At 42.8% G+C, this 72,089-nt stretch overlaps 2 protein-coding genes across 2 annotated transcripts; both read left to right on the forward strand.

Annotated features, from left to right (window-relative positions):
• Positions 1–1,204: 1,204 nt before the first annotated feature.
• Positions 1,205–52,662, forward strand: LOC101608926 (zinc finger protein 396). Its single transcript, XM_012950732.2, is given in 8 exon segments — positions 1,205–1,339; positions 1,702–1,822; positions 46,749–47,170; positions 49,057–49,201; positions 52,040–52,352; positions 52,517–52,568; positions 52,571–52,598; positions 52,601–52,662. Coding segments are annotated over 8 exon segments (1,278 nt in total).
• A 1,679-nt stretch (positions 52,663–54,341) lies between these two features.
• On the forward strand, positions 54,342–54,665 carry LOC101600270 (60S acidic ribosomal protein P1-like). Its single transcript, XM_045134752.1, has one exon. It carries the CDS (start codon positions 54,342–54,344, stop codon positions 54,663–54,665), a length of 324 nt encoding a protein of 107 aa, XP_044990687.1.
• Positions 54,666–72,089: the final 17,424 nt, after the last annotated feature.

Genomic DNA, 72,089 nt, shown 5'->3' on the forward strand with positions numbered 1-72,089 from the left:
CTTCTCACCTTCTTCTCGTCTTCCTTGTTCCTTACAACTTCACACTTGCCTCTCCAGCCTTCAATCACTGCAGCACCCCAATAAGCTACCTTACTCTGCTCTGTCCATCCTTCACCAACTCACAGCCATCTTCTCCCTGCTGGGCACCTCAGCTACTGGCATCCAGTGAGTGACACCCAGCTATTCCCACAAGCAAATGCTCTACTTTCAGAAGCTTGCTTGGTAGCCTGCTATTCTGTCATCTCGGATAGACCTACAGCCACTGCTGTTGCTCACAGGTGCACTGCTGACCTCCCGACCCTGCCTGGCCTTTGTACACACCACATAAGCTTTTTGGAGTGGGATAAGAAAACTTTTTATTTTTTCTAGTGGCAGTAGATTTCCCTGCCCCTTCAGACAACTTTCAGGTCTGTCTACGCCTTTCAGGGTCCTTTGAGGCAAGATTTCCCATAGTGCCCAGCTGCATTCATGAGCTTCCAGGAAATTCTCCTGTTCCCACCTCCCTCCTTGCCTTAGGCACACTGCTATTACAGAAGCCTGCCACAGCTTACAGCTTGGAGTCTGAACTCAGGTACTCAGAGTTGTGCGGCAAGTGCTTTATCACCTGGGCTATCTCTCCAGGCTCAGAAAGGAGTCTGGAACATTGCTCAGGAAAGTAGCACACATTGTCAATCACCCAAACCTAGCCAACAGTTGCTCCCCTTAAGATGCTGCCAGACCTGGTTGAGCCCAGAGGTTAACTGTCACCCTCCTGCCACTGAAGCAGGAAGACAGGGAAAACCAGGCAACAGACAAGTCAGAAAGGAGGAAGGGCCCTGGGCATTGTAAGGCATCAGATTGGGGCCACCCTTCCCCTTGGGCCCACAAAGCTGTCTGTATATAAACTGTGTGAGATTGTACTCCAGAGTAGAAATAAATATATCTGTCTACACCAGGTGGCTTGTCACCATACAAGGAATATGGTGTTCTGGGGCCCCTGTTAATAACCAGAACCCAAATGCGAGAAGGTGGCAGTGATGCCTGTGGTGTGGTCCGGGCATCAGTGTCTGAGAGCAGGAACCACCTGCTCTCTCAACAGACTTTTATGCCGAGGCATTGCCGTGGGGTCAGTTGTACCGAGAACGACCTATAGATGAGAAGCCCCAGCCTCCTTGGGACTAGAGCCCATGTGCTCACAGTGGCCTCACTCCCGCCCTCCACCCTCATGCCAGGGCCTGGTGCTGCAGAGACCGGTGTCATCAATGCCAAGTTACCTGCAGGGCCCAGGCCAGCCCAGCACAGAGTGGGCGGGAACAGCGAACAGTGGGAGCGCCAGCCAGCAGGAGAGTCACTGGAGCAGGTCAGGGAATGGTCTCCTGGACATCTTCCTTCTTTTCTTTCCTGAAATTGTTCAGACTGAGGTCTGGGAATCAGCAAACTCAGAGAAAAGAGCTTAAAGCAGAATCTGGAACATTCAGTTCCCCCGAGACGTGTCACCTGAGTTTCACAGATGAGTTAATAGCTACATGTTTTGCTGAGCTGGAGTGTTTCCCACACTGAGAAAACACCGCCCCACTGGTTTCTCAGGACAATCTAGTGAGATGGGGGGTTCAGTGGCCAGTAAGGAAAGAGGGGCCAAAAGAGGGGAGGTCTGCTTCCGCAGGACCCGCGTCCCCCTCTGACCCAACTGTGCAGTCTGCTCTCTCCTCCCCTGCTCATCAGACAGCCCTGAGCCAGACCAATGAGCTCTCCACAGACTCACCTGAGCCTGAGGGTAAAGCCCGCCACAATAGGGTTATCCTTGCCTTTTCACCTCTCCTGAACACCCACATCCCTGCCTCTGGTAAGTCCTTCTAGGCCCCGCTGGGCTCAGATGGCTGGGCTCTCTACCCCCTCCTGACTTCCACATGGCAGGGGCTCTCTGTACTTTTCCTTTCTTAATCTAATAAAGTATCTTTAAGTATTCCCTTCTGGTCTAGGGATTTTAATTCTTTAAACTCATACAACAAGGATCCAGGAATACCCTAAATTTACTAGTGCATTGCTGTATTGGTGTATTGGCCAAAACTCCGATCATAAGATTATGACCATCATTTCACAGGTGAAGGAAGCTGGGGCTGCAAGCGGCAGATTCACTGAGGCGTCATGGGCAGGAAGGGACAGTCCCAGAGGAGACCATGCTAAGTGACTCCTGCTCAGTTGTGATTTCCGTTCCATTGTGACACCACCCAGCAGACAAGCTAAATGGCTCTGCTCTTCTCAAAACTTCCTGGGGTCTGAGAGGCTGGGGGCTCACTTCTCCAACTCTCAAGTTCAGCAGGACCATTGCTCTGTGTATTGGATTGACATTCAAGGGTGGGGCACAAACACCAGGTCACAAAAGGAACAGTGTCCACTGGATTCTTGAGGGCAAGGCCTGGGTCCTGAGGGCAAGTCCACTGCAGGGTCCTGAGAGAGGCAAGGTGACCAGGCACAGATGAGAGACTGTGGGGGAGGAAGGAAAACAATGCTTGGGCAGAAGAGAAGAGGCCCGGAGAGCAGGGAGGCTCCAGGGAGGAAGCAAGTAAGGTAGTCTGTAGGACCGAGGCCACGTGAAAGGAGAGTCTGGGGAGCCCTGGGGCACGAGGAAGGGGGCAGGGGAATGGGATATACTAAAATGCCATTAGGAAGCTGACAACTTAGTAAGCTAAGTAAAAACACAGTCGCAGAAGGAATCAGCTAAAACTAGAAGAGACATTGGTTAGTGATTCCAATTCTGGAGGTAAAGGAAGGCGTGGGAAGCAGCATGTGGAAAAGGTGTTTACATTCCTTTGTTCCCCTTTCATGCTAGGCACGAAAGACAAGCGGGCAAAGCAATGCTCAGCAGATGGACAGGCAAAGGAAGGTGGCATCATCGCCCAGCGTTTTGAGATCCTATCCTATGCCACTACCTGGATGAACCTTGGAGATACCATGTTAACTCAACCCTGCATGGCCCCACTTACATGAGGTAAATCAAATGTAAAAACGGGCAGCACAATACTGGTTCCCAGGCTAAGAGATGGGGAAAAAGACATTGTTTGATAAGTTTGGTTTTTGTTCCCATGGAACTTAGTTTTATCAAATGATGGGCTTTACTGGGACATTTTCAGTTAGGCATATAAGGTACTTTGGTCATATTCATTCCCTACTAGCTTTTCTCCCCTATTTCCCTCCTCTTTTTAATTTTTTTCCTCTAAATCCCACACATGAGAACATATTGTTTTTGTTTTTCCTGTGTCTAGCTTATTTCGCTTACTGTGTCTCTAGTGCCATTTATTTGCCTGTGAACATGATTTTATTTTTCTTTCTGGCTGAATATTCTATTGTGTCTATGTATCACATTTTCTTTTTCATCAGCAGTGGATGTGTGGTCAGTGTGCTTTGTGGAAGCCGTGGTGTAGAGACCTTCTACTTGCTCCTTTCTCCTTGCGCTGACAAGGGTCACGGCTTTCCAATATGGCCTGCTCCCTTGGTAGCTGATTCTGTAATTTCACTATTGTGAACAGATCCACAATAACCATGGGTGTGCAGGCATCTGTATTGAATGCTCCCTTCTGTTCCTTCGGGTCTATACTCAGGAGTGGTGTAGCTGAGCCCCAACATTAATCTGCTAACATTAACCACTTGTCAGCTCCACCAAAATGGAAGTAGGAGGAAGTGTACTGAGGACAATCCAAGGAGAAAGCTCAGTCACCTTGCGCCCTCTTGCGGATAGAATGACAAAGCATGCCCAGACTAACTTGGAAGAGGAATTGGGTGGTTATCCTTTCTCCCTTCCCTCCCTCCCTTCCTCTCCCCCTGTCTGCCTTGTTTACTCCTCAACTCTTTGTCTTGATTTTTCAAATATTTTCACAGGTTAGTAAATCAGTACATATTATTATATTTCATTTCTGATGACACATTTCCGTGGTTTTTGTACTGGAAAATCATTACATGGTTTCAGTTTGTTTGTTTTTTTTTGATTAGTTGTCTAGATATCAGCATGAATGCCTACATATAACAGATGTTGTATGTTTTTCTCAATACTGTCAAACATGTCTGCACTCTCCAGCAGTGTTCCTTTTGCAGTGCCTGGAGCCATCCTCAGTGGTACACTTCAGTAGAAAGTATTTTCCCTCACTTATTGTGACTGTCACTCCAGGGTCCCACACTTGCTGCCCTTTCATTATTATTTTATTTATTTATTTATTAAGAATGAGAGGGAGAGAGAGAGAAAAAGAGAGAAATAGAGAGATTGGAACCATCAGGACCTCTATCCACTGCAAATGAACTCCAGACACATGCGCCACCTAGTGCATCTGGCTTTATGTGAGCTCTGAGAATCAAACCTGGGTCCTTAGGTTTCATGGGCAAGTGCCTTAACCATTGAGCCATCTCTCCAGTCCCTTTTATTATTTTGACCAATATGCAACTTATCACTTTCATCCTTTGTGGTTGTAACTATCGATTTCCTTGTATAAAAATCTCCCCCTGTGGATTGCTGTGAGTTTGAGGCCACCCTGAAACTACATAGTGAATCCCAGGCCAGCCTGGGCTAGAGTAAGACCCTACTCTGAAAGAACAACAACAATGACGTCTCCCCCTGGGCCGGATATGGTGGTGCACGCCCTTGATCTCAGCACTTGGGAAGTAGAGGTAGGAGGACTGTCATAAGTTGAGGCCAGTCTGAGACTACGTAGTCAATTTCAGGTTAGCCTGAGCTAAAGAAAGACCCTACCTCAAACCCCCACCCCAAAATAAACTCCCCCTGTGCCTATCCCAATCAATAACTTCAAGATGCTTTCCTACATGACATTCTAAAATCTTTCTTATTTGGCCTTGCACAATGAGGTTTACAATTCACTTGGAAATAGTTCTCTATGTGGTAGAAATTAGAGTCAAATTTTATTTTTCCTTATGAATAACTGATCCATATCATTTATTGGAAAGATCACCTTTTCAGTAATGTGTGTGGGAGCACAGATGTGCAGAGCTGTCTATACCACTTCAAGCATATGTGTGAATCTTCTCCTGGGACCTTTAATTTATTCCATTGATCAATCAATGTATTTATCATTACATTCATAACACACTGTTTTATTTACTGTAACATTTTATTTTATTTTATTTATTATTCATTTGTAAGTAAAGAGAGAGAGAGGATGAGGGTCTGTAGCCACTGCAAACTTCAGACACATGTGTCTCTTTGTACATCTGACTTTATATGGGTACTGGGAAAGAGAACCCAGGCTATCAGGCTTTGCAAGCAAGTACCTTTAACCACTGAGCCATCTCTCCAGCCCTACTGCAACTTTTTAAGAAATATCAACCCCTTAAGAATGAGTCCCACCACTATGTTCTCCTGGCTCTATTTTTAAAAAATTTTTTAAGGAACTTTATTTGAGAGAGAAATAGATGCAGATAGAGAAGAGAGAATGAGCGCGCCATGGCCTCCAGCCACTGCAAATGAATTCTAGACACACGTGTGTATCTGGCTTATGTGGGTTCTGGGGAATCAAACCTGGGTTCTTGGGCTTTGCAGGCAAGCACCTTAACCAATAAGCCATCTTTTCAGCCCTCCTGGCTCTTCTTGATAGTTTGCATTTCTACCCAAATGTTGGCATCAGTTTTTCAGTTTCCTGAAAGGTATTTTAATTTGATAGGTTGCTTTAAATCTACAGTTTAATTTGGGAAGAATTATCCTTGTTATAATATTAAGACATCTAACCCAGGAGGGTAGAATGTAGCTCCATTTGTCTCGGTCTTCTTTAATTTATGTTATTGTATTTTCCTTATACTGGTTCCTGAATAATCATCCCGAAAAGTATTATCTTATAGTATATATATATATATGGTATATATAGTATTATCTTATAGGCCCTAATAGACTTGTATACATTGTCATAAATTTTACATAATAATACTCTTTTAGCTATTTAAATGTGTAAACAGCTTGGAGCTGGGAAGATAGTTCAGTGGTTAAAGGTGCTTGCTTGCAAAGCCTGCTGGCCCAGGCTCAATTCTCAAGCCACCCACATAAACCAGATGCAAAAAGTGGCAAATAGCCAGGTGTGGTGGCACACATCTTTAATCCTAGCACTTGGGAGGCAGAGGTAGCAGAATCACTGTGAGTTCAAGGCCACACTAAGACTACAGAATGAATTCCAGGTCAGCTTGAGCTACAGTGAGACCCTACCTTGAAAAACAAAACAAAAACAAAAAAAAAAAAATAGTGGCAAAAGTATCTGGGGTTTGTTTTCAGAGGTGTGGTAGTTTGAATGTTAGTCCCCATAGACTCTGGTGTTTTATTAAACCTTGTAACTGCAGCTACCTGGATGGAAGAGGTGTCACTGGTAGCAGATCTGAAGGTATGCAGAGAGGTGTTGAGCTCTGGCTGTGCTTGCATGGGGTGCTGGCTGTTTGGTGGTGTCTATCTGCTTGGATTTATGAATGGAACCCAAATTTTCCCACCATTTTATGGAGTTTTACCTGGATCTGTAAGCTTGAAATGAATTCCTTCTTCCCATAAGCTGTGTCTGGTTTGGATATTTATCCCAAAAACATGAAGCTGATTACAACAAAGGGCAAGATAAGTAAAGAAATAAGATGAAAATAGATCTACCATCTGACTTAGCTATTTCTCTCCTGGGCATTTACCCTAAAGACTCCACTTTTTACTTTAGAGATACTTGCCCAACCATGTTTATCATTGTTCCATTCACAATAGCTAACAACTAGAATCAGCCCAGATGCCCATCAGCTGACGAATGGATAATGAGAATGTGGTACATATGCACAATGGAATTCTCCTCAGCAGTAAGGAAAAATGAAATAATGAAATCTGCAAGAAAGTGAATGTACTTGGAAAATATAATCATAAGCAAAGTTATACAGACTAAGAAAGACAAACACTGCATATTTTTTCTCTTATGTGGCTTCTATAATAAACCAGCTGAAGAGGAAGGCAAAGGCAGTATGCATTAAGACTATGGATGTATAAGCAGAATGAGACCAGGTAAAAGTGAAAACAGAGAAGGAAAAGAAGAGGGGTCGCCAGAGAATCTAGTTAAGGGAAAGAATATGGAGGGTGGGAAGGTAGAAGGGTCAGGGCAAGGGAGGATGGGGAGGAGAAACACACAAACTACAGTAGTTGGTACATTAGGTATCTTCCCCCTGAATAGCAGTACACAGTCTTTAACCCACAGACTCACATGCCCAGTAGAAGGTGGAGAAAGCTTAATCCTAAAACCACAGGTTCTGGCTTGTGAACCCAGGATCAGAACTGGGTCACACCACCACAGTGAAAACCCATGAGATCCCCAAAACAATGTTGGCTATTGCCAAGCAGTTGACTACCCAGCAGAACTAAAAGGTAAAACCCCATTGCTGAAGAAACTACAGGCTGCTGTTTCAGGGCACCCAGAGAGCACGTGGGAACAGAGAGCAAAGCCAATCCTCTCCTGGGAAACCCTCATGGTGCTGGAAAGTACTAAGGGAGCTACTGAGTCACATTGGACACCGACAGCACAACTGCGTGGGAGACCCTGCCAGCCACACAATCCACCACCTGAACAAGAAATACACACCGGTGTGGTAGTGGACACAGCCTCTGTGGACAACCAACGGCCCTCCAATTGGACATGAGGCTTGCTCAGTGGGGGAAAAGTCATAACTGGCACTGGAAACCAACTCAATGTCCTAAGACGGGAAACTCACAACCCCCCAAAGAGAAGCCCCCATTATTCTCTGGACAACTTGAGTGGGTATCCTCATCAAAGTGTCTCTCAAAATTGGGCTGGAGAGATGGCTTAGCGGTTAAGCGCTTGCCTGTGAAGCCTAAGGACCCCGGTTCGAGGCTCGGTTCCCCAGGTCCCATGTAGCCAGATGCACAAGGGGGCGCATGCGTCTGGAGTTCGTTTGCAGTGGCTGGAAGCCCTGGCGCGCCCATTCTCTCTCTCTCCCTCTATCCGTCTTTCTCTCTGTCTGTCACTCTCAAAATAAATAAAAATGAACAAAATATTAAAAAAATTATATGCATATCCCCCTTAACCAGAGGTGGTCTCCCTTTGCTTGGAGGATCTGATTTACTTTAAAGATGGCAGAGAATACTGGGGAGATCCAAGATCCATCAATTCAACAAGAAAAGACAGCCAACTGCCCTCCACAAGATGGGCCTCCTCCACCACATTCACTGGTCCAAAAGAATCAGCAGAGAAGCAGTGATGAGTATTGCTCTTGATGCCAGCCTCACGACCACCTCCAGGGTCCTCAGGAAAATGGAGACCAGGAATGAAGGAATATAAGACTATAACCTATATAAAAGATATATTTACATAAATTGAATATAAAAAGCATAATAAAAAATTAAAAATAAAAATACAACTCAATGAGTTAAATACATTCACATGGTTGTGCAAGAAATCTCCAGAACCACCTTCACCTTGGAAAGCTGAAACTGCACATACAACAGAGCCCACTGCCACCATCGTCCTGCCATGCACAACAGCTGCAGGACTTCCCACCAGGGCCCAAGGATTCAGATTTTTCCATGCCTTTGCCAACCCTTGCTATTTTCTGTTGTGGCTTATTTTGTTTTGATCACAGACATCCTAACTGGTGCAGACAGATGTGATCTGATGCAATTTCTGACATAAACAGTAACTGAAGGGCAGAAGGAGTTATTTTTGCTCATGGTTTCAGAAGTTTCAGTTCACCGTGGCTTCTGTATTGATCCTGAGCTCATAGTGAAGCAGAGCATCATAGTGGCTGGGAAGATGGTTTGGTGGTTAAGGCAATTGCCTGCAAAGCCCAAGGACCCATTTTTGACTCTGCAGATCCCACATAAGCCAGATACACAAAGGTGAGGTAAGTGCAAGTTTGCACATGACCACTCGGTGGCACAAGTGTCTGGAGTTTGATAGCAGTAGCTAAGGCTCTGGTGAACCAAATTTCTCTCTCTCCCTCTGCCCCTCTCTCTCTCTCTAAAATAAAATTTAAGAAAAGCTACTCACCTCCTGGTGGGCAGGAAACAGGGAATACAGGAAAGGGTCAGGCCAAGATATAGCCTCCAAGGACATGCCCTTAGAAACTTACTTCCTACATTTTCCCATCTCAGAATAATACCATCATACTATGAACCCATCAAGGAATTGACCCATGGATTAAGTCACTACCCGCAAGATGTAATCACTTCACAAAAGTCCATCAGCTGGAAACTACTGAACCTGAACTACATGAACATGTGAGGTATGTGTGGTGGTTTGATTCAGGTGTCCCCCATAAACTCAGGTGTTCTGAATGCTGGGTTCCCAGCTGATGGAGACTTGGAAATTAATGCCTCTTGGAGGCAGTGTATTGTTGGGGGCAGGTGTTGCAGTCAGGTTCACATTGCTGGTAGAAATCACCCAACAAAGAGCAGCTTGTGGAGGAAAAAGGGGTTATTTTTGGCTTACAGGCTCAAGGGGAAACTCACAATGGTAGGGAAAAATGATGGCATGAGCACAGGGTAGACATCACCCCTGGCCAACATAAGGTAGACAATAGCAACAGGAGGCATGAGGAGACTGACTATAACACCCATAAGCCCACCCCCAGCAATACACTGCCTCTAGAAGGCTTTGATTTTCAATTGCTATCAGCTGAGGAACCTAGCATCCAGAACACCTAAGTTTATAGGGGACATCTGAGTCAAACTACCACAGAAGGATTATGGGGTTTATAGCCAGCTTCCCCTTGCCAGTCTTTGGCACACTATTCTGTTGCTGTTGTCCATGTTATGTTGGCCAGGGGTTGATGGCCACCCTCTGCTCATGCCATCATTTTCCCTGCCACCATGCAGCTTCCCTTGGAGTCTGTAAGCCAAAATAAACCCCCCTTTTCCCCCAAAACTGCTCTTGGTCAGGTGATATCTGCCAGCAATGCGTATTTGACTGCAAGAGGAATGTTGGTATTGCTTCTAGACACCTGTGTGGCTTCAGTCTTTTGGAGCTGATTTTCAAGAGGAACGTGGAAGGATTTGAAACTTTGGCCTAAGAAACACCTTGCAGTGCTGTGTCCTGAGAAGTTGTGCAGGGTTGCATTGCATATGAATGGACTGGTGTGAGCAGAGGGATATGGGATAGAAATGAAATCTTTGGGCTGAAACTTCTGCCTGTTCAGCTGCAATTATATGAGAGATTACAACCTTTGAGATTGAGCCAGCTGACCTGTACTGGGGCAACAGGAAGAATGTATACTCTTTTGGAGGGGCCTGAGTGCTCAAGGAGTTTCCTGTTCTTCAAAGTCTGCTTTATTTCCCCCACCCCCGCCCTGGATTAACAAATTGGCACACCATCTGGTATTATGGAGTGTAAGAGATGCAGGACAGAGAGGGTCATTGAGTTTGCAACACTGTCTTGCGTTATGGAAATGGCCACGGGCAGTGTGAAGCAGGTTTGCTGGATGCCTGCATGGAGACCCCATGGGGCCATGAGGATGAACTGTGGATTGCAGTGGAGACCCAGGGAGATGCCAGGATCACGAGCTGACTGCCAAGGAAAGCTGCTGGCCCTGGATAAGTTTTCCAGGACTGTGAGTAGCCTAGCTGGAAGGGAGGAATTAGAACTCCAGAGTCTTGTTGCTGATTAGGATTACTGGATTTAGAGGCTTGTCACTGGATAGAGCTGTTGGTCTTGGAGCTGCAGAGTTTGATGTTTGCCATGGCTATTTTAAATCTTGAATTGGGTGAATATTTCTTTGCTATCCCCAGTGCCATCTTTTGCCATGTGAATGTGTTTTCTGTGCCATTATGGGCTTTGGGGAAATTTTTTCTTGTTATGGCTCAGTTAAAAGATCTCTGAATATGGGAATGGTTGAACATCATTAGGATTGATTAAAAAAAAAAATGGGGATTTTGAAAGTTGGACTTGAATGCATTGCATTTTACATCATGGATGGTTAACAGTATATGGGGGCCAGGGGTGGAATGTCATGGTTTGATTCAGGTGTCCCCCATAAACTTAGGTGTGCTGCATACTAGTCTCCCCAGCTGATGGAAATTGGAAATTAACACCTCTTGGGGGCAGTCTATTGTTGGGATGGTCTTATGAGTATTATAGCTAGTGTTGGGTACACTCTCCTGTTGCTGTTGTCCACTTTATGTTGGCCAGGGGATGATGTCCACCCTCTGCTCATGCCATTGTTTTCCCTGCCTTCATGGAGCTTTCCCTTGAGTCTGTAAACCAAAATAGACCTTTCTTCCCCCAAAGCTGCTCTTGGTTGGGTGATATCTACCAGCAATGCAAACCTGACTGCAACATGTAAGGTACCTGTCACCATTAAACTGTAACAGGTGCTATCACAGTGTGGTTTTGATTTGCATTTCTCCAGTGATTAGTGATATTGAGCATTTTTTCATAAGATTATCTGTTGCCCATATGCATATTTTCCTTGGAGAAATGTGTATTATGTACTTTGCCCATTTTTGTAATTGGGTTGTTCTTACTGTTTTTATTGAGCTGTAGGCATTCTTATGTACCTTGAATACATTATTATTATTATTATTATTATATACAATGTTATCAGATATACAATATATGTGATTTGTAAACTTTTTACTCTTTTGTGCATTGTTTGTGTCCTTTGATGTACTGAAGTAAAATTAATATCTAATCTCTCTGAAGAAAACTAGCATCCTTTCACTCCTCTACTCTTTCGAGCCTCTGGTAATTATTAGTTTATTCTTTCTGTTCTAGAATCCAATTGTAAATGAGATCATGTAGCATTCACCTTTCTGTCCCTGCTTTACTTCTCTTAACACAATGTACTACAGTGCCATTCATAGTAACACAAGTGACAATATTTCACCATATTTTATAGTCAATCTATACAGTATTGTGCATGTATATAGGTATATCATACATGTCATATTTTCTTTATTCATCCACTGTGTCCATTGCCTGCTCTGTTATCATGTCTTGGCTGTTGTGAATGACACTGCAATGAACATGGGAGTGCAGATGTTTCTTTGACATACTGATTTAATTTACTTTGGATGAAGACCCACAAGTGCCAGATCACATGAAAGCTCTATTCTAAATGTTCTTAGACATTTCCATACTGTTCCTGGGTTTGCATTCTCATCCACAGGAAAAATACAAATTTTGGCAAACTAATGCATCATGGTATAAATAATATTCTAAGTGAGTTAAATAATCTATGAGGCAGAAATCTTCTTAGAATTAGTTTTATGCACTCAGTGTATAACTGTGTCCAAACTGTGTTACTCCAGTTGAAACAACTCACAGTTTAACAATTAGATTAACTGAACTACACAATTTTAGGGTAAAGCTAGCCTTGAGCCAAAACTGCCTTGGAAATGCTTGAACCTTTGAGACACTATGCTATGGAGTTTCCTTACATATGCTACAGTGACGGCTGAGGTATATGTAGCTCCACTGGGTGAGTAATTGCCTGAGTGCATCATGGTGGCTCAGCTATCAGGAGGTGGAGGCAGGGTCAGAAATTCAAGTTCATCCTTGGCTACCTAGCAAGTTTCAAGCCAGCATAGAGTGCATGAGAGCCTGCCTCAAAATAAAAGCCACAGTGTTATCTGTGTATGTATGTTTCTGTGTGTGAGTTGGGCACAGGTGACATGGCATTTATGTGGGGGCAGAGGACAATCTCCAGTTAAGTCCTCCCCTTCCACCATGTTTGAAGCAGTGTCTCTTGTTCTTCACTCTGCTTTTGCCAGGCTAGCAGAAGATGCCCTGTCCCTACCTCCCATCTTGCTGTAGACATGCTGGGGTTATAGAAACCCACTACAACATCCAGCTTTGCATGGTATATTGGTTATGTTAAGGGTTTTGTGAGAAAATACCTGGCAACTTTAAAATAAGCTAAAGAAGGAAGGGGTTTAATTCTGGTTTAGTTTTGATGGGATACAGTCCATCATGGCAGGCAAAGGCATGGCAGTGTGAACAGGAGGCAGCTGGTCACAGCCACAGTCATCAGGCAGAGGGTAATCGGGAAGTGGGGCTAGAGTGTACAACCTTAAGGAGATCCCCCAGCCACCCACCTCCTCCTAAAGTTTCCACACCTTCCCAAACATCGCCACCAGCTGTTCAGACCACACGTTCAAACACATGAGCCTAAGGGGGCTATTTTTATATTCAAACAACCCCGAGTGAATTCTGGGGATCTGAACTCAAGTATTCACACTGGCATGGCCAGTGCTGTATCCACTGAGCCACCACCCCACTCTATCACCTTTTTTTTTTTTTTTAAATTTATTTGAGAGCGACAGACATAGAGAGAAAGACAGATAGAGGGAGAGAGAGAATGGGCGCGCCAGGGCCTCCAGCCTCTGCAAACGAACTCCAGACGCGTGCGCCCCCTTGTGCATCTGGCTAACGTGGGACCTGGAGAACCGAGCCTCGAACCGGGGTCCTTAGGCTTCACAGGCAAGCGCTTAACCGCTAAGCCATCTCTCCAGCCCTATCACCTTTTTTTTTATAAGCAAATCCCTTATATTTTTGTGTGATTGTTCAACATTAGTTGCAAATAAATAGAATACCAGAACTGTTTTTCTAAGCCTAGCATGGTGGTTCATGCCTCCAATCCCAGCACCAGGAGGCTGAGGTCAGAGGATCACTGTGAGTTCAAGGTTGGCCTGGGCTAGACTCAGATCCTGCCTCAAACAAATCAAGCAAACAACAACAAAAAACAAAACCTTTGTTTCTGAAGTTTTTAACAACTTTAAATATTGAAGATGAAATTTGTTAGCAAGAAATTCCTCTGGAAAAGCAAGAAAGTTAGCAAATTAGATCAGGCAAGAGGTGAACAGGTCACAGATGTAGTTTTGAAATTCTCTAATTGAATTCATAAAAATTGAAAATTCTGAGAAAAAAATGTATCAAGTTCCTAACTTGTAATTGAATAAATTAATATTGTGCACTGGAATGGAGAGAAATTGAGATGTCTTGTGATTTTATAGCATCTAAATTTGGTATAACATTCAAAAGGGTCACAAGCAAAGACAACTCATTTAACAACTTTAGCAAAGAATGAATATTAAAAAAAAAAAACAAAAAACATGATGGTCTGGAGAGATAACTTGCTTGTAAAGCCTAAGGACCCGGGTTCAATTCCCCAGTACCCACTTAAGCCAGATGCACATAGTGGCACATACATCTGGAGTTTGTTTGCAGTGACTAGAGGTCCTGGCACATCCATTCTCTCTCTTTCTTTCTCTCTTATAAATAAATAACCATAATGCCAGGCATGGTGGCACACACCTTTAATCCCAGCCTACCATGCCTTCATCTGCTTGAATTTCATCTTTCAGTTTGGTGCCTTACAGCTCCACAGTCGCAGTGCCACTTTGAGGACTGCTTTCAGGTCAGGAATAAGGGAAGGGACCAAGGCAAGAGCTTTCCCAAAGGCTCACAGAAGATCGTTTTCTCATTCTCTTTATTAAGATCTGGGTCTCTTGGCCAGGTCTGTCTGAAGATGGGACTGACTCTGTCTCACAAAGACAATAAGGGGCTGGGGAGATGTCTTAGTGGATAAAGCGCTTACCCTGCAAGCATGAGGCCTGAGTTCAGATACCCAGAACCCATATAGAGCCATGCTGCAGCCTCTGTAATCCCAAAGCATCTACAGTGAGAACGAAGACACACATGGGAGAGTCTCCTGGAAGCCCATGCACTAGCTAGTCTGGAGGATGAGACCCTGCCTCAACAAAGGGGAAGACAAGTAACAACATCTGAAACTGTCCTCTGGCCTACACCTACATGCCATGGTATGTATGCATCCACACATATGTATGCACTCAAACACGTACATGCACACCAAAAAAGCAAAAAAAAAATGGGTCTTATGATATCACTTCAAAAATATTTTTATTTACTTATTTTCAAGTAGACAGAGATAAAAGAGAAACAGACAGAATGGGCATACTAGAGCCTCTACCCACTGCCATCAGACTCCAGATGCAAGTGCCATCCTGTGCATGTGCCATCCTATGCATCTGTCTTCACATAGGTACTGGGGTATCAAACTGCAGTTGCTAGGCTTTGCAGGCCAGCACCTTAACTGCTGAGCCATCTACCTAACCCCTATGGTGACATTTTCATATGCTCATTGCTCATATGCACCCCTGTTGCCTCTCTTGCCCTGCCTCCCTCTCCCTCTCCCTCTGGTCCTTTTCCTGCCCCTAGATAGTGCCTTTATGACAAAGACAACTTTCTGTAACTCAAGAAGAGAAGCAAGCTGGGTGTGGTGGCACACACCTTTAATCCCAGCACCTGGGAGGCAGAGGTAGGAGGATCGCAATGAATTCGAGGCCATCCTGAGACTACATAGTGAATTCCAGGTCAGCCTGGGCTAGAGTGAGACCCTACCTCAAAAAACAAACATAAAAAGAGAGAGAAAGAAACAAAAAAAGTCTCAAAAAGCCCATTTTTATGTGAACGTGTATGTATTATGTATTACTGTCATGTGGTACGTGTATGATGCATGCACATGTGTATGCAGATGTAAGCACTCCATATGTACATGTGCCAAGGACAGAGGAGAACATCAGATATCCTCTGTCACTTATCAGTGAGTTTCCTTGAGACAGAGTCTCTCACTGAACTGGGAACTGCCATTTCTGGTCAGACTGGCTGACCAGAGAGTTCCAGTTGTTCTCCTGTCTCCATTCCCCAAAGGACTGGGGCTACAGGTGCATGTGGCCATAAATCAACTATTTACATAGATATGAATCAGGCTTTCTCAAGCCCTCATGCTTGAGACAAGTGCTGTTACCTGCTGAGCCATCTCTCCACCCTCCACTTTTATTTTAAAAAGTAAAAAATCCTGTTGTAATAAAATATCTTGGCGTTAAAGACTAAAATTCTTGCTCTAGAGCTAAAAAAAAGAAACTCTGGGGGGTGGGAAAGATGACTTAGGAATTAAGGCACTTGTGTGTGAAGCTTAAGGACACAGGTTCAATTCCCTAGTACTCACGTAAGCCAGATGCACAAGGTAATGCATGTGTCTGGAGTTTGTAACTTAGAGACAGGAGAAATAATTCAGTAGTGTTTGCTTTGTGAGCATGAAGACCTTAGTTCAATCCCAGAGCCCACGTGTACCATTTACCTCTTGTTGCTGGCACAAAACACCCAACCCAAAGCAGCTTGTAGAAGGAAAGGGTTTATTTCAGGCTCTCAGTTTCTAGGGGAAGCTTCACCTTGGTGGGAAAAGCATGGCCAAGCAGGCAGCTGGGGAGTCACCACAACCTGCTCACATCTTCACATACTCACAGCAGAGAGAACCCCATGGGTAAGTTGGCTCTGAGCATCCAGTGAGCTGGAATAATCAACCCCAACAACACATCTCCTCCAGCAAGGCTCACCTCCCAGACTCCACCAGCTAGGGACTAAGTAGAAGGCTTAATCACAGATAATTGAGGCTATGTGGGACCTTTTACTTTCAAACCACATGCCATGTAAAAATTGTGGGTGTGTTAGCATATGCTGGTAATCTTAGCACTGGGTTGGCAGAGGCAGGAGATGCCCTGGGACTCAATGGCCTGCAAGCTAGCCAAATTGATGAGCTCCAGGCCAATAAGAGACCCTGTCTCAAAGGATCAAAGGAGGTGAATGATGTTCCTGAGACTGACACCGGGGGTTGTCCTCTGACCTCCACAGCACAGGCACACATGTGCACGCATCCCTGCACACAAAACATGCACCCACATGCATACACAAGCATGTACAAACAATAATTTAGGGCTGGAGAGATGGTCAGTGGTTAAGGCCCTTGTCTGAAAAGCCTAACAATCCAGATTTAATTCCCCAGTACCCATGTAAAGCCAGATGCACAAGGTGGTGCACACATCTGGAGTTTGTTTGCAATGTCTGGAGTACCTGGTACCCCCATTCTCTCTCTCTTTCTCTGTCTCTCTTCTCTCTCTCTACTTGCAAATAAATGTATAAAAATACTTAAAATAATGGCTGGGTATAGTGGCATATGCCTTTAATCCCAGCACTTGGGAGGCAGAGGTAGGAGGATCATTGTGAGCACAAGGCCACCCAGAAACTACGTAGTGAAGCACTAGAGTGAGACCCTGCCTTAAAAAAAAAATGAAAAAGAAAATAGTAGTAGTAATAGTAGTAGTAGTAGTAGTAGTAGTAGTAGTAGTAGTAGTAAGTTAGGAGATCTGTGAGTTTTTCTGTCTCCTGAAACTATACCCCTCAAGCTCATGAAAGAGTTTTAGTGGTAGAAAGGGTATTCACTGTGGGACATTTCCCGAGGAGAGCTTCATCAGAAGTTACTGTTTTCCAGTCCTCTCCCATTAGAGCAGTCTGTATTTAGTACTTAGTTTCTGCTCTTAGTACCCATCTAGCTACAGTCTGCTTGTTCACTCAGTCTCTCCTGGGAGCAGTTTTGGGGAAGGGGACCAGGATTATATCGCTGCCCTACTCATTGTGGCTGGCCGCGAGAGACTACAGTCAGAAAAGCCCTCTGTAGGCTCCCGGAGTTCACTGCACTGCAGAGCTACCCCTGCGCCTGAAGCGGCTGGCATGGAGCCTTTGTCCCCCACAGTGTCGCAGACAGGGTTTGGAAAGGAGGCCAGCCCTTGCTTAGAGAGTGGCAGCCATGCCTGTGTGCAGAGAGGAGTCTGTGGCAGGATGCCATGAGGCACTTGTCACAGAGATACTAACCTCTTGTGAAATGATAAACACATTATGAAATGTAGTTAACATCAACAAATTGATTTCCCAGCTGGGAAAATGAAGATCTACCAATTGTGCTCCTTGGATTTCTTCTGTGGAAAAGGAAATGTGGAAAATGTTGAATAATCTGTATTCCAGTCTAGGCCTCATTTTCCCCAAGGAAGGAGTGCCTCGCTCTCGCTCTCGCTCTCTCTTTTCATCATGGTGTAAAATTCCAAGACTCTATCCAGGTCACAAGCACTCCCATGCTACTATAAAACAGCTCCTGAGTTGACTGTAAGTGGAGACATCTTAATGTTGTTAGCAGTTCAATCTCCTTGATCAAGTTCACTTGGCAGAACAAAGCATTTTTATGGAAAATATGGTTATGTGTATAAGAATGTTTCAGAAGCCTTTTAAATTATTTAGGAAATGAAGTTATGTTTCTAAGAATAAAAAAAAATATTTTTATCAAAGCTTGTCCTCATTAGGAGATGTCTGTGTCCCAAGGAGGTTTGTAACTTGCTATTCCTGAATGATTCTTCCTTTCATTTTTTTTCCCGAGTGATTCTTGATTTCGTTTTGTTTGTTTGCATTTTTTTTTATTTATTTGAGAGTGACAGACACAGGGAGAAGGACAGATAGAGGAAAAGAGAGAGAATGGGCGCGCCAGGGCTTCCAGCCTCTGCAAATGAACTCCAGACGCGTGCGCCCCCTTGTGCATCTGGCTAACGTGGGACCTGGGGAACCAAGCCTTGAACCGGGATCCTTAGGCTTCACAGGCAAGTGTTTAACTGCTAAGCCATCTCTCCAGCCCTTGTTTGCATTTTTGAGACAGGGTCTTGCTCTAGCCTAGGCTAGCCTCAAACACATGGCAATACTCCTACCTTAAAATTCAGTGCTTTTATTATTTATTTATTTGAAAAAGAAGCAAGCTGGGCATGGTGGCACACATCTTTAATCCCAGCACTCAGGAGGCAGAGATAGGAGGATCACTGTGACTTCAAGACCAACTTGAGACTACATAGTGAATTCCAATTCAACTTGGGCTAGAGACCCTACCTTGAAAAGAAAAAAAAAGAAAGAAGAGAGGCAGATAATGGGCATGTGAGAGCCATTTGCCACTGCAGATGAACTCCAGATGCACGCACCACCTTGTGCATCTGGCTTTACGTGGGTTCTGGGGAATCAAATCGGGGTCCTTTGGCTTTGCAGGCAAGTGCCTTAACCACCAAGTTATGTCTGGAGCCTGATATTTTTTAAATATTTTATTTTTTATTTATTTACCTGACAGAAAGAGGGAGAGAGAGAGAGGGAGAGAGAGAGAGAGAGAGAGAGAGAGAGAGAGAGAGAGAGAGAGAGAGAGAGAGAATGGGTGTGCCAGGGCCTCCAGCCACTGCAAATGAACTCCAGATGTATGTTCCACCTTGTGCATCTGGCTAATGTGGGTCCTGGGGAATCAAACCTGGGTTCTTTTGCTTTGCAGACAAATGTCTTAACTGCTAAGCCATCCCTCCAGCTCAGCTTGATAATTTTTTGAAAGTAGGTTCTCATTTTAGCACAAGATAAGCTGGAATTCTCTCTGTAGCCTCAGACAGGCCTTGAACTTATGGTGATTCTCCTACCTTTGTCTCCTGAGTGCTGGGACTGAAAGCGTGTGCCACAATGCAGTGATTTTTAACAGTACTTCACAGCACAGCCAGAATATCTGATGAACTTAGAAAAGACACTATTGTATAGGCTCTCTGGGCTGAAGAATCATAGAGGAACAAAGATGAAGCAGAGAGAGAGAGGGAGGGAGGGAGGGAGGGAGGGAGGGAGGGAGGGAGGGAGGGAGGAAAGAGAGAGAGAAATAGAGGAGACAGTGGCTGACAGCAGGAAAACAGGCTGGAGAGAAGTCACTGATACTGACCACAGCCCTTTCTAAGATATTCCAGGAAAATTTGTTATCCAGATTCCTCTGGCTTGTGTATAGATGTATAGATCACAAACCTTCCAACCATAGCTGAAACCCAAATGAATGTGGGAGGGCAGCTTCTGACACTGTGGCCAGAGAATGCTCCTGGTCTTTCAGTCTAGGGTGCTTCCATCTGACCCCAGCAACAACATAATGTGAGGAAGCCAAGTGTCTGCAGGAGACCTGGTTTTCTAGAACCACTGGGCACCTAAGCAGTAGTTGTGTGGTTTTATTTATCTACGTATGCTCAATAGTACTACGTATATTCCTGGGATTTGAATTTGCCTTCTGGGTGGTAAGCTCACATTTTCCCACAGAACTACATTCCCAGCCCTCACCAAGCTTTATTTCATTCTCATTCTTTCTTCCCTTCTTTCTTTCTTTTTTCTTCTTTATTCTTTCTTTCCTTTCTTCTTTAATTTTTAAAAATATATTTATTTATTTATGTGCAAGCAGAGAGAGAGAAGAGAAACATACAGAGAGAAAGGGCACGCCAAGGCCTCCAGCCACTGCAAACAAACTCCAGATTCATGCACTGCTTTGTGCATCTGGGTTTACGTGGGTACTGGGAATCAGACCCAGCTCTTTAGGTTTTGCAGGCAAGCACCTTATTGGCCAAGCCATGTCTCCCATCTCTCCATCCCCTCTTCCTTCCTTCTTCCCTTCCTTCCTTCCTTTCATTTTTTATTTTGTTTTATTTTATTTATTTACTTATTATTTATTTTGTCTTTTCAAGGTAAGGTCTCACTCTAGCTCAGGCTGACCTGGAATTCACTATGGTGTCTCAGGGTGGCCTCAAACTCACGGCAATCCTACCTCTGCCTCCCAAGTGCTGGGATTAAAGGCGTGCGCCACCACATCTGGCTTTTCCCTCCCTCCCTCCCCCCCTCTTTCTTTCTTTCTTTCTTTCTTTCTTTCTTTCTTTCTTTCTTTCTTTCTTTCTTTCTTTCTTTCTTCCTTTTTGAGGCAGTATCTCACTCTAGCCCAGGCTAACCTAGAATTCATTCTGTAGCCCCAGGCTGGCCTCAAACTCATGGCAATCCTGCTACCTCAATCTCCTGAGTGCTGGAACTAAAGGCGTGAACCACCATGCCTGACTTCACTGTGCTTTTCAATGCAGTTTCTTTAATGTCTAATAATGTTGACTAAGTTTCCATGTGTTTATTTGCTATATTTATAAAAATCAGATTAACTAATTGAACTGTGTTTTATAGAAACTAAATCCTTCATTAGATATGTGGTTGACAAATATTTTCTTCCCACTGCTTTTGTTTCAATGTGTCCATGTATGTCTGTGCCTGTGTTCCTATGAGTACAGGGGCATGTGTGTTTGGAGGCCAATAGACAACCTCCAGTGTCATTCCTTGGGAACACCTATCCACCTTTTAGAATTTTAAAATATTTATTTATTGGTGCATATCCATGTGTGGGCATGTGTGCCGTGGTGCACATGTGGGGTCAGAGGATAACTTTTGGGCTGTTGAGTTGGTCCTTGCCTTTCACCTAATTTTGCAGAAGAGTTTCTTCTTTAGTATTTTATTTTATTTTAAAAACTTTTAATTGACAGCTTTCATTAAGTATGGACAAAAAGCCATAATTCTCACCCTCACTCCCATTCTCCCTCTTCTCAAATCCACTCTCCATTGAGTCCTTTCTTTGTTCCAATTAATTTCTCTTCTATTTTGATGTCATCACCTCAGAAAAATCTCTTGTTCACAGTTTTTGGCAAGTTTCTTAGAAATTCTCCTGTGTCCTCTTTCCTTCTCATCATAGATGCAGTGGGAGTACAGAAGCCTGACACAGCTGGCTTTTATGTGGTTTAGGGATTACAATTCAGGTTCTCAGAGTTACGTAGCAAGCAAGCACTGAGCCATTTCCCTTGCTCCCACCCTCCTTTTTGTGAGGCAGGATCTCTCACTGGCCTGGAGCTCACCAATTAGGTTAGATTGCTGGCCAGTGATCCCCAAGGGCTCCCCTTCCTATCTCACCTCCCCCATTCTGGGATTACAAGCATATCACTACACCCATCATTTGTAGGTGAATCCTGGGGCTCTAATTTAGATTATGTTTGTGCTTGCAAGGCAAACACTTTTACTGACCGGGGTGTCTCCCCAGGCTCCTTCCATCTGCTCTTCATTGTGTCCTCCCTCCCCTCCTGATTCTTCCCTGTGGTCCCCTAAGAAATCTCTGCCTAACCCGAGGTCACAAGGATTGTATCCTACTGGGAGTTTTGGTTTTAGCTTTTATGTGTTTATTTGTTATCCATTTCAAAATAATATTTATGTATTTGTGTATATGTGTGCATGTGTGTGTTCATGTGAGTATGAGAGAGTGCACACATGTTCAAGCTATGGTGCACATGTGGAGGTCAGAGGACTCCTTTCAGGTTAGTTCTTGCCTTGCCACTTTATCTGAAGCAGGGTTTCTTACTTTATTTTTATTTTTGAGAAAGAAAGAATGGGCCCTCCAGTCATTGCAAAGGAACTCCAGATGCACGAGTCACCATGTGTATCTGGTTTACACGGGTACTGGGGGATCGAACCTGCATCCCTAGACTTCTCAGGCAAATGTCTTAGCCATTAAGCCATCTCTCCAGCACCTGAGGCAGGGTTTGTTGTTCTGGATTTTGCTCTGTTGTTGCTGGAAAATTTGAAGACATACTGTGTTTGTACAAAACCACAGACCAGATTTGAACCATCTGGCTTGTTCAGGAAGTTTCAAGCCCAGCATGTGGTTCAAGGTAGTCACAGATAGGTGTCTGTAAAGTAAAAAGTATAAAATGAAGATCTTCATTTGAAGGAGGTACCTACATCCTAACCTCAGATTATTCCTGCTAGTAACTTCGAATACAAAGAGCCTGGTGCTGGGGCCCATGCCTACAGTCCCAGCTATTTATAGCCACAGAACATAGATCTTGTCCACTGCATTATAGGTCACAGTCACCTTTTACTGGAGAGCAGAAAAGTCACTTTTGTGCCGTGGTAGTGAAAAATACTGGAAATCTCCTGTTTGGAACTTGTCAGAATCTTCTCCCTAGGGTGCAAGGGAAACCCATCCGCTGGGAAGCACTCTGCTGCAAAACTGCCAAGAATATAGAAGAAACTGCTGCCAGGGAATGCCGCTGCTAGGGACTGGGACCTTCTTTGGTGGCGACTCTTCAGCGCCCTCTACTGACAAATAAAAGCATTAAGCCCATTTCGTTTTGAATAAAAATTTCAGTAAATCGTTAGGTGTCTCAGACGCTAACCTGGGATAAATAACACCTCCAAAATTCTGATCTATATGAAACCTCACAATGTGACTTTATTTTCATAAGTACTTCTTTCTTTATTCTTTTTCTGCTGGCGGTGTTTACCTGTTTTGAGTGCAACAGCCTTTCAAGCCAAGGGCCCTCAAGGTCATGTCTTGTGACTTGCAAAGAATTGACAAATGCAGACGCTTCAGAAAGGCAAATTAAGAAAAATTTATTTAGGAAAGAAAGTAACACAGGAAGCTCCCAAGTTGGGAGGGGTTAGGGTTACAAGCAGAGATTGAAATGGTAGCTGCAAGCGAAGGGAGGTCAAGACCAGCTGACAATCGCCAGAAGCTAGGGAGAGGTTCCAGAAACAAGTTCCTACATCCTTTAGTGCTAGCATGACCTTGCTAGCACCTTGATGGAAGCTTAGACCACCTTCCAGAACCACACGGTAATACCCACCTGGATTTCTGTTTGTTTTGTGTGTGCCCGTGCATGTGTGTTATATTCATATAGTGTGTGCATGTGTGTGGTGTGAGGCCAGAGGACAACCTCGTGTGCTGTGCTCAGGTACGCTGTCTACTTCTTTTTGAGACAGGGTCTCTCATTGGCTGGGAGCTCTCCAATTAGACTAGAATGGCAAGTTATCACATCCTGAGAACATGCCCAGCATTTGATGTGGGTGCTGGAGAATGAACTCTGGTCCTTATTCTTGGGAAGCAGGCACTTTACCTACTGAGCTATCTTCCCACCCTCTCTCCTGTTATTTAAAACTCCCAAATTTGTGGCAATTTGCCTCAAATCAGGTATTACTAAAGGTTTATGTGAAATTTGTGGAGAACCATCTTAGTGAAGCCCATGCTTTCCAAGACAGATGGGAAACAAGACTCTATATGGGACAGTGTGCTACACCCTCAAGGTGGTAGCAGACCCTGAGACTCTAACATGAATTTCCCTTACATTATGCTTCACTGCCTTTTCTGACATGTGTTTTCAGCGCTGTCTGAAATGCAGCATCTCCACCTCTTCACATTCAAATGGTCACAAAGATTTTATGTTTATTTTATTATAACATATCTAATTGTAGCCCACTCATACTCACCAAGCTGTCCTGTTTTTGGATTATTTGTCTGCACTGGCATCAATGAACTATGAAACACCTGAACAGTTTTTTTTTTATTTGTATTAGCATTTTCCATGATTATAAAAAAATATCCCGGGCTGGAGAGATGGCTTAGCGGTTAAGCGCTTGCCTGTGAAGCCTAAGGACCCCGGTTCGAGGCTCGGTTCCCCAGGTCCCATGTTAGCCAGATGCACAGGGGGGCGCATGCATCTGGAGTTCGTTTGCAGAGGCTGGAAGCCCTGGCACGCCCATTCTCTCTCTCTCCGTCTATCTGTCTTTCTCTCTGTGTCTCTCACTCTCAAATAAATAAATAAAATATTAAAAAAAATATATCCCATGGTAATTCCCTCCTTCCTCCCCAAACACTTTCCCCTTTGAAATTCCATTCTCCATCATATCAGTTTTTGTTACATTTCAGTTTTAACATTTTTGGCTTCATTCTTTTTTTTATGAAAGAGAAAGAGATTGGGAGAGAGAGAACTGGAGCACCAGGGCTTCAGCCAATGCAACTGAACTCCAGACATGTGGGCCACCTTGTGCATATAGTTCACATGGATCTGGGGAGTCCAACCTGGGCCCTTAGGCTTCACTGGCAAGCATCTTAACCAGTAAGCCATCTCTCCAGCCCTTGGCTTAATTATTTTTCTCATTTTGATTATACTCTGGGCTCCCATTATCAATACAAATCAAATTTCACATCTGTATGTGTCCATCTCATTCTGACTCCCATTGCTAATGGGAAACCAACTCTTGTACCATTTTGTTCCTCCTATGTTTTTTTTTAAACCTTTTTTTAAGTCTTTTGTTCATTTTTATTTATTTATTTGAGAGTGACAGAGAGAGAAAGAGGCACATAGAGAGAGAGAGAGAGAGATAGATAGAGAGAGAGAGAGAGAGAATGGGCACGCCAGGGCCTCCAGCTACTGCAAACGAACTCCAGACACGTGCGCCCCCTTGTGCATCTGGCTAACGTGGGACCTGGAGAATCGAGCCTCGAACCAGGGTCCTTAGGCTTCACAGGCAAGCGCTTAACCTCTAAGCCATCTCTCCAGCCCCCTCCTATGTTTTTTATACCTTATTTTATTTTAACTATTTATTGACAACTTCTATAAACATAGACAATATACCATAATTATAATCCCCTGTCATCACCCTTCCTTTGACCCCTCCCAACACCCCTCCTACTGAATCCCTTCTTCTTTCCAACTACTCATATTCTGATGAGATCATTTTCCCTTCTATTATGCAGGTCTTACATGTAGTATCAGTCAATGTGAGGTCAAGAATATAAAGGCTGCCAGGCATGGTGGCACATGCATTTAATCCCAAGCACTCGGGAGGTAGAGATAGGAGGATCACCATAAGTTCAAGGCCACCCTGAGTCTACATAGTGAATTACAGGGCAGCCTGGGCTAGAGTGAGACCCTACCTTGAAAAAAAATAAATAAAAAGAATATCAAGGCCATTTTGTATCTATGTCTGGATGGTAAGCAGTCCTACCCTTTCTTTGGCTCTTATATTATTTCTGCCACTTCTTCTGCAATGTACACTAAGTCTTGGAGGGTGTGATAGAGATGTCTCACTTAGTGCTGAACACTTCACCATCACTTCTTTTCAGCACTATTGTGACTTTTGAGTTATTCCAGTGCTTGTCACCACCTGAAAAAAAAACTTCTCTAAGCAAAAGTGAAAGTAACGTATAATATAAGTGGTGGATATCATAGATGCATTTAGCCAGACAATAGTAGTCATCACCCCCTAAGGGCTTATGACATTCCCAGCCATAGACTTTGATCAGACTTTCAGTACCAGGCATGTGTTCCCTCCCATGGAGCAGGCCTCCAGTCCAATCAGACAGCAGTTGGTTTCCCCCATCAAAGACATGCCCAGATTGTACCAGTTGGCACATTTAGCCTGGCTGGCAAACTATAAGGTTTGTGGGGTCCATTTCTATTTAACACTGTTGATGACTTCTTCCAAAACACTGAATGCTCCATGGCTCCTTCCGGCATTGTGGCAGCTCGTCAACAGGATGCAGCTTCCATCGCTGCTCCAGCAGCTTTCTCAGTGACGTGCTGCCCAGTCTTTTAGCAACAGAATCATACCATCTGGTTCTGGTGGACAGCAAAGAGTCTTGGCAATGGCCTGTAATGTTTTGGGACATTAGGGGACTCCCTGGCCAGCAACTCACTGTAAGGTATCCTACCCTGACACTAAAATTTTTTTAATAACAACCTGTGACTCCTGGGTGCACCATCATCCATGTTCATAGGATACTTCTGCCCAAACTCAGTCACTCACTCACTCTCTTTCTTTAACATATATATATATATTATTTGCTAGCAAAGAAATATGTTTTCCATATGGTTTCCTTACAACATGTTAAATTTTTATTAGCCCGCCTCTCATCCTTCCTTTCCTCTTTCCCTACCTCTTGTCCAACTTAGACCATTCCATCTAGTAATCTGCTTACTCACATATCTATAATATACTGCCCTAACCCCTCACCCCTCCTCCCTCCTTTATAACACTTTCTACCTTCCTGGCCTCTACTACTGACTTTTACTCCAACTCACATACAAATCTAAACATTTGTAGCTAGGATCCACATGAGAGAGAGAACAGTGTTTAGACTTTCTGGGCCTGGGTTACCTCACCTTTCCAGACCCATCCATTTCCCTGAAAATTTTATAATTTCATTTTTCTTTACCACTGAATAAATTCCATGGTGTAAATGTACCACATCTTTATTATCCCTTCATCAGTTAAAGGACATCTAGGCTGGTTCCATTTTCTAGCTATTTTGAGTAGAGCCACAATAAACATGGATGAGCAAGCATCTCTAAGGTAGCGAGTAGAATCCTCAGGGTATATGTAAGGAGTGATATTGCTGGGTCATGTGGTAAATCTTTTTTAGCTGCCTTGGGAACCTCCAGACTGATTTCCACAATGCTGTACCACTTTACATTCCCACCAACAATGTATAAGGGTTCCTCTTTTTCCATACTCTTGCCAACATTTATTGCAATTTTTGTTTTCTTGATGACAGCCATTCTGACAAGAGTGAGATAGTATGTCAAAGTTGTTTTAATTTGCATTTCCCTGATAGTTAAGGATATATAATATGTTTTTAGATATTTATTGGCCATCTACATTGAGAACTCTTCATTCAGTTCTATAGCCCATGTTTTGATTGGGTTGTTTGATTTCTTATGTAGTTTTTAGAGTTCTTTTCTCTTTTTTTGAGGAGTTAACAGTTTATTAAACCAAGCCTTTAAATTACATATCCACTGATACCTGTAAACAAAGACAGTACATGGGTAAGTAAAGGGTTAGCAGTTCAGAAGTGGCAAAGAAACTACAGTTCCCTTTGAATGCAGACCCCTCATCACAGCATCCTCCTTAGGCCAGTCATGGCCTGGGTTATAAAGTTAAAAGAAAACACCAAAAGGTTGTCTCAGCTTTATCTCCTGGGGTAGATTTTGAGTTAGGCATCTGTCCCAGCCTGGTGTGGGAAAGACAGTAACAAGGCAAGAGTGTAGCTATACATTCAAAGATTGGCTGAAATTGTATAGATTAAGTTTCTAATCAGGACTCTTCTTCCCTATGGCTACAGCTAGTAAGGAAGAAAATGTGTGCAGAAAGAATGGACACATCACAGGTGGTTACAGAAACAGATGACTCCCAGAATAATTCATATCTCTGGTCAACAGAGCACAAACTTCAATTCACCTGTTTTGCATACTGTGCAGATTATGATTGGCATGTCGAAGAGTGATAGGGAAATGACCCAGAAATAGAAAGCCTTGACAGGACACTGAATGCAAATGAGAATAGAAAACACAAAATTCTCCCTTTTGGGGCTTCATAGACGCCAAAATTAGCTTACAGTCTTTTGTGTATTAAAATGTAACTCTGGCCAGGCGTGGTGGCGCACACCTTTAATCCCAACACTCAGGAGGTAGAGGTAGGAGGATTACTGAGAGTTCGAGGCCACCCTGAGACTACATAGTGAATTCCAGGTCAGCCTGAGCCAGAGTGAGACCCTACCTTGAAAAACCAAAAAGAAAAAAGAAAAAAAAAGTAACTCTGTTACCTATATACAAACTTTAAAAGATTTATCAGGAAAGGAACAAAAACTGATTTACTTAACCTTGTTACTACTGAAATGTGCAACCTTTTGTGTGCTTTTATATACTTCTGCACATGGGCCTTTTAAAAAACTCCCATAAGAAACCTATTTTACAATTATTTCAGTTATAGAAGTGGGAGAGAGGAAGACAAAGATCTCACAAAGGAGCTAAAAAATACATGATTATAAGTGATATTCGTATATTCTTTTTTTTAATATTTTTTGTTCATTTTTTATTTATTTATTTGAAAGCGACAGACACAGGGAGAAAGACAGATAGAGGGAGAGAGAGAGAGAATGGGCGCGCCAGGGCTTCCAGCCTCTGCAAACGAACTCCAGACGCGTGCGCCCCCTTGTGCATCTGGCTAACATGGGACCTGGGGAACCGAGCCTCGAACCGGGGTCCTTAGGCTTCACAGGCAAGCGCTTAACCACTAAGCCATCTCTCCAGCCCCGTATATTCTTATAGCATTTGTGGAATGCCATTTAAAACTGTGCCTCATTTTAAATGAAGGTAGTCATTCCCATTCTAATTCTAGAATTAAAAGCACTTTATTCTGCTGGGCGTGGTGGCACACACTTTTAATCCCAGCACTTGGGAGGCAGAGATAGGAGGAATGCTGTGAGTTCAAGGCCACCCTGAGAATACATAGTGAATTCCAGGTCAGCCTGAGCTAGAGTGAGACCCCACCTCAGGGGAAAAACAAAAGCAGCACTTACTCTATGTAATGTGCATGAATCATGGAGGTTCACATCTACTTGGTTGCACTTGACTGTGAAACCTTAAAGATTCCTCAAAGATTCAGAGCAGAATTAAACCTGAACTTAAAATGGGAGTGGTAGCACACCTCTATCATCCATGACACTCAAGAGGCTGAGGCAGGAAAATAGTAAATTCAAGGCCAGCCTGGGCTACATAGAACAAACAATACCACAGGTACTTTCTTCCTCTTTTCCCTGTCCTTCTTCCCTGCCTCCTTCTCTCCATTCCTCTTTCCCTTCCTTCCTTTCTCCTTTCTTGACTCATATATCCCAGGCTGGCCTCAAATTCACTAAGTACCCAAGTATGACCTTGAATTTATGGTCATCCTGCCTCCTGGGATTACAGACATTCTCCCCTGCTCTTGGTTTATGCAGTGCTGGGGCTTAAACCCAGGGCTTTATGCATGCCAGGCAAGCACTCTACCAATCCAGTAACATTTCTGGCCCCTCCTCCTAACTTCTTACAGGAAGAGAGGGTCTCTCATCTTACAGTCATATTCCCTGGAAACTGGCTACATTTCCTTGCTAAACATCTCCATAGTCTAACATATTTGGGACTTGCCAGCAGGTTCCAATGAGGTCCTATCATACAACTAAGGTTGTACAGGGGTAGTTTTTCCCAAAGTCACGTGACTATTCCAGAGCCCACCCAGGGACAGACATGGGATCCAGAGACACTGATCTCCTGCAGAACATGGTTAAAAGAAGACCACGTTAAAGAAAATTAGTGGCTGTTACATTCAGATTGAGCATTAGAAATATGGAAGGCATGTTGCAACACATGTTCCAATGAGAGGCCTTGGTTGGAGGCTGGGAAGCTACTTTCCTGAATGCAACTAAGGCTCAGAGATCTCAACATAACCATGGAGAATGTTAGCCACTCAAACCTCTGTGGTAGGAAGTCCTCCTATGGTCTCAGAGAAGGCTGCAAAAGTATTTCCATAACCAATGAGCTGGAGGTCAGGAAAGCCCAGTGACATCTTACCAGTCCCACTGTGGTGGGGTGGAAGATTGTGCACCGAGCTCCTGGCCCTGTCCTTATGCCTCGGGTGACCAGGTGAAACTATGGCTTCTGACACTAGGAATGACAGCAGCCCCCTCCAGGGAACTGTGAACTCCCCTTCCCCAACAGAGCATCATAAACTGTCTGATGACACAGAGGATGTGTCTATCATCACATCAAGGTTACCCCAGCAGAGCTTTTTGTCTCCTGCCATTGCTGGGTTTGAATAAAAGCACAAATTAACAGCTAAGGAAGTGAGAGGAAGCCAAAAAGATGTAGAAAAAGACAATATGAAGAAAATATGTAAGTGGATTATCTAATCAACGCAGCTAATTGTTAACAACAATCAACCCATAATCCCAGTTGTTATTTATGCTTGGCTTTAAAACAGAATTTAAAAATAAAAGTTAAATACAGTGATCTTGGAACACTATTGGTTCTCCATTAGACTTATCATTTGAATATCAGCTAAAGTAATTATCAAAAGAATGAGGAAACAAAAATTCTTCTCTCCATGCATCTCCAATCACCATAAAATTCATCTGAGAGAGCCTCATTCTTGTAGGGTAGATTTTAAATGTTAAATGATGTTAATTAATGTTCATTTAAACGATCATTAAAATGGACACCTAATTTTGGTTACCAGAAACATTCGCAGAATGAGAAAAGAACACACACTCATACGCATGCGTGGACACACACACACACACACACACACACACACACACACGCAATCACACACGTTTACGGGTGCTTCATTGTTATTCAACACATCTTAGTCAGTGAACTGCCTTTAGCAACTCATATAAATTCATGATAAAAGTACTGTCACACAAACCTCTCCTTGCCAAATCCTGGTTTCCAGAAGGTCCCATATGACTTATTGATATCCTCTTAGATTTTGATTAGCCCTACCTCCACCTTACCTACTCAGTCTCTTCCCCTGACCTCACTTAGGCCTTTTTACCCCCATTAATCTGTTCTTCTACTTACATATATGCAATACCATCCTGTTAGATCCCACCTCCCTCCCTTTCTATCTCCTTTCTAGTTTACTGGCCTATGCTACTGTGTTAGAGCTGACAAACACCTATAGCCATGAAGCAGGATACAAAATAAACATACAGAAATCAATAGCCTTTCTATCTGCTAACAACAAACACACAGAGGATGAAATCAGAGAATCACTCCCATTCACAATTGCATCAAATAAATAAATAAATAAATAAAGTACATTGGAAAAAATTTAACCAAGTAAGTAAAGGACCTTTACAATGACAACTTTAAAACACTCAAGACAGAAATTGCAGAAGATATCCTAATATAGACATCCCTTGTTCTTGGATTGGAAGAATTAATATTGTGAAAATGGCAATCTTACCAAAAGCAATCTACACATTTAATGCAATCACCAGCAAAATTCCAATGGCATTCTACATACAAATAGAAAAAACAATCCAAGCATTCATTTGGAAACATAAAAACCTCAAATATATGTATTTAGCCAGACCCCAGCAGGAGTTACACCCCAAGGGCTCATGACTTCCTGTCATAGGTTTTTAGTTTCATGTGGAACAGGCCTCCAGTCCAATTAGAGAAGAGTTGGTTTCCCCCACAACAGACATTGCACCTGTTGGCTCATTTGGCTTGGCTGGCATAACTTCAGGCTTGCAGTGTCCACTGTTGTTTACCTCTACTGATGACTTGTCTCTCTCCCATGAAGCTGCACACAGCATAGCTTTTTCCAGTTTTCTGTCAATTGGTCTAGGGAGGAGGGTTCCAGCTCAGCTCCAGCAAGATTCCTCAGTGACTTGTAGCCCATGTGGAATCTTCAGCAATAGGGTCTTACCATCTATTCCTGGTGGAAAACCAAGAGCCTCGACAATGGCCAGTAATGTTTTGGGGCATTAGTGACCTACCTGGTCAACAACTCACTGGAAGGTATCCCATCCCTGGCACTGAAAATTTTCTAATAACAATCTATGGCTTCTGAATATAGCATTATCCAAAAAAGTAGGTTTTCATATGACTTAGTCATACCCGCTTAGATTTTGATTAACCCTCCCCCCACTCTTCCTTTAATCAATCTGCTTATCCTTTTCAGCAGCACATGCAACATTCTCTAAAATAGACCATATACAACTGCCCTCCAATTGGACTGGAGGCCTGCTCCATTGTGGGGTTGGGGAGGAATACTGAAAACTTAAAATAGGGGTAGTCATGAGCCCTAGGGGTATAACATCTGCTGATGTCTGGATAAGTATATATACTACGCTTATCAAACTGCCCAGTAAGCACTTGTCTTAATATTTATACCCTTATATTAACGCTACTCTCACTTTGGGTAGAGAATCTTCTCTTTTCAGATGGCAGTGACCTTGGGATGACTCAGAAGGTATCATAGTGCTGGAAAGAAGTGACTGGAGTAACATCTCAATCACACCTTCCAAGGCTCAGGGTCTAATGCGGAAGAGGTGGCAGAAAGAATGTAAGAGCCGAAGGAAGAATCGGACTCCTTACAACATGCTCCTCCAGACACAAAATGGCCTGGATATCCATGACCTCACCATGCCTGACACTATCTACACAAGACCATCATAAGAGGAGGAAAAGATCATGACATCAAAATAAAAGAGAGATTGATTGATATGGGGAGGGGATATGATGGAGAACGGAATTTCAAAGGGGAAAGAGGGGGTGGGAGGAGGATATTACCATGGGATATTTTTTATAATCATGGAAAATGTTAATAAAAATTGACAAAACAAGAAAATGTTAATAAAAATTGAGAAAAAATAAAAAGATAAAATAGACCATATATTAGGACACAAAGCAAACCTTAACAAATACAGGAAAATTGAAGTAATTCCTTGCACCCTACCTGATCACAATGGGATTAAACTACAAATTAATAGCAAGGGAAGCTATAGAGCATGTGAAAAACCATGGTTAGTAAACAATACACTATTAAATAATGAATGGGTCAGTGATGCAATCAAGAAGGAAATAAAAAAATTCATAGAATGAAATGATAATGAGAACACAAAATACTAAACCCTTTGCAACAAAATAAAGGTAGTCCTAAGAGGGAAATGTATAGTTTTAAGTGCTTATATTAAAGAAATCATAAAGGTCACAAGGCAACAACTTAATGATCCATCTTAATGCCTTTGCAAAAGAAAACCTAGATGTTGCAGTCAGGTTTACATTGCTGGTAGAAATTACCCAACCAAGAGTAGCTTGTGGGGACAAAAGGGTTCATTTTGGCTTACAGTCTCAAGGAGAAGCTCCATAGTGGCATGGGAAAATGATGACATGAACAGAGGGTGGACATCACCTCCTGGCCAACATCACATGGACAACATCAGTAGGGAAGTGTGCCAAACACTGGCAAGGTGAAACTGGCTATAATACCCATAAGCCTGCCCACAACAATACACTGCCTTCAGGAGGCATTAAATTCCAAATTTCTGTCGGTTGGCAACCTAGCATTCAGAATGCCTAAGTTTATAAAGGACACCTGAATCAAATGACCACGTTCTACCCTTAACCCCCATAAACTGATAACCATACATGATGTAAAATCCTATGCATTCTTCCAACTTTAGAAGTCCCCATAGTTTTTATCACTCCTGATGATGTTCAAACATCCCCATAGTCCAAAGTCTTTTAACTGAACCATAAGACAAAAGTAAACCAAAAAAACCATAATGGCACAGAATACACATTCACACTACAAAAGATGGCATTGGGTATAGCAAAGAAATAGTCAACCAATACAAGATTCAAACAGGACAAACAACAAACTCTGTAACTCCAAGTTCAACAACTCTAGTCAGTGACAGGTCTCCAACCCTGATAGTTCTAACCAGCAACAAGTCTCTGGAGTTCCAATTCTGCCCCTCCAGCTAGTTTACTCACAGACCTGGAAAACTTTATCTGGGGCTGGAAGCTTTCCTTAGCAGCTGTCTCATGGTCCCAGCATCTCTAGTGGGTCTCCACTGCAGACCATGTTCCATCCTCATGGCTCCAATGGGTCTCCATGAAGACAATCCTTAGCAGACATGATTCACACTTCCCATGGCCATTTCCAAAACACAAGACCATGTTGCAAATTCAACAACCCTCTCTTTCTTGCATTTCTTATACTCCATAATGCAGGTGGGGTGCCAACTTGTTAATCTAGGGGGCAGTAAAGCAGACTTTGAAGAACAGGACACTCATTGAGCATTCAGGACTCTTCAAAAGAGTCTGCATTCCTCCTGTTGTCCCAATTTCAAAGGTTGTAATCTCTCATATAATTGCAACTGTAGCAGACAGCTTCAGGTTTGCTGAGATGAACTTCCAGACCAAGCATGGTTATGGAGGAAGGGATTTTTATTGAAGCTTACAGATCCAGGGGAAGTTCCATAAATGGCAGAAAAAGCTGACCTGCCTTCACAGGACCAAGCATAGTGAGAAAAGTACAAGCTAAAAAGCCAAATGCCACATAGCACAGCACACTTCAGGAGCTCCAACTAGGCACACTTTACATATGTTTACGTTGAAATCTGAAACCCACCACCACACCTCTAAGATCCACCCAGTGACATTGCCTCCAGCCAGATGGCTGTAGATAAAAAGTACAAGCAAAAAAAAAAAAAAAACCTGAATATATTGGGTGCCATCTATTCAAACCACCACATTCCACCCCTGGCCCCCAATAGACTTATAACCATCACACATTGTAAATTGTACTCAGTTCAATTTCAAAGGTTCCCACAGTCTTGACCAGTTTAAGACATTAAGACCTGTAAAATCAAACAAGTTAAACACTTCTAACATATAAAGGCAAAGAGTAAACATTTTCAACTGGTATAATGCATAGCAAGGACAAACTAAAACAATGCAAACTCAACCATCATCAAACATCAAACTTTGGCAGTTCAAGTTCAATATAACCAGAGACTGACAGCCTCCCAATTTTCCAATTCTGCTCCTCCAGCTGAGCAGAGTAGTCAGGAAACACTTCCATCCCAGGCCAACAATGTGCTCTATGGTACCCCAAGCATAGTCCTGGTATATCCAAAACATCTTCAGGTCTTCATGCAAACCAAGATCTATTTTCCAAAGGCTCTTTCAGCCTATCAGGGCATCAGGCCCTGCCTCATGCCACATCTCAGCAGCAGCTCCTGGAACCTTGTGCAATTCACAACCACTCCATGCATTTTTCATGCTTCTGAAACCAATACCAGGTGTGCAGGACACAGCCATATTCTTAATTCACAGATGAAATAAATCATAACCTTGAAAAGCAGGTTCCTTCTCCAGTCAACTCTTTCCAAAAGAGTTTGCATTTCTTAGATTCCTTCCTTAGGCATCTTTTCCATGGTTTTTAATGTAAAGCAGTTGGCATCTTCTTTAAGATTGCTAATGTGTTTGACAATAGCAAGTTTAGTAACCTAAAACTAGTCTCAGCGCCTGTAATTTTAGCTTGCTTAAGATTTTCCAGGTTAAAATCTTAAATCTCTCAGTCCAATATTTTTAGTCAAGCACATCAGTCCATTACAAATTTAACCTTGATCAAACCCTCTGGGCCTGGACATCAGGACACAGCCAGCCCTTATGCCAGTAGCCCAGTTCCAACAAAGTCCTCTGTTGTCTTTCCTTCCCCTTAGAAAGCTCAAAGCCAAGCCTCAAAGTTCAATACTGTTTGCACTTAGTATTCTCAAACTCTGATCAGAATAGTCCATAAAACTTGGCTTACCACTCCAGAAGGCATCTTCAGTTGCAAGCACCAAATCCATGCCTATTCCTCTAAAACAAATGTTCCAAAAGATCAACATCCACATGGTCAGGTTCATCTCAGTCCATGCCTCGGTACCAAGTTCTGTAGCAGACAGCTTCAGGTTTGCTGAGATGAACTTCCAGACCAGGCATGGTTATGGAGGAAGGGATATTTATTCAAGCTTACAGATAGAGAGGAAGTTCCATAAATGGCAGAAGAAGCTGGTCTGCCTTCACAGGACCAAGCAGAGAGAGAGAGAAGTACAAGCTAAAAAGCCAAAAGCCACACAGCATACTTCAGGAGCTCCAGCTAGGCATAGTTTGCATATCTTTAGATTGAAATCTGAAACCCACCACCACACCTTGAGATCCACCCAGTGACACTGCCTCCATCCAGGTGGCTGTAGATGAAAACTACAAAAAAATTAAAAACTGAATATATTGGGGGCTATCTATTCAAACCACCAGAGCAACTGAACAGGAAGAAGTTTCAACCTAAAGATTTCATTTTTGTGCCATATCCCTCTGCTCACACCAGTCCATTTCTATGCAAAGCATCCCTTCACAAGTTCTCAGGACATGGGTACAACAGCAAGCTTCTCACACAAACTGCTTCTAGCCCAGCCCAGGCAAAGCTCTTTCTCACCCTCATAAGCCAAACCTCACAGTCCATAGTTCTTACAGCATTCAGGTCTTTTAATTCTGACCTGAATAGTTCGTCAAGCTCTACTTATTGCACTGCAAAGCATCTGTTAGGTCATGATTTCAAGTTTGTCCATACCCTCTGGAAAAGCAGTTGCAGAAGGCCAAAGCCAAAAAGTCAGGTTGACAGCAATAATCCCAATCCTGTGTTACCAACTTTACTGTTTCAGACAGATTCACATTGCTGGTGGAAATCACCTGACCAAGAGTAGCTTGTGAGAAAAAAAAGGATTTATTTTGGCATTTAGACTCTAGGGTAAATGAGGACATGAAAGAGGTGGACATCACCTCCTGACCAACATCACATAGATAAGAGCACCAAGAGAATGTGCCAATCACTGGCAAGGGGAAACTGGCTATAATACCCATAAGCCTGCCTCCAAAAGTACACTGCCTCCAGAAGGTGATAATTACCAAATCTCCATTAGCTGGGAACCTAGCATTCACAGCATCTATGGGGGAAACCTGAATCAAATCACTACACAAGGCAAACAAAAAACCAGTACACAGGAAGAATTAATAAAGATTAGAGCAGAAATTAATGAAATAGAAACCAAAATCAAAAGAATCAGTGAAACAAAGAGTTGGTTCTTTGAAAGGATAAACAATATTGATAAACCCTTAGCAAATCTAACCAGAAGAAAAAGATAAGAGAAATAAATTAATAAAATTAGAGATGAAAAATACACCATCACAACAGATACCAAAGAAATTCAGAAAATCATAAGCATATACTTTAAGAACATATACTCCACTAAGTTTGAAAATCTGAAAGAACTTGATGATTTCCTTAATTCATATAACCTACCAAAATTAAATCATGATGAAATTAACCACTGAAATAGACCTATAACAAGTATGGAGATCTGATAAATTATTAAAAAAAAAAAACCTTCTAACTAAAAAACATCCAGGCCCAGAAGGATTTATTGGTGAGCTTTACCAGACCTTCATGGAAGAACTAGCACCAAAGTCCTTTTATAAAGCCAGCAACATCCCGATACCAAAACCAGACAAAGAGAAAACAAAAAAATTCACAGACCAATCTCCATCATAAACATAGAAGCAAAAATTCTCAACAAGATTTTGGCAAGCAGAACACAAGAAAATATCAAAAAGATCATTCACCCTGGCCAAGTAGGCTTTATCCCAAAGATTTAGAGATGGTTCAACATACTCAAATAAATAAATGTAATACACTATATAAATGGTCTGAAGTACAAAAATCATATAATCATCTCAATAGATGCAGAAAAGGCAATTGACAAAATCCATCATCCCTTAATGGTAAAAGTCCTACAGAAACTGGGAATACAAGAAACATATCTTAACATAATAAAGGCTATATATGACAAATCTACAGCCAACATAATAGTATATGGAGAAAAGCTTGAAACTTTTCCACTAAAATCAGGAGGAAGACAAGGGTGTCCACTCTCCCCACTTTTTTTAATATGGTACTGGAAGTCTTAGCTATAGCAATAAAGCAAGTGACACACATAAAATATAGATAATTGGAAAGGAAGAGATCAAAGTACCATTATTTGCAGATGATGGAATTCTATATATAAAGGACCTTAAAGACTCTGCCAGCATACTGTTAGAGCCGATAGACACTTTTAGCAATGTTGCAGCATACAAAATAAACACACAGGAATCAGTAGTCTTCCTGTGTACTGACAACAAACATGCTGAGGATGAAATCAGGGAATCTCTCCCATTCAAAATTGATTCAGGAAGAAAAAAAAAAAAAAACCTGGAATGAACCTAAACCAAGGAAGTAAAGCATTTCTACAATGAAAACTTTAAATACTCAAGACAGAAATTCAAGGAGACACTAGGAAATGGAAAGAAATCCCATGTTCTTGGATTAGAAGAATCAATATTGTGTATATATCAATCTTACCAAAAGCAATCTACATATTTAATGCAATCCCCAACAAAATTGCAAAGGCATGTTTCATGGAAATAGAAAAAAGAATCCTAACATAGATTTGGAAGCACAAAAATCCCTCAAATATCCAAAACAATTTTTAGCAACAACAATAAGGCTGGTGGCATCACCATACCTGATTTTAACCCATATTACATAACCATAGTAATTAAAACAGCATGGTACTGGCACAAAGACATGTAGATCAATGGGACAGAATAGAGGACCCAGATGTATGTGTTGGCAGATACAGTCACCTGATCTTCAACAAAAATGCCAAAAATACTCATTTGAGAAAAAGCCTCTTCAACAAATGGTGCTGGTAAACTGGTAAAACTGGAGATATATATATATACACACATACATATGGATGAAAATAGATCCTTTCCTCTCCATGCACAAGAATTAAGTCCAAATGGATCAAAGACCTCAATATCAGACATGAAACTCTGAAGCTGCTATAAGAAAAAGTAAGGAAAACCCTTCAACATGTTGGCATATGCAATGACTTTCTGAATATAACCCCAGTGGCTCAAGAAATAAAACCACTAATCAACCCCTGGGACAGCATGAAATTACAAAGCTTTTGTACAGCAAAGGACACTGTGAATAGAGCAAAGAGGCCACCTACAGAATGGGAGAAAATCTTTGCCAGCTATATATCTGACAGAGGATGAATATCCAGGATATAAAAAGAACTCAAAAAACTAAATAATAAGAAATCAAACAACTGAATATGGTGTCTGCCTAGCTGCGCCACACCACCTGGAGAGGAAAGGCAAGGCATTGAGGGTTCATTGGGTCTTCTAGGGGAGAGCAGACTCTAAGACCTCCAGTGGGAGTGTGCAGAGGAGCAAAGAAGGGAATTTGCTGATTCCATGCTCTCAGATAGCCACCAGTCCCCCAGTCCCCTCAAGCAGCCATCCTAACCAGAGTCCCAGCCGTAGGTAGCTCCTGGACTAAGCAAGCAGGCCAGTGTAGCTCCACCCATGCCTCCAGGCTCACTAACACCATCCCACTCGCCACTGCCCCCTACCTCCATGTGCAGACCCAGGCAGGCCAGCATAGCTCCTCCCACACCTCCAGGCTCCCATACACTGTCTCAATCACCACCACCACCCCACCCCTGTGTGCTTCTCAGCTGAATTCTATCAAACCTTCATGGAAGAACTGAAACCAATTTTTCTGAAAGTGTGCCACACAGAGAATAGGGAAAGCTCCTCAACTCCTTCTATAAGGCTAGTGTCACCCTAATACCAAAACCAGGCAGAGATGCTACAAGAAAAGAAAGCAATAGGCCTATTTCCCTGATGAACTCAGACAAAAAGATCCTGAACAAAATCCTTGTAAACCAACAGCAACACATCAAAAGCATTATCCACCTTGATCAAGTAGACTTCATCCCAGGAACACAGGGGTGGTTCAACATAGGGAAATCTGTCAATGAAATACACCACATAAATAACTTTAAACACAAAAACCACATGATCATTTCGATAGATGTAGAAAAGGCCTTTGACAAAATGCAACATCACTTCATGATCAAAACACTGGAAAGACTAGGCATGGATGGTTTATATCTCAACACAGTAAAGGCTATATAAAAAAACTCTTAAAGCCCAAATAATATTTAATGGAGAGAGACTGAAGGAATTCCCATTGAGATTAGGAACCAGACAGGGGTGTCCACTCTCACCTCTGCTCTTCAATATAGTGCTGGAAGTCCTAGCTCAAGTAATAAGAGAGGAGAAAGAAATAAAAGGGAAACAGTGGACACTGCAAGCCTTATAACTGGCTAGCCAGGCCAAATGAGCCAACAGGTACAATACTGGCATGTCTGTCATGGTGGAAACCAACTGCCCTTCAATTGGACTGGAGGCCCACTCCATGGGGGGGGGGGATACATCCCTGATACTGAAAACTTAAAAACTTAAAACAGGGATAGTCATGAGCCCTAGGGGTGTAATATCTGCTGATATCTGGATAAGTATATATACTATGCTTATCAAACTGCCCAGTAAGCACTTCTCTCAATATTTATATCCTTATATTAATGCTCCTCTCACTTTGGGTAGAGAATCTCTTTTCAGATGGTAATGACCTTGGGATGACTCAGAAGGTATCATGGTGCTGGGAGGAATTGACTAGAGTACCAAGTAACATCTTGATCACACCTTCCAAGGCTCAGGGTCTAATGCGGAAGGGGTGGCAGAAAGAATGTAAGAGCCAAAGGAAGGGTAGGACTCCTTACAATATGCTCCTCCAGACACAAAATGGCCTGGATATCCATGACCTCACCATGCTTGACACTACCTACACAAAACCATCATAAGAGGTATAAAAGATCATGACATCAAAATAAAAGAGAGACTGATTGAGATGGGGAGGGGATATGATGGAGAATGGAATTTCAAAGGGGAAAGTGTGGGGGGGGGGAGGGTATTATCATGGGATATTTTTTATAATCATGGAAAATGTTAATAAAAATTGAGAAAAAATAATTTAAAAAAGAAATGAAAGGGATACAAATTGGAAAGGAAGAAGTTATATTAGCTCTATTTGCAGATGACATGATCCTGTACATAAGAGACCTGAGAACCTCCATCTCAAAACTCAAAGGTGATTAACTCCTTCAGCAAAGTAGCAGGATACAAAATCAATGCACAAAAATCAGTAGCCTTTCTATATGCAAATTACAAAGATACAGAGAAAGAAATAAGTGACATTGTCCCATTTTCAATAGCAACAACAATAACAAAAATACCTTGGAATAACACTAACCAAGGATGTGAAAGACCTATACAATGAAAACATAAAAACACTCCAAAAAGAAACTGAGGAGGACTTGAGAAAATGGAAAGACCTCCCATGCTCCTGGATAGGCAGAATTAACATTGTGAAAATGGCAATCTTACCAAAGGCAATATACAGACTTAATGCAACACCAATAAAAATCCCAGCACTGTTCTTCACAGATGTAGAAAAAATCTTAAAATTCATATGGAGTGGCAGAAGGCCTAGGATATCCAAGCATATCCTTAGCAAACGAAAGATCTCTGGAGACGTCACCATACCTGATCTAAAGCCATATTACAAAGCCATAATAATCAAAACAGCATGGTACTTGCAAAAAAAAAAAACAGTATTATAGACCAATGGAACAGAATTGAGGACCCAAACATTGGGTCAAGTAACTATAGCTACTTGATATTTGGCAAAAGCCATAACAATGTAGAATGGAAAAAAGACAGCATCTTCAATAAATGGTGCTGGACAAACTGGATAACCATATGCAGTTTATTGAAACTTGATCCACAAATCTCACCATGCACAAAAATAAGTCCAAATGGATCAAAGACCTCAATATAAGACTAGAAACTTGGCTACTATTGGAAGAAAAACTAGGAGGATCTTTCCATGACATAGGAAAGAGAAAAGACTTCCTGAACAAAACCTTAGTAGCTCATGAACTTAAGCAATTACTCAACCATTGGGGTATCATGAAGCTGAAAAGTTTCTTCACAGACAAACATACAGTAAGTAGAGCCAATAGATTACCCACAGGATGGAAAAAGAAAATGCTGGCTATACAATGGACAGAGACCTAATTTCTAGACTCTACAAAGAACTCAAAAACCTAAACAATAAAAAGTCAAGCAACCCACTCACAAAATGGGGCAAAGAACTGCACAGGGACTTATCAAAGGAAGAAATACAAACAGCAAACATACACTTAAGAAAATGATAACCATCCTAATAATCAGGGAAATGCAAATTAAAACAACTATGAGATTCTACCTTACCCCAGTAAGGATAGCATACATTAAAAAATCAAATGAGACCAAATGCTGGCAAGGATGTGGAGAAATAGGAACCATCATTCACTGTTGGTAGCAATGTAAGATGGTACAACCACTATGGAAAGCAATATGGAGACTCCTAAAAAAGGCTGACTATAGAGTTGCCAACAGATGCAGTTATTCCTTTACTGGGCATTTATCCTAAAAGCTCCATGCCTCAGTTCAGAGAGATTTGCTCAACCATATTTATAGCTGGTCAATTCATAATAGCTAAGAGCTGGAATCAACCCAGATGTCCATCATTAGATGAATGGATAACCAAGATGTGGAATTCTACATAGCAGTAATGATAAATGACACAATGAAATTTGAAGAAAAATGGTCGAACCTGGAACAGATCATTCTTAGTGAACTCACCCAATCACAGAAAGATAAAGGTTGCATGGTTTCACTCATCTATGGTTCCTAACCTCATTCTGCCTGAGAGCTGCCATACCTAATAAGCATCTCAAGGACCGGACAATAGGAATGGTGGGGCGGGAGAGGAGAGCAAGGGTGGGGGTGGGGGGGACACAAAACTAGATCCAAATGGCAATGGTACCATAAAATTCTATATCCTAAAAGGCAGACTAAATGGTTTAACCTGCATCAGGTCTTCAGAGGGAACACCTGAATCACAAGGCCCTGGAGAGGGCATGAAGGCTGACCTTAATCTTCTCCTGTTCTCTCTCTCTCTTTCTCTCTCTGTCCCTCCCTCTCCTTTCTCCCTCTTCTCTTTTTCTCTTTTATATTACCTATCCTTCTTTGTCCTTCTTTGCCTTGACAAGGTAGACCAGCCCCTTCCCCTCAGGCCCACAAGAACCAATCACTGATCTTCTGGGCCTGGTGGCCAAAGATTGACAGTACCCTTGGATCTTGGCCCCCACCAACACTCTCCATGTCTCAATGGAGGAGCCCAAGAAGCTGGTAAGAAGGCTTGTCTCATTTGTTACAGAGGCCAGTTGGTCAGTCCAGGTATCTTACTCTGGTAAGACTTTTCCCTTAAAAATCTCTGTGTAGGTAGTGACAGCCTATCCCACTCCCCATGCATCACCCCCCACCACACACACACACACCCTGTATAGTCTGGGACACTCCTCTCTCCCATTCATTTCTTGTCCTGTTCTTCTCCTATGCAAAAACTCCCCCTCCCTCCCTCTCTCTCTCTCTGACTTACCACTCACCCTGTCTTCCTCTTCCTGCCAGCCCCCTTTCTTACAAAGGACACAAATTTCCTCCTCCCTGTCTCTGAGGTTGACCCCAGGGTATGGAATACTTCCTTGCTAGCACTAGCCTCTCACCACAAGCCTGTCCTCCTCAGACTCAAAGACCCCATGTCCTTTCCCTGCTGTCCTCAGTACCCAATCTCACTTAAGCATTGCCACAAACTCAAACCTATTATTTCTCACTTGCTCCAAGCCAGCCTCCTTTGCCCCACTCATCCCCCTTACAATATTCCAATCTTGCCTATCATGAAACCTGATAGGACCTGCTACTTAGCGCAAGATTTGTGCCTAGTCAATGCTGCTGTTATGCCCACTGATCCAATAGTCCCCAGCCCCTATAGTCTCCTCTCTCACATCCCTTCCTCCACTATTGATTTTTCAGTTCTTCATCTCAAAGATGTCTTCTCCATCCCCTCCATCCCAATTCCTACTATTTCTTTGCATTCACCTGGGAGGACCCTGATACTCATACTGCCTCTGAATTCACCTGGACTGTCCTTCCCCAGGGTTTTAGAGACAGCTCCCACCTATTTGGTCAAGCTCTCTCCACTGACTTTTATCCCTGCATCTGTCACCCAGCACACTCTTACAATATGTAGATGATTGTTTTCTCCACTCACCCTCTCTTTCTCTATCTAAACTACACACCAACAAACTTCTTAACTTTCTCAGATCTAAAGGATATCAAGTCCCCCCCACAAAAAAAGGTCAACTTTTTTCTTTTTGTTTAAATTGTTTTATTAGTCTTGTACTCAGTGAATACACTCAAGTTACTACCATTGTTAGCCTCCTCCCTGACTGTTCCCCTCTCCAGGGACCCTCCTTGTTGTGGAATATGGCTCACATATTGTGGGATTAGCCATCAGTTATGAATAGGAGGTAATGTCTCTGTGTATCATGACTCAACGTGTGGCTCTGACATTCTTCCCACACCCTGTTCTGCAAATTTCCCTGAGCCATGTTGCATTCATTTTAGGTCTGCTTCAGTGATGAGGTCTTGGGCTCAATGGAGCTCAACTTTCTTTAATCCAAGTCAGGTACCTGGGCTTTCTCCTTATCCCCACCTCATGACAACTGACCCCGGACCACAAACAACATCTTCGCTCCCTCTCCCCACCTATCCCTAAGAAAAATATCCTCTGTTTTCTTGGCTTTGCTGGGTTCCTTTGGCTTCCAAACTTTGCCCTCTTTGCAAAGCCCCTTTATGACAAAGTTAAGAGAGACCCTCATGAACCCCTAGACCCCAAGTCAGAGACAGATGCTGCCTTCTCCTGTCTGTGAGATGCCTTCTTGGAAGCTCCAGCCCTTGTACTTCCAGCCCTTCGTCAGCCTTTTCTTCTTCATCCACAGAAAAGGGTCTATGGCAATAGGAGTTCTGGGCCAAATGAAGGTTCCAGCCTTTGTCCCTGTAGCTTATCTTTGTAGACAACTAAAAACCTCTGTCCTGGGTTGGCAACCATGCCTACATGCTCATGCCGCAGCTGCTCTTCTGGCCCAAGAGACACAAAAGTTTGCTTTTGGGCTACAGCTCACTGTCCTCTTCCCCTACAGGCATAAAAAGCAAATGCTATTCTCAAAACTCACCTGACTTCTAAACTTCACCTATCCTAACCCGAGATACTCCCACTTGCCTTAGCCTGAATCAGAGCTACTCCTTGGGCCCCCTCCTTCCTTAGCCCTTTTGAACTCATGTAGGGGCACCCCTTCCTTTTAAACAAACTTCCCCACTACCAGAAACTACACTCCATGGGTACTTGCCAACTTTTACTTTCATCTGGAAGTTTTTCCGGAAACATGCTGACCACCTGCTTCCCCAACCTTGAGAGGGAGCCACAACTCTCTCACTTAACCCTACAGATCAAGTCTACCTTAAACAGTCTTGCCCACATGAACTCAATCCACTCTGGACTGGACCTCATCTGGTGATCATAACCATTTCCATGGCCGCAAAGCTTCAGGACATCCCAAGTTGGATCCACATATCACAGCTAAAGAGAGTCAAGTCACCTCCCTCCTACCCTACCTCATCCAGGAATAGGTACACCACCACCCCAACAGGCCTTCTCAAACTTAAACGCTTTCATGGTCTTACTCTTCCCCCAATCCCAAAATGTTCCTTTTGAATATACTGATGCCCCCTGCCTCCTCTCTCTTGCCCCAAGCCCTCTATCCCTTGCCTCTGAGTGCTCATCCTTTCCTTGCACCTGGCATTTTGATGTCGTAGAGCTGTTGGCAAGGATAACAAACTCCTTAATTCTTCCTTCTGTCCTCTCATGGGGTGTGTGGAACCCATCTTCTGCAGCTTCTCTATAACAGATATCACCAGTGACTGCCCCAAAGCTTAATACAGGGGTGGTATGAGAGAAGTCTCAGTTTTGCTCGGGACCAAGTCGTAACAGTATACATGCTCACTACTGATCTCACCACTCTGTCACCTCTAGCCACCATGGAACTGCCTCCTGATTGGCTGCCCTGCAGGGAGACGCATTGACCACATTATCCAGCCTCTCCCATAAGAACTCATCACCCCTATGGTAAGCATGAAGACATTACAGAAGAGGAATCATGGTCCCTTATCATTAACAAAAGGCTGGAATGTTAGGCTGGAACAGGATCCCAAGATGGAGTCACCAAGGTCAGCAGAATGGTGACAGAGGCATAGAAAAATGCATTATCCACTTTCTTCAAGAAATCACCTGGTCATTATCCCCTCCTTGCCTAACAATGCCCCAGGTTATGGTTTCCTTCCCCCTTATCTCATAAGTCACATGGTCACTGTTCTGGTGTCACCCTAGCTATTTTAAATGGTTAATGTAATGACCTCCCCTAAAGGAACTTTTCTATTCAATTTAACAAATGAATTACTTTTTCTTCCTCACCTTTCCCCAATTGCAAAAGCCCTATAAAGCCTACTACCTGCAAACTCAGGCTGGGCTGGCTGCACTCCTCTCTTGAGTCAGCCCTGGAAGCTCATGCTTTTCCCAAATAAAAGCTTTCATCTTTGCCTCAGAGTGGTTTGTGTGGTCTTGGTCACTGCCAAGCCTTACAGATGGCAAACAAGAAATACATCAAAATAAAAAGGGACTAGTTGAAAAGAAGAAGGGATTCAGAAGAAAGATTGTAAGAGCCACAGAGTGGGTAGGACTACCCTGAGGATGGCTGTTAAGATGGATTAGCACTTAAGGCACTTGTCAGCAAAGCCAAAGGACCAAGGTTCAATTCCCCAGTACCCACGTAAACCAGATGCACAAGGTGACACATGCATCTGGAGTTCATTTGCAGTGGCTGGAGGCCCTGGTGTGCCCATTCTCTATCTATTTGATGCCTCATTTGCCTTGTTTCTATGTGTTTCTTTGATGTAGTTAAGGAGTGTCTGCAAGGAGATTAGTTCAGCAGTCCTGAGCTATTGCCAGGCAAGGTGTCTGTAAAGTCGAGAGAGTGGTCTGCCTGCCTTCCACAAACTTTAGAAGAGTCTGGTGGAATTCTGACCATGAAGATGGAAAAGAAGAAGGCCTGTGATCTTCACTGCAGACTCCCCTGGAGCAGCTGCTCCACCCTGGAGACTTTCCACCAGCAGTTCAGGCAGTTTGGCTACCAGGATTCACCTGGTCCTGAGAAAGCACTGAGCCAGCCCTGGGAGCTCTGTCATTGGTGGATGAGGCTGAAGGAGTGCTCCAAGGAGCAAATCCTGGAGTTGGTGGTGCTGGAGCAGTTCCTGAGCATCCTACCCAAGTAACTGAAAACCTGGGTGCCAGAGCACAGTCCAGGGAATGAAGAAGAGGCTGTGAAGCTGCTGGAGGAGCTGGAGAGAGAAATGGACCTTCCAAAAGAACAGGTAAGAAGGGCCCCTGCAGGAGACACAGTGAGGAGCACCAGCCTTCTATGGAGTGAGGCTATCAAATCTTGTCCCACTCAACAGAGCTGGAAATATAGGCTGATGGGGTCCCAGGCAATAGAGAATGGCTCTATATTTTCCCTCCTGTTATAGTCATTTGTCAGAACAAACATCCAACCAGACACAGTTTGTGGGAGGAAGGGATGTATTTCAAACTTACAAATCCAGCGGAGAAAAACAACTGCAGCAAGAAAACACAAACTGGCAGAGCTCAAACTGGTGTCTCCACATCTTTGGGCTGGAATTCAGATTGGTCCCAAACCCACCTTAGGGCTGGACTCCAAGACCTGCCCACAGTGACACTTCCTCCAACCAGACAGCTGAAGACCCAAGTTACAAGTTTAGTGTTTTTTGTTGTTGTTGTTGGTCATCTTTATTTATTTATTTGAGTGTGACATACAGAGAGAGAAAGAAGATAGAGACAGAGAGAGAATGGGCATGCCAGGGCTTCTAGCCACTGCAAACGAACTCCAGACACATGCACCCTCTTGTGTATCTGGCTAACATGGGTCCTAGGAAATCGAGCCTCGAACCAGGGTCCTTAGGCTTCATAGGCAAGCACTAAACTGCTAAGCCATCTCTCCAGCCCACAAGTTTAGTTTTAATAAAATACCTGAGTCTACAGGGCCTTTATACTAGCATACTCAAATAACTACTCCTCCATTTTTCTCTGTGCAGGATATTTTCTACTTTGTTTCATTTTTGATGGTTTCATAATGTATTTTAAGCATAGTCAACCCCATTAACCTTTGTTATCTCTCCCCCACTAAAATCTTATTCTTGTCAAGTAATCACTTTCCCACTGAGTTAAGTTAGGGTTGCATGCGTGAGCATGACTGGACGTCTATGTACAAGAGTATATGCAGTTTCGGTGGCTGCACCACTAATTAATATGACCCCTTCTCCCCCAACAGCCTTTAGCTGCCAATAACTGCTTTAGGGGAATGAGATCTTGTGAACTCCTCCCCTATCCATGCTGGGACATTGAATCATAGCTGTTATGATTTCATGAGTGTAATGACCATGTTGTGCCTAACCAGAAGACAGACTTTCACAGAACTTCTTCCTGCCTATGGCTCTTCACTTCTTTCTGACCCCTCTTCCACAGTGTTCCCTGAGCCTTGGAGGGGGTGGTATAGATGTTCCATTTATGGCTGAACACACAATAGTCACTTATTCTCAGCCCTTTGACCAGCTATGTGACTCTGCACTAACCTCTGCCCAATTCAGAAAGAAATTGCTGTGGTCAAGGCTGAGAGCAACACTATTGTATGGGTGTAAACATAAATATTTTCTAATTTTTTTGTTTATTTTTATTTATTTATTCATTTGACAGCAACAGACAGAGAGAGAAAGAGAGAGAGAGAGAATGTGCACACCAGGGCCTCCAGCCACTGCAAACGAACTCCAGATGCATGCACCACCTTGTGCATCTGGCTTATGTGGGTACTGGGGAATTGAACCTTGAACTGGGGTCCTTAGGCATCACAAGCAAGCACTTAACCACTAAGCTATCTCTCCATCCCCAAAAATAAATTTTTAGAAGCAGTTTATCAGTGATAGTAGGTTTCCCTCTAGGGCCTATGGCCTCCCCAGCCACAGGCTTGAAACCAAGTTTATAGTAGCAGGCATGAATTAAATTACCTTCTGTGGAGCACATCATACATCCAGTCAGAAAGTGGTTGGTTACCCCTGGAATAATCATGCCACATTGTACCAGTGAGCACATCTTGCCTTAGAATAGTTTTTACATATTTATTTTATTATCTTACCAAGCCCCTACCTGGTACCCTTAAGTTCCCTTAAGTTGTACCTAATTTTCCCAGAGATTTTTTAGCTCAAGAAAAACCATGAGTATAGAGAAGCCAACACCTTGGGGAATCACTCAGAAGTTACCAAGCAATGAGCTAAAACCCCTGAAGAAGCACCTCCCGTGTTTATCATGGGAACTGAATTTCATAAGACAACCTGGTGAGGGGCAGGACTTGGTTCATTGCTGGAAGTTAAGGGGACCCAGCCCACGACACTCATGCTGGCTGTTTTATTCATAAAATCTCAAATCTCCCCTCTGTTGTTCTTCCTCATGTGGATGTAGAACATCCAGTTTTTAAGTCCTGATCTTTTGTCTTCTTCTTCTCCCTCCATTTCCTCCTCTTCTCCTTTTTTGAGACACAGTCTTATGTATCCTTCACTGGCCTTTGAATTTAGTAGGTAGCCAAAGATGACCCTGAATTTCTAATCCTCCTGCCTCTACTTCTCAGGCACTAGGATTGTGCCGCACCATACCTGGTTTATGCTAGGTATGGAACTCAAGACTCCTGTATATTAGGCAGGCTCTCTACCACTAAGCTCCATTCCCAGCCCAAGGGTTGAAGTCTTTCAAAGCAACCTGTCCCTTATGTCAAATGAAATTTTATATGGGTTTACAATATTTAAAACAAAACAAACACAGTTACTCTGAAACAGAAGTTGGCAGTCCCAGCCCACAAGCCTTCTGGGTCAACCTCTTTTCCCTGTAGGCAGCTTCTGAGTCCTGTGAGACTCCGAGGCACACAGTCTGACATGCCTCACGTTTTCTTGTGGAACAGCTCAGTGACCTGTGAGATGGAGCAGCAAACTTCTCCCTGTTAAAATCACCCCCTGTTAAAATTCCACTCCTGTTAAAATTACCTTGCTTTAAAATTACAGTGCTTTGAACACATTTTTTCTGTTCCTTTACATTGTAAACTAGCTTCCATTTCCCTCTGTGTCAATTTTTACAAACGTCCAAAATCACTAGCATAGCACCCTGTCCTTCTATTGGAGATGCTTAGAAGCAAGTGATATGATGAGCTGGGGAGATGGTTCAGTAAAGGGCTTGTCTTGTAAGCATGAGGACCTGAGTTCAGATCGCCAGCATCACATAACATTCTGGGCTTAGATCTACCCATCCTAATTACCAGTTTGATTGGCATTTTACATACCCGAGTTACAAGGCTCCCTGCACTGAATCAAATTTGAGCCTTTTCATTGAATGTGCATTTTTCTTTTTTTTTTTAATATTTATTTATTTATTTGAGAGAGACAGACACAGAGAGAAAGACAGATAGAGGAAGAGATAGAGAATGGGCGCGCCAGGGCTTCCAGCCTCTGCAAACGAACTCCAGACGCGTGCGCCCCCTTGTGCATCTGGCTAACGTGGGACCTGGGGAACCGAGCCTTGAACCGGGATCCGTAGGCTTCACAGGCAAGCGATTAACCGCTAAGCCATCTCTCCAGCCCGAATGTGCATTTTTCATAGACATTGCATGTAATAAAAAAATAATACTGTAAACTTAACCATTCCAGGTTATAAAAGTGGCTCAATTTGTAAAGTGTTTTCCATACATGCATGAGGACCTGAACTCAAATCCCCAGTATCAATGTAAAACTACCAGGTGTGATGGCACATGCCTGTATGCCAGTGCTGGGGAGGGAGAGACAGGATGATCCCTAGGGTTTGGTGGCCAGCCAGTCTAGCCAAGTCAGTGAATGACTGTCTCAAAGAATAAAGTGGACAACTTTTGGAGAAGACATCCAGCATTGACCTTTGGCCTCCACGTACACACTCACACACATATGAATACACATCCACATGCACACACCCTCATGAGAAAAGTTAAGAGGCTGGAGAGATGGCTAAGTGGTTAGGGTGCTTGCCTGAAGTCTAACAACCCGAGTTTAATTCCTCAGTATCCACATATGCGAAATGACCAAAATGGAGCATGAATCTGGAGTTCATTTGCAGTGGATGGAGGCCCTGGCACACCCTTTCTTTCTCTCCTTGCAAATAAATAAAATATTTTTTTAATTTAAGAAAAAACTTGAAAACTTAGCTATTTGACTGGAGATATGTCTAAGTGGTTAAGGCACTTGCCTACAAAGTCTAACGAACCAAGTTTCATTCCCCAGTACTCACATAAAGCCAGATGCACAAAGTAGCTTATTTGCAGAGGCTGGAGGTCCTGGCATGAGCATTCTCTCCATCTCTCTCTGCAAATAAATAGATAAATAAATAAATATTTCTATAAAAACTTAGCTATTTGTTCAGTCTACACAGCACATAAGGAATGGAGTCTTCCCATACTGGTTCTTTCTGCTATCTTAATCTTTGAGGTGTGAATTGTCCTAGTTTCTGTTCTTTTCCTTGCCTAAATTGTATTTGCTTATTTCATTTTTGTAGTCCTTTTCAAGATTCTTTGGCTTTCTTCAGCTCATTTCTTTGCTGAATTATTGAACCATTTATCATTTGAAATTTAACTTCTAGATTCTTGTGTATTAAATCTGATTACTCACATTTTTTACTCCTGTCCTTTCATTTGCTCTGCTTCTCCAATAATTCCTTATCTTCTAACTAGTTGCCTTCAATATGACTCAGTCTCTGAGCTAGAAACCTTTCTCTTTGCTCTGTGCTCTTCTCAGTATCTAGTCTTAAATTCCCTATCAGAGGGTGCAGAGATATTGTGATATTGTTTGACAGACATGCTTGCTGAGATTGTATGTATATTTTATTTGGATTATTCTATATCCCTCTCTTTCTGAATAGAGACTTAGTGACATTTAAAATATATATATTTATTTGAAAGAGAGGCAAACACAAAGAATAAGGGTGTACCAGCACCTCCTGCCACAGCAAATGAACTCCAGACACATGCGCCACTCTGTGCATCTGACTTTACATGAGTACTGGGGAATCAAACCTGGGTAGTTAGGCTTTCAGGTTTAGCAAGCAAGTGCCTTTAACAACTGAGCCATCTCTCCAGCCCATTGTGCTTTTATTGCTTTTTTCAGATGAAGATACCAAAACTGCAAATGTGAACTCTACTTCAAGGCAGAAGACCTCCTCAGGGGTGGCCCCACCCTGCAATGTCTCTAACACTCTTCTGTGAAACTCCCAGAACTTCAGAGCTACCGAACCCTGGAAAAAAGATGGCAGGCTTGAAAGGAGACAGGGAAACACCTCTCAGAGAAAACCACACAGGTATGATGAACATGGCAAGATCTTCGGTCAGAGGTCAGCCCTCATTTTACATAAGAGAACCCACAGTGGAGAGAAGCCTTATGCATGTGACCAGTGTGCCAAAGCTCTCAGCCTTAGCCAGGAGTGGTGGCGCACAGCTTTAATCCCAGTACTCGGGAGGCAGAGGTAGTCGGATCGCCATTAGTTCAAGGCCACCCTGAGAATACATAGTGAATTCCAAGTCAGCATGGGCTAGAGCAAGACTCTACCTCGAAAAGCAAAACCAAAAAAAAAGCTTTCTGCCAAAGCGCTGTTCTGATTCAGCATCAAAGAACCGGCATTGGGGAAGAGCCCTTTCCGTGTGTCACGAGTGTGGCAAGGCCTTCAGCCAAGCTCCAGTGTTGTCAGATATAGGAAAAGACACAGGAGACAAAACATCCACGTGGTGTTGTAAGGGATTTAAGCATGTACTTTCTCAGAGCTACTGCAGAATGGAAAATACAAGGCCCAAATATTCCCTTAGTATAAACTAGTCATTTCAGTAGCACCAGTTTCAAGAGTCAGAAAAACCATAGGAGATACCATCTCATGTCTGTGTTGTTAGCGTTTCTGCCATTACTACAGAGTCAGTGGGTTTTTATTGTTGTTGTTGTTGTTGTTTTGGAGGTAGGGTCTTGCTCTAGCCTAGGCTGACCTGGAATTCACTATGTATTATCAGGGTGGCCTCAAATTCATGGCGATCCTTCTACTTCTGCCTCCCGAGTGCTGGGATTAAAGGCGTGCGCCACCACGCCCAGCCAAGTCAATTCAGATGCTGGAGATTCCAAAGCTTAATTCCAATGTATGTTTCCAGGCAGCCTGTGAAAAGACCTTCTCAGATGTGTTCTACCATTTCTGTTACTTAACTCAGATAGTGAAGTAGTATGCTCATTTTTAGGCACATGTTTCTTCTCATGTAAAAAGGAATATGTAAGTTAGATCATTTTCCATTTCATAACTTGAACCCTAGAGTTCTAAATACCAAAAATTAAAACATATTAAAATTTTTTTCTTCTGTTACCAGATTCAAAATATAATCTTAGGACTGCAGAGACACAAAGCATGTGCTGCTCACAACCTAGGCTGAAATGTTTGTGGTCATCTTAAGAAGTGTGACTAAAGGGACTTAACCTCCTATGAGAGTTCAAAAGTTGATGATGCAAAGTAATTTCTTGTGTTAGAAACTGTCTTTACAGTATCACTGAGACTAACTCAGTGGACTCATTAAAATAACTGTCTGAGCCGGGCATGGTGGCACACACCTCTAATCCCAGCACTTGGGAGGCAGAGGAAAGAGGATCATTGTGAGTTCAAGGTGAGCCTGAGACTCCAGAGTGAATTCTAGGTCATCTTGGGCTACCCTACCTCAAAACAACAGCAACAACAACAACAACAAAAATGACTGTCTGCATGTCTTTAAGGAGTAGCCTAAACATAAGGGATGTTTTCATAACAGTCTGTCCTATGAATGCTTATATAAGGTTAGCAATATCTCAATATGGAAAAAAAAGAAGTGAGGAGCAAGATTGGCAAGGCACAGACATTGGTAAACACAGTGTATGACTGAGAGTTTACCACAGATCACCCAGAAAAGGGCAATCCTTAAGTTGACACTTATATTCAAGTGTTCTTTTTTCCTCCTTTTCTTATATAAATGTTTCAAACATCACAAAGCAGTATTTTTAGGGTTAGTAAAGGATGTTTCTGACATACTTTTGTGAAACTTCAATTTCTTCCTTAAATATTTTGTTTATTTATTATTTTCAAGGAGAGAGAGAGTGAGACAGAGACAGAGGAGAGACAGAGAAAAAATGGGCATACCAAAGGCCTCTAGCCACTACAAATGAATTCCAGATGCATGCACCACTTTTTGCCTCTGGCTTTATGTGGGTACTGGGGAATCAAACCCAGGTTGTTAGGCTTTGCAGGCAAGCACCTTTAACTATTGAGCTATCTCTCCAATCTGAAACTGGATTTAAAGGAATATTTAGTGTTTCTCAGCTGCCACCTAGGTGCTCTGTTCTTCCAAAGGCCACGTTGGGGTGAGGCCCTCACTTCATCGGGTGATTGGCACTGTGTCTGGCAGTCTGCACTATGGCCTCTGTCTCCAAGTTCACCTGCTTCCATTCGGCCCTCATCCGGAACAATGAAGTGACCATCACAGAGGATAAGCTCAATGCCGTCATTAAAGCAGCCAGTGTGAACAAGCCTGGCTTGTCTACAAAGGTGCTGGCCAATGTTAACATTGGGAGCTTCATCCACAGTGTAAGGGCTGGGGGGTCTGCTCCCACGGCTGGTCCTGTACCCACAGGAGGCCCTGCCCCTGCTGCTACTATTGCCCCAGCTGAGGAGAAGAAAGTGGAAGCCAAGAAAGAAGAGTCTGAGGAGTTTGATGTCGACATGGGCTTTAATCTTTGACTAAACCTCTTGTAACACACTCAATAAAAACAAGACTGTTGTTGGTCTTAAATATTAATTTAATTTATTTATTTAAGAGAGAGAAAGAAAGAGGGAGAGAGAGAGAGAATGGGCATGCCAGGGCCTCCAGCCACTGGAAACAAACTCCAGACACATGCGCCACCATGTGCATCTGGCTTTACGTGGGTATAGGATATCGAACCTGGGTCCTTTCGCTTTGCAAGCAAGTACTTTAAGTGCTAAGCCATCTCTACAGGCCTTGGAAACCAGATTTTGATCTTGTCAAGTGAAGAAAAGAGCCCACCACAGTCCCATATCAATAACTGTTGAACATAACCATTATAGTTGATAACTTTATGACAACATTTTCAAAACACCTTATGTCACCTATCACCTACATGATATACATAGCTGGTTTTACCCACATTAATTTCAGTCAGATTCCCTATTTAAAAATAAAATAAGTCACTCATGGTGTCACATGCTTTTAATCCCAATACCCAGGAAGCAGAGGTAGGAGGATCACTTTGAGTTCAATACCAGCCTGAGACTACATAGTGAATTCCAATTCAGCCTGGGCCAGAGCAAGACCCTACTTTGATAAACAAACAAACAAAATACCAAAAATAAATAATAGACTTGTACATTGCTAAAATTAGTTTTTGTGGTTTTTTTATTTTTTTGTTTATTTTTATTTATTTATTTGAGAGCAACAGACAGAGAAATAACATTAGTTTTGGCAGTATGTAATATAATGTTCTGTTTTCCAGGAATTCTTAATCAGGGTCTACCACAGGATGCACACTGTTTTGCTGTGTCATGAGGATTCAGTATTGTGTTTCTCATGGTGCTGCAGTGAACTATGGAGGAGACTGGCATCAGCTGTGGAGGAGAGGGAGGAAAACTTCTTTGGGTGGCTGGGTTCTTGATAAAGTGTAACTATTGCTTTCGGAGAAAATCCAACCATATGTGTTACTTAGAGTAATTGCAGATTTGCTGTGTCCTGCTTAGTTAGTATGCTGATGAATAGCAGAGTAGTAGGGGACAGAAAATTTTATTCATTCTCCAGGATTGGCCCCCAGTGACACCTCCTCCAGCCAGGTGGCTAGAGATCCAACTGATAAGCTCAATAAAACATCTGAGTGTATGGGGAACATACATTCACATTCAAACCACCACATTTCCTCTTGATGAAAAGCACCATGTTTTTGCCTCCTACATTACATAAAAAGGATGGGAATTCTTACAGCCTCTTGCTACCCATCATTTCTTAACTCACTCTTGTCAGCATGAAAGGGGAGCCCTTTCTACTCCTTCTGATTTCTTCCAACCTCTGAAGGGTTTTGGCTCTGAAGCACTCATTCTTTTATTTGTTTCCTTACCCTCTGTCCTCTTTCCAGATTGATCCCTTCATCAGTTATACATGATGTGGTGACCCACTCTCCAACTTTAAATTTTTTTTCATGAACTTGCAAAATCAAGGTTGTGGCTAGTCACTGAGAGAGGGAGCAAAATGGTTTTCAGTTTTGCTATCTTCATGCATTAATCTCCACCTACCAGAGTAATCTTTCAAAAGCACTATCATACCATGCTTCTTCCTGCTTAAAACACAGGCTTCCCATTGCTTCGGATCAAGTCGGGACTCATAAGTGAGGGTTTTGAATTTCTTCATGACTGGACATAACTTACCACCTCAGATTCATCTCTTTCTATTGCCTCCTGTGTGAAGTAGTTATGATGAATGATCAGCAGTCCCTCTGACTCTAGGCTATTTCTTCACTCCTTCTTTCCTCCTCTCCTTCTTTCTACCTGCCTACCAGTGGTGCTAGGCAGTACACTTCTTTCACATGTTCTTTCTGAACACCTACTTGGCTTCTGCCTGCCATTATACTCCTTTGTATTACTCATGTTTTACTTTAGGTGCCACCTCTTCCAGGAGGCCTTCCCTGTCACTCCAAGATTGGACACAGCTTCTGTGGGCTCCATAGCAGTCTTCCTTATAATTACCACATAAAAGAAAAAAAATTTTTTGAGGTAGGGTCTCATTCTAGCATTGGCTGACCTAGAATTCACTATGTAGACTCAGGGTGGCCTCAAACTCATGGTGATTCTCCTACTTCTGCCTCCCTGGTGCTGGGATTAAAGATGTGCACCACAACACCTGGCAAAAGAAATACTTTAATAATACTAAATTACAAATATGGCCTACAGGAAAAGAAATACCTAAATGCATGTGGGATGACAATATTAGAAAACATAAGTTATTATCAACCAGAGTAGAGAAGCAGGAGAGAATCAGATCTTCTAGAAAGGAGGAAACTGGCCAGAATCCTGCTGAGGCACTGGCAAACACAGACCATATGCCTGTCTGACTAGCACAAAGAGGTAGGAGCAGAAACCAGATGGAAGGATTTTCCACTCACATCAGCCTCCTTCCAAAGTCAGGAAACCTGAAGGTGAATATAGCAGGGGCCAGCTGAGCAGCTGCTGCAAGAGAACACAAATGGGACTAGCTGAGAAGCTCTGGTACATCTCCAGACATCCTGCAAGCCTCCCATCCCCCAACTGCCAGTGCCACAGTGAACCACCAGAGAACACATTCAGCCCCCAGCTGCTGGCGAACCAGACAGCTGATCAGAACACCAGATATACAGTGCAACAGGTAGGTATCAAGGTGGGCACTAAACATTGGTGAAATTAGAAGCCATCCCAAAAGGTAACAGGGGCTACATCCACAAAGGCAGGCACAGAGGCCTGCATTAGAAGCACTGATCTCTCTTTCCATGTCAGAGCAGGTTATGTGTTAAATATTCTTGGTTGCCTTTGCCATTCTCAAATAAGCTGTATTTTGGTGTTGCCTATCGTTGCCTTAGATGCTTCCTGACTTATAGGGCCTTTGTCTTTTTCTTTAGTCATTATTGGGGCCAGGGTTTCACTTGGCTCCAGGCTGACCTGGAACCCATTTCAGACCAGAAATTTCAACCACCTAGTTACTAGAATTAAGGGTGTGGGGCAGCACACACCCTGAGGGACTTTGGCTTTGTTAGATTACTTATCTATTCTAATCCCCACTCTTACATAAATACTCTGTGCTGGTTTTGGTTGAATCTGTATACTGTTCAGTTGAATTTTAGAATTTTCCAGTAAATTGCTCCACCTAATCCACTAGAATACTTGAATGGCAGGCAAACTAAACACCTTCAGTCATTTCTTCTATTTCTCTTGAAGTATGACAGCTTCACCTGGCACCCTAAACTCCTACACTGAAGATATAGAAACTCAGGTTTACACAGCTAAGAACACTGCAGTTAGCTAGAAAATCCAAGCATCAAATTAAATAAAGATGCCAAAACTTCTGCATTATAATACATGGAACAGGAAAAAAATCAGAAAAATACAATCCACCCAAAATTAATAAATGGGTAGAGAACATCCACCCCATGGTGCTGAACTTGTACACTTTGCTAAGCACTCTGTCACCTGATCATGATGTGTACACTGTGCTGGACCTCAGGAATGCATTCTTCATTTTGCCGCTGGCCCCGGCCAGTCAACCTCTGTTTGCTTTTGAATGGAGCGATTCAGAATACGGATTTAATGGGCAATTAACATGGACCAGATTGCAACAAGGATTTAAAAACTCACCCACTATTTTTGATGAAGCACTCCATGAGGATTTCGGTGAGTAATGCCAGGCCCATCCCCAAGTAACTCTCATGCAGTATGTAGATGACCTTTTCATAGCAGCATCAGATAAACAAGCCTGCCACTCAGCCACAGAGGCCTTGCTGAGAGAATTGGGCCAAATGTGATACTGAGTTTCAGCCAAAAAGACACAACTCTGCCAGAGGGAAGTAACATGCTTTGGGTACATACTCAAGGGGGGCCAATGCCTGTTGTCTCAAGCCTGCAAAGAGACAATCTGCATCATCCCCCACCCCAGAACCCAGCAACAGATATATGAGTTCTTGGGGTTGGTGGGGATTTTTAGACTTTGGATACCCAGATTCACAGAAATTACCAAGCCATGAGGGGACAAGAAAGCTCCCTAGAATGGACCCCAGAAATGGAGAAGGCCTTCCCCTGATTGAAAGAGGCCCTCCTTAAAGCCCTGGCATTGGCTTTTCCAGATATCCACAAACCTTCCCATCTTTATGAGGATGAAAACAAAAGCATAGCCAAAGGGGTATTGATTCAGACTCTCAACCCTTGGAAGAGGCCAGTTGCTCACCTATCAAAGAAATTAGACCCAGTGGCAACATGACGGCCCCATGCCTCTGAATAATAGCAGCCACCACCTTATTGGTCAAAGACTCAGATAAACTAAATTTGGGCCAACCCCTGAGAGTAACTGCTACTCATACCATTGAAGGAGTGCTAAAGCGGCCCCCTAACAGGTTGCTGACTAATGCCAGACTGACTCATTACTAAGCTCTTCTCCATACCCTCCCATGGGTCCAATTTGCTGCTGGTCAGGCCCTCAATCCTGCAACCCTGTTACCTGATCCAGATCTGCACAGTCCCATACATGACTTCCCAGAGACCTTGAGCAGTTTACAAGGGATGCGACCAAATCTCAAGGACATTCCCCTTAAAGGGGCAGAGCTGACCTGGTATACAGATGGTAGCAGCTTCCATAAGGATGGTGTCTGGTATGCAGGAGCTGCAGTGACAACTGAAGAGACAGCTGTATGGCCCTCCCTCCAGGTACATCTGCTCAGAAATCTGAATTGATAGCCCTGACCAAGGCCTTACAACTAGACCAAGGAAAGAGACTTAATATCTATATTGATAGCTGTTATGCTTTTGCAACAGTACATGTTCATGGGGCCATTTATAAAGAGAGGGGACTATTGACAGCAGAAGGAAAAGCCATTAAAAATAAACAGATCTTGGACCTCCTACAAGCTATATGGCTCCCCAAAGAAATAGCAATAATGTGTTGCCCTGGTCACCAGAAAGGGGAGGATCCCATTTCTAAAGGAAACAGAAGGGCTGATAAGGCAGCACAAGAGGCAGCCCTCCAGTCTGCTACCACCCTGGTGACAAAAGTGCCTCCAGTGGTGAGGCCAACCTTGCCCGAAATACCAAAGTATACTGACTCAGAACTAAGGAGGATCCATACCTGCACAGCAGCCTATAAGGAACAAATATGGTATAAAACCCCTGACAGGAGGATTATTCTCCCATCAGAGTTTGCCAGTCAACTCAGACAAATACACCAGAGCACACATCTGAATCAGAAGATTGAGGACTTACTTAGGTGAGCTCACCTCAAGGTTTATGACTTAAGACAAAAAGCAGCAGAAGCCATAACCTGATGTCATACTTGCTGCCTGGTAATGCAAAAAAAAAGAGTTTTTCAGTCAGGAATCAAGGAAAATGGAACCTGACCAGGAGTAAATTGGGAAATTGACTTCACAGAGATAAAACCTGGTTTGTATGGAAACAAGTGTTTACTGGTATTTATGGACACCTTTTCGGGATGGACTGAGGCTTTTCAACCAAGAATGAGCCTGCCACAACTGTGGCCAAGAAACTATTGGATGACATCATTCCAAGGTATGGTTTACCTGTTCTTTTGGGGTCAGACAACAGACCAGCCTTCATCTCACAGATAACCCAGGCTATAGTTAAAATTGTGGGGACAAGTTGGAAACTCCATTGTGTGCATCGTCCCCCAGGGTTCAGGACAGATAGAAAGAATGAATTGGACCCTAAAGGAGACCCTAGCTAAATTAACCCTTGAAACTGGCAGTGACTGGGTGTCTCTCTTTCCCTTTTCCAAGTTTGAAACTCTTCTTATACCATGGGGCTGACCCCCTTTGAAATCATGTATGTAAGACCCCACCCTTGTTACCTAATATAAAAGCATAAATATTAACTGAATTTGATGATGAGGGATTCTGTTCTCCTTACAAGCTTTATTTCAGGTGCAAGAACATCTCTGGCCTCAGCTGCATGCTATCTATGAGAAGGCACCTACACCTACACCCCACAGGTTCAGACCAGGAGATCTAGTGCTCATCAAAAGGCAACAAAAAGAGACTCTTGAACCCGGCTGGAAGGGACCTTACTCCGTGATCCTGACCACACTAATTGCTGTCAAGGTGGATGGTGTCCCCACCTGGATACATCACTTACATCTGAAGCCTGTTGACCCACTCATGTATATGTTTAATTTCCAAAGATGAGGTACTCATATCTAAAGATGTAGTGACTGTTTTGTTGATTCAGGTGTCCCCCATAAACTTAAGTGTTCTTAATGCTAGGTTCCTAGCTGATGGAGATTTGAGAGTTAACACCTCTTGGAGGCAGTGTATTGTTGGGGGTGGGCTTATGGATATTATAGTCAGTGCCCACCTGCCAGTGTTTGACACACTCTCCTATTGCTATTGTCCACTTGATGTTGGCCAAGAGGGTGATGTCCACTCTCTGCTCATGCTATCAATTTTCCCTGTGTTGGGCCTTGAGAGGCCCAGACGCAAGGTCTAGTGGAACTTCCTGAGCCTAGCAAAAGTTTGGCAACCTGTCTCTGGCCAGCTATGACTCAGCAGGGCGCCAAATTGCCTCTGGCCTGCTACTTCCTCCTAGGAAGTTAGAGTTCCCACACACATGCAATTAGAACCAATCATTTCAAAAGTCACAGTATGCTATTGGCCCTTATACTTCACCCCATCCTGAGAACCCCACCTTCGTTCTCAATGCTATATAAACACCTGCCTGTTACAATAAAGTGAGATCCTGCTTCGACAAGTCTCCTGACTCAGTGTGTTTCTCTCCGGTGACTAGGAGAGGGTCTGGATCATCGACACTCACCATCCCGCTCAGCCCCAAGGAGAGACCGGTGGGACTGGCTCTCCTACAGCCCTACCTGCAGGACAGCCCAGCATCCCTGCCATCATGGAGCTTCCTCTTGAGCCTGTAAGCCAAAATAAACCTTTTTTTATTTCACAAAATACTGTTCTTGGTTCGGTGATTTCCACTAGCAATGAGAACTGGACTGCAACAGTACCTTTGGCTTTTTCTCCTGTCATTCTTGGGAGCAGGGTCTCACTCAGCCCCAGGCTGACTGGAACTCATTACAGACCAGAAATCTCAGCTGTCCAGTTGACATGTTAAAAGTGTAGGGCAATACACACCCTTAGGGATTGTTGCAGTCTGGTTCTCATTGCTGGTAGGAATCACCCAACCAATATCAGCTTCTGGGAAAAAGATATTTATTTTGGCTTACAGGCTCAAGGGGAAGCTGTATGATGGCAGGGGAAAACAATGGCATGAGCAGAGGGTGAACAACACCCCCTGGCCAACATAAGGTGGACCACAGCAACAGGAGGGTGTGCCAAACACTGGCAAGGGGAAACTGGCTATAACACCTATAAGCCTGCCCCCAACAATACACTGCCTCCAGGAGGCATTAATTCCAAAATATTCATCAACTGGGAACCTAGTATTCAGAACACCTAAGGTTATGGGGGACACCTGAATCAATACACCACAGGGATTCTGACTTTGTTAGATTATCTGTTTGCTTTAATCCCCACTCTTGTATAAATATTCCATGCTGGTTTTGATTGAATGTGCATATGCATATTGCTCATTTGCACAAATTTTAGAATTTGCCTGTATTTTGCTCCATGCAACCTACTAGAATACTTGCATAATAGGCAAACTCACACCTTGGGTCACTTCTACTGTTATTCTGGGAGTAATATAAGAGCCACACCTGGCACCTTAAATTCCTACCCTGAAGATACATAAAGTCAGATTAACATGTCTAAGAACAATACAGAAAATTAGAAATCCCAAGCATCAAATTAATTCAAGATACAAAAATCTCTACATTATGATAAAAGAAACACAAAAAATAAAGACCATACAATTCCAACAAAAATTATAAATCCACTGGGCATGGTGGTGTATGCCTTTAATCCCAGCACTTGGGAGGCAGAGGTAGGAGGATCACCATGAGTTTAAAGAGGCTACCCTGAGACTACATAAGTTAATTCCAGGTCAGCCTGCACCACAGTGAGACCCTACCTCAAAAAAAAAAAAAAAAAAAAAAAAAGTAGGAGCAGAATTTCACTCCAAATGCATAGTAGGTGCTTTCAACAAACTCATAGAAGAAATTTTCTCCCAACTAGGGAAAGAGATGCCAATAACAGATAAAAGAAGCCTTTAGAACGCCAAACAGACAAAACTGAGAAAGAAACTCTCCTCTCCATATAATAACTCAATGGCTACATACACAAACCAAAGAAAGTATATTGAAAAGCAGTCAGAGAGAAACATTGAGTTACACATAAAGGCAAGCCCATCAGATTACTCAACACAACTTTAAAAGCCAGAAGGGCTTGGAATGATGTATTTCAAGTTCTGAAAAATAACAACTGTCAACCGAGATTACTTGATCCAGCAAAGCTATCCATCCAAATTAACGAAGAAATAAGGACATTCCATAACAAAACCAGGCTAAAGGAATATATGACCACTAAAACAGCTCTAGAGAAAGTACGTGAAGGGATCCTTCATGCTGAAGAAAAAGAAAAGCACACATATGAGGAAACAGGAAAACACAAACCATACTCAAATAATAGTAAATACAAGAGAGTAAATGAAAAACAGGAAGCACTACAAAACAAAAATAATGGAGAGAATAAATACACACATTTCAATAATATTGCCCCAACCAAAAGACGGAGGCTTGTGGGCTACATTAAGAGGCATGATCCTTCTGTTTGCTGCCTCCAAGAAACATGTATGTTCATAAAAGACAGCATGACTAAATTGGAGGCCATTCAAACTACCACATATATATAGAAGGATGAAAATAGCTACTTATCTCTCTTCATGTGCAAGAATCAAGTCCAATGGATCACAGACCTTAATATCAGACTTGATACTCTGAAACTGCTAGAGGAAAAAGTAGGGGAAACCCCTCAACATATTAGTACAGGCAACAACTTTCTGTATATATCCCCAGTTACTCAAACCACTAACAAACCCCTGGGACCTCATGAATTTGAAAAGCTTTTATATAGCAAAATATACTGTGAGTACAGCTAAGGGTCAACTTATAGAATAGGAGAAAATCTTTGCCAGCTATATATCTGACAGAGGATTAATATCCAGGATATACAAAGAACTCAAAAAATTAAATAATAAATCAAACAACCCAATTAAGAAATGAGCTATGGGACTAAATAGAGAGTTCTAAAAAAAAAAAAAAAAAAAAAAGAACTCCAAAAACATGTTCTACATCTTTAGCCATCAGGAAAATGCAAATTGAAACTACTTTGAGAGTCTATCTCACTCCTATCAGAATGGCTATCATCAAGAAAACAAATGACAATAAATGCTGATGAGTATGTGGAAAAAGAGGAACCTTCTACACTCTTGCTGAGAATGTAGTCTGGTACAGCCATTGTGGAAATCAGTGTGGAGGATTGTGAGACAGCTAAAAATAGATCTATCGTATGACCAAGCTATACCACTCCTAGGCATATACCCTAAGAATTCTACTCACTACCTTAGAGATACTCTATTCACATTAGCTAGGAAATGGAACCAGCCTAGATGTCCCTCAGCTGATGTGGATGATGAGTGGATAATGAAGATGTGGTACATTTATGCAACTGAGTTATATTCAGTGGTAAAAAAAAAGAATGAAATTATGAAATGAAATCCTGGAAAGGATTATACTAAGTGAGCTAACCTAGGCAAGTAAAGCCAAATGCCACATGTTCTCTCTCCTATGTGGATCCTAGCTACAAATATTTAGACTTGTATGTGAGTTGCTGTAAAAATCAGTAGCAGAAACCAGTAAGCTATAAAGGGGCTATAAGGGAGGGAGGGAAGGAGAGAAGTTAAGGAGAGGGTACTGTGTATATGTAAGTAGATGAACAGATTACCAGGGGTGCAATGGCCTGTGTGGTCAGGGAAAGGGATTGAATAAAGGAAGGATGGGAGGAGAGTTAATCAAATTTAAGATGTTAGCTGGGTGTGATGGCACACACCTTTAATCCCATCATAGAGGCAGAGGTAAGAGGATCACCATGAGTTCAAGCCACCCTGAGACTACATAGCGAATTCCAGGTCAGCCTGGACTAGAGTGACCCTACCTCAAAAAAAAAAAAAAAAAGATTAAGATGTTATGAATAAGCCATATGGAAACCTACTTTTTGGATAATGGCACACCTAAGAGGCATAGATTGTTAGTGGCAAAATTTCAGTGGCAGAGATGGGATACCTTCCAGTGAGTTGTTGGCCAGAGAGGTCCCTAATGTTCCCCAAACATTACAGGCCATTGCCAAGGTTGTTGGTTTTCCACCAGAAGTAGATGGTAAGTCACTATTGCTGAAGAGTCCACATGCTTGGCCTGCAAGGTCACTGAGAAATCAAGGTGAATCTGAGCTGAAAACCTCCTCCCTATAGATGAGTTGACAGAAAGCTAGAAAAAGTTGTGCTGCATGCAGCTCTATGGGAGAGAGAATTTATCAGTGGTGATAAACAACAGTGGATACTGCAAAGTTGGGCACGGTGGCACATGCCTTTAATCCCAGCACTTGGCAGGCTTGTGACTAGGTTTCACTATCAGGTATGTATTGCCTCTTATGGAGTGGGTCTCTTGTCCAATTACAGAGCAATTATTTTCCCTCCTATTAGACATGCCACTATTGTACCCATTGGTTCACTTGGCCTGGCTGCCTAAACTTAAGGGGAATAATGCCTGCTGGTGCCTGGCTAAATGCAAATGTTATGTTTACCTAAGCACTATTCTTAACATACATGCCCATATATTAATGCTAGTCTCACTTTTGGTTAGAGAAGCTTCTCTTTTCAGATGGAGTGACCACTGGGATGACCCAAAAGGCACCATAGTGCTAAAAGAAGTGACAGAGGAGTGTTCAGCACTGAAACATCTCTATCACACCTTTCAAGGCTCAGGGTCCATTGTGGAAGAGAATGTTAGAGCTAATGGAAGGGTAGGACTGCTTACAATGCAATCTTCCAGACACGAATGGCCTGAATATCCATGACCTTACAATGCCTGGTACTATCTAGACAAGACCCCTTAGAAGAGCAAGAAAAGATAATAACATGGAAATAAAAAAGATGCTAATTGAGAGTGGGAGGGGATGTGACAGAGGGTGCATATGTGAAGGGGAAAGTGAGAGAGGGAGGGAATTATCTTGGTTTATTGTCTATGACTATGGAACTTGTAAATAAAATAATGAAAAAGATATATAGGGCTGGAGAGATGGCTTAGTGGTTAAGGTGTTTGTCTGCAAGGCCAAAGGACCCTGGTTTGATTCCCCAGGATCCATGTAAGCCAGATGCACAAGGTGGCACATGTGTGTGGAGTTTATTTACAGCACCTAAAGCCTGGTGTGCTCTGACTCTCTTTGTCTCCGAAATAAATAAATAAATTAACTTTTAAGAAGATACATAGTTCATGGTATTACAAAATTAATAAAAACAGAGCATATATATAATATAACATAGAAGACTGAAACTTTTAGAAACATATGAGAGTCTCTTCATAGCCTAGTGTTATATTCATAGATATGACACAAAACACATGAAAGAACAAATGAGATGAGGTGGAATTATCAAAATTAAAAAGTTTCACCCTGAGAAATGCAGTATTACAAGAATAAAATGCAGGGCTGGAGGGATGGTTTAGTGGTTAAGGCATTTGCCTGCAAAGCAAAGAACCCAGGTTTGATTTTCCACATTAGCCAGATGCACAAGGGGGCATGCATGTCGGGAGTTTGTTTGTAGTAGCTGGAGGCCCTGTGTGCCTGTGTGCCCATTCTCATTCTCTCTCTTTCTCCATCCCTATTTCTCTGTCAAATAAATAAATAAATAAAATATTTTTAAAGAGAATAAAATGCAAACTATGGGCTGGAACAAATATTTTCAAGTCATAAACTAGACAAAAGATATGGGGCTGGAGAGATGGCTTAGAAGTTAAGGTGCTTGTCTGTGAAGCCTAAGGTTCAATTCCCCAAAACTCACTTATATAAGCCAGATGCACATGGTGGCACATGCATCTGGAGTTCATTTGCAGTGGCTAGAGGTTCTGGTGTGCCTTTTACCTCTCTATGTATGTGCATCTCTCTCTATTTATCTAAAATAAATAAATAAAATATTAAAAACAATTTGTATTCAGCACATAAAGACTTATAAACTCAACAGGAGCATTTATGGGTGGCAAGTAAGCACATGAAAAGCTAACACTGTGTAGGCAATGCAGATTACAACAATGATAAAATATATGTGTGCATTCATACTAGAATGGTTACCCAGAAGCAAAGGTAATAACAAGTGTTTGTGAGAAAGCAAAAGACCTGGAGTACCGGGATTCCTGGCTCTTGCTGGTGGAAATTGCCCTTGTGAAAAATGGCATTAATGGAAAATAGTTGATGGGGCTGCCACTTTGGAAAACCACTTAGCAGGTTCCTTGAGTTAAATCCATCTGTTCAACATGACACAGCAATGCCACTTGTAGATAGTCTAGAAGAAATGCATACTCATGCTGGATATAGCAGTGCATACTGTAATTCCAATATGTGGGGAGTTGAAACAGGAGGGTTACCAGTTCTAGGCCATCTTGGGTTACATACTGTGGTGGTTGGATTCAGGCATCCCTTATAAACTTAGGTGTTCTGAATGTTGTGTTCCCAGCTAATAGAGATTTGGGAATTAATGCCTCCTGGAGGCAGTGTTGGGAGAGGGCCTATGAGTGTTATAACCAGTGTCCCCTTGCCAGTGTTTGGCACACTCTCCTGTTCCTGTTGTCCACCTTATGTGGGCCAGGGGGTGATGTCCACCCACTGCTCATGCCATTGTTTTCCCCTGCCATCGTGAAGCTTCCCCTTGAGCCTGTAAGCCAAAATAAACCTCTTTTCCCACAAGCTGTTCTTGGTTGGGTGATTTATACCAGCAATGTGAACCTTACTGCAACAGTAGAGTGGTATCGAGGAGTGGGATTGCTGCTAGACACCAGACTGTGTGGCTTTGGCCTTTTGGAGCTGATTTTCAAGAGGAATGTGGAAGGATTTGAAACCTTGGCCTCAGAAACATCTTGCAGTGCTGTAAGTACAGCCTGATGGACTATTCTGGTGAAAGACCTGAATGCAGTAAGAACTATGGACTGTGAGGTTTGGCTTATGACAGTGAGAAAGAGCTTTGCTTGGACTGGGCTAGCTGTTTGTGTGAGGCTTGCTGTTAAGCCCATGTCCTGGGAAGTTGTGCAGGGTTGCACTGCGTAGAAATGGACTGGTGTACATGTTGGGTCATGATATGCAGAGACATTTATCCTACCCATAACTGTGGGCTAACTCCACAATGCATGAACCATATACCTCAACAAGGAGGGGCCAAGGGGAGGGGGTAGATCATAGATGAGCCTAATAATGGTACCAAACTGACTGTATTTGATGAACACAATACTAATTAATAAAAATAAATAAATAAATGGACTGTTGTGAGCAGAGGGATATGGCACAGAAAAATTAAGTCTTTGGACCTAAACTGCTGCCCATTCACCTGCAAATTGTTTGAGACATTACAACCATTGAGATTGGGCCAGCTGACCTACACTGGGACAACAGGAAGAATATACACTCTTTGAAAGGGGCTGTGTGCTCAAGGAGTGTCCTGTTCTTCAAAGTCTGCTTTATTCCCCCCTGGATTAACAAATTGGCACCCTACCTGGTATTATGGAGTACAAGAAATGTAGGAAAGAGAGGGTCATGAGTTTGCAACACAGTAGAAATGGCCATGGGCAGTGTGAAGCAGGATTGCCTGCATGGAGATCCGATGGAGCCATGAGGATGAACGGTGGATTGCAGTGGAGACCCAATGGAAATGCCAGGACCACGAGATGGCTGCTAAGGAAAGTTGCTGGCCCCGATGAAGTTTTCCCAGGCTGTGAGTAGCCTAGCTGGAGGAGCAGAATGGGAACTCCAGAAACTTGTTGATGGGTAGAACTATGAAACTTGGAGACTTGTTACTGACTAGAATTGTTGGACTTGAAGCTACAGAGTTTGATATTTGCCCTGGTTATTTTAAATCTTGTATTGGTTGAATACTTCTTTGCTATGCCCAATGCCATCATTTACAGTATAAATGTGTATTCTGTGACATTGTAGGCTTTTTTAGGTTATTTTTGGTATCATGGCTCAGTTAAAAGACCTTGGATTATAAGGATGTATGAACAACATTAGGATTGATAAAAAATATGGGGACTTTTAAAGTGGGACTGAGTGCATTGTATTTTACATTATGGATGGTTATCAGTTTATGGGGGCCAGGGGCAGAATGTAGTAGTTTGGGTCAGGTACCCCCATAAATTTAGGTGTTCTGAATGCTAGGTTCCCAGCTGATGGAGATTTGGGAATTAAAATGCCTTCTGAAGGCAATGTATTGTTGGGGGTGGGCGTATGAGTGTTATAGCCAGTGTCCCCTTGCCAGTGTTTGGCACACTCTCCTGTTTCTATTGTCCACCTTATGTTGGCCAGGGGTGATGTCCACCCTATGCTCATGCCATCATTTTCCCCTGCCATTGTGAAGCTTCCCTTGAGCCTGTAAGCCAAAATAGACCTCTTTTTCCCATAAACTGCTTTTGGTTGGGTGAGTTCTACCAGCAATGTGAACTTGACTGCAACACACAGCAAGATACTCTCTCTCTCAAGAGAACAAAACAAAAATAAACATGTAGAAACCTATATGTAGCCGGGCATGATGGTGCCCGCCTTTAATCCCAGCACTCAGGAGGCAGAGATAAGAGGATTGCTGTGAGTTTGAGGCCACCCTGAGACTACATAGTGAATTGTAGGTCAGCCTGAGCTAGAGTGAAACCCTACTGTGAAAAAACAAACAAACAACAACAAAAAAAAAAACCCAAAAAAACAAAAAACCTACATGTGCATGTTCATAGTGCCTCTATTTGTAATACCCAAATTCAGAAACAATATTTCTAGAGTTGAATAAATGTGACACATACAAATAGAGTACTACTCAGCAATCACTAACATGGAAGAGGGGTTGAGGAGTTGGACCAGTAGTTAAAGCCCTTGCTTGCAAAGCTTGCCAACTAGTACAGTTCCCCAGCCACCCACATAAGCTGGATGCAAAAAGTGGTGCAAGCGTCTGGTGTTCATTTGCAGGAGCAAGAGGCCATGGAGTGTTCTCTCTCTCTCTCTCTCTCTCTTTCTCTCTCTCTCTCTCTCTCTCTCTCTCTCTCTCTCTCTCACACACACACACACACACACACACACAATTCTTTAAAAAGAAATTAAAATAACATAGGACTACGGAAATGACTCAGAGGTTAAACATGCTTGTTTGCAAAGCCTGTTGTCTCTGGTTTGATTCCCCACTATGCACATAAAGCCAGATGCACAAAGTGCTGCACACATCTAGCATCTGATGTTTGCAGCAACAAAAGACCCTGGCACACACACACCCAGGCTCCCTCCCTTTGTTTGCTTGCAAATAAATAAAAACATTTTTAATAATAACATGGAATGAAATATTGATATATACAACACTATAGGTCCTATGGATAATAAAAATGTAAGGAAGATATTCTGAACACTTTTATGCCAATAAATTTCACAACTTAAATTAGATTTTTTGTTTTGTTTTCTTTTGTCATTGAGGTAGGGTCTTGCTTTAGCCCAGGCTGACCTGGAATTCACTATGTAGTCTCAGGGTAGCCTCAAACTCACAGTGATCCTCCTGCCTCTGCCTCCTGAATGCTGAAACTAAAGGCGTGCACCACCATGTCCTGCTCCCCCACCCCCAGGTAGGGTCTCACTCTAGCTCAATCTGACCTGGAACTTACTCTGTCACCCTAGGCTATCCTTCAATTCACAGCATCCTCCTGCATCTGCCTCCTCAGAGTGCTAGGATTAAAGGTGTGAGCCACCACTCCAGGCTAAATTGGATATTTTTTGAAAGACATCAATGACTTCCCCCTTCATCTAATGGACCAGAGCTGAATCATAGGGCCATTTCTAACTACCAGAGAAGCAAAGAAAGTATCTAGCAAAGGGAAACAGAGTGGCCATGGATAGCCCCAAACACAGTTATTGTGTATGGCTAAACACATTGTTGCTTTCCCTAACAAATCCAAAAAACATCAGTAAGAGATGAGTTTAAGTAGGAAACTTGCAATGTCTGTCATGGTTAGATTTTCAGTCATTTGCAATTAAAAGACTTATGACTTAGTGTACTTGTTAGATAGTCTTGGAATCTTTAACCTGTGTACTTAAAATGCCCTGGAGATACTTTTTTTTAGCTATTGCTACAGATAAATTTGGGGTCCTGGGGTGCTTCCTGGAACCCCAAGCCCTGAGAGCTCATGTCTGCAAATTAACTAAAGAACTGGCAATACAGACTAAAGAAAATGATTTCTTGTTGTTGTTTCCGAAGTAGGATCTCACTCTAGCCCAGGATGACCTGGAATTCACTATGTAGTCTCAGGGTGGCCTTCAACCTATGGAGATCCTACTACCTCTGCCTACCCAGTGCTGGGATTAAAGACATGCACGACCATGCCCAGCTAAGAAAATGACTTTTAAAGCACCACATTCTGTTCAAATATTGCAGGGATTTGAGGGTAAGAAAGGACCAAGGAAGAGGAACCCAGGTAAAGTGGGGAGCAGGGTAATATAGCATGTGGTCCAGGAGCCCATGTGAATGAACATGGACCTTAGATTTAAATATATATACATGAGAAGGGACCTGGCAGGTGGCACATGCCTTTAATCCCAGCACTTGGGAAGCAGAGGTAGGAGGATCACCATGAGTTCAAGGCCACCCTGAGACTCCATTGTGAATTCCAGGTCAGCCTGGGCTAGAGTGACCCTACCTCAAAAAAAATTTTTTTTTCAAATATGGGAAGGGATTTTTAAAATGTGTGCTTCCATAGAAATTAAAAGTAAAAATAAATAAATAAATAAATAAATAAAAAGTGTGACTTCCCATCTCTGCATGGCTGCCCAGGTTAGAGAGACGGATAAACTTACCAGAGCAGAGACACAGGCATGTTGCTGTGTGCAGCTCCAGAGAGGAAAAGAAAAAAAAAAGCACCTCTTTCGTGGCCACCACCCCATAAAAGATTATTTTAGAATTCACACTCAGCACACCTGATACACCTGCACCAGGTATTCCAGCCAGTTGGGTTCAGAGGAAGATTCCACCTACACCTAGACAGGGTGCACGCTCAGAGAGATCAGAATGGGTGACATGAGCAAAGGTAGAATCCCACAACTGAAGCAGGTGGGGCAAGCTGAGATAGGCAAGACATAGGCATGGTAAGGATGTGACCTAAGATCATGCTAAGAGCCCTTCCTTAAGGGAAGTCCCTTCCTGCCTTGTCCAGAAACTATCTGCCTAATCTGGTTCCCC

The sequence above is a fragment of the Jaculus jaculus genome, chromosome 15, assembly GCF_020740685.1.
Source record: "Jaculus jaculus isolate mJacJac1 chromosome 15, mJacJac1.mat.Y.cur, whole genome shotgun sequence".
In the NCBI taxonomy this organism is placed as follows: domain Eukaryota; kingdom Metazoa; phylum Chordata; class Mammalia; order Rodentia; family Dipodidae; genus Jaculus; species Jaculus jaculus.

Bases quoted from the DNA above. Each gene is read 5' to 3' on its own strand.
- LOC101600270 (XM_045134752.1), top strand. From the start codon at position 54,342: ATGGCCTCTGTCTCCAAGTTCACCTGCTTCCATTCGGCCCTCATCCGG.